Below are 65,472 nucleotides of genomic sequence, written 5' to 3' on the forward strand. Positions count from 1 at the left end.
CTTGCTATACGTCCCTGTTCAGCCGGCTCTCCCTTTTTGCCTTTCTCTCCTTCTCTGTCCTGCTTCATGGCCCTTTCTTCTCTTTCTCTCCCTCTCTGTTCTCTAGCCCGTTGCTGGTTTGTTTCGGGGTTTCCCTGCGCACCGCCCCCCCCCCCCCCCCCGCCCCCTTCTTGGTCTCTTTGTCTAGATCTGACCCTTTCTTTGTTTCTCGGTCCCTTTTTTCCTGTTCACTGTCCTTTTTCTCTGTCTGTCTGTGTGTCCTGCGCTCCGTTGCCCTCTTTGTCTCTCCTTTCTTCTTCATCTCCTCCCCCTGCCTCCGCCTCTCTCTCCCTCTTTTGCGCTCACCGGCCCTACATTTTCGTGCTCCGTCCCTGCAAGGCTCCTCGTCCCTGTTTTTCTTGATTTCTCTACCTATCTGGTGTTTTCTTTCGACCCTTCTTTCTCTCTGAGCTCCTAGGTCTTCTCCCTTGTCTTATTTTCCTCTTCCTAGTGCTCTGCCCTGCTCCCCATCGCTTATTTTCTCTCTCCGTTTCTCTGCCCTGCTCCCCCTCCCTCTCTTTCTTTCTCCGTCCCCCTCTGCTGCTCCACAGCAGTGTTTTTCCTTTCTCCAGCTCTCTGACCTGCTCCCCACCCACCCAGGTTGACCGTCCCAGGTTTTGTTCTGCGTCTCCATCCTGCCGCTGTCCTGATCTATCTTTCTGTGCCCTGCTCTTTCTGTCTCTTTTCCTGAGTACCTGCTGCTTTTTTGCTCCGTCTCTGTCCAGCTCCCTGTCCCTTTCCTTTTTCCTCTTGCTGTCCTTGTGCTCTGCTTCCTCTTGCTGTTTTTTGTGCCTTTCTCTCTCTACGCCATTTGCTCTGCCATCCTTTCTTTCTCTATCCCCCTGTACAGCTAGCTGCCCTTTCTTTCCTTTCGCTCTTCCTCGGTATTTTTTTCCTTCTCCATACCTCTCTCCCACTGCCCGTCACGGTTGTTTTCCTCTCACCAATGCTGTCCTGCTCTCTGTCCCTTTTCTCTCTCTGTCATTCTGTCCTGCTCCTTGTGTCTGTTTTTTAATTCCTCCCTCTCTGTCCCGCAGCCCAGTGCATTTTTTTTCCCTTCTTCTCTGCTGCCCAGCCGAGGCTTTTCCCCCTCCGTCTCTGTCTTGCTCCCCCGTCTCTTATTTTTGGTCTGTCTTTCACTTTATCCTGCCTCCCTGTCCCCTTTTTCTCTCTCAGTATCACCTTGTCTCGCTCGCTGTCGCTGTCTTTCTCTGACAATCTGTCCTGCTCCTTGGTCCTTCTCTCCCTTTGCTATTATTCCTCGTCCTTCTTCTGGCTTTTCTTCCTTCTCTTTCTGTCCTACTGCCCCAGTGCCTCTTTTTCCACCGCTGTGCTGCTCCCTGGCCCTTGTTTCCTCTCGCCGTCCCTCTGTCCTGCTTCCTGTCCCAGGTTTTTCTGTCTCTCTTTCTCGGTCCTGCTGCCTGTCTGGTCGTTTCTTGTCGTACCTCCCTGTCCAGCCGGCTCTCCCTTTTTGCCTTTCTCTCCTTCTCTGTCCTGCTCCCGGGCCCTTTCTTCTCTTCCTTTCTCTCTATCCTCTAGCCCCTTGCTGGTTTGTGTTGGGGGTCCTAACCACCCCCTTCTTCGTCTGACCCTTTCTTTGTTTCTTAGTACCTTTTTTCCTGTTCTCTGTCCTTTTTCTCTCTTTGTCAGTGTGTCATGCACTCCGTGGGACGGGGGTGGGAGGCTGAAAAAGGGTGGGAATCTGCGGGGGGCAAATGGAGGCTGGAAAGAGGTAGGAGGTTGCAGAGGGGTGGGAAGCTGAATGAAGTAGAGGCCAGCAAAATGGGAGGTAGGAGGCTGGAAAGAGGTAGGAGGTTGCAGAGGGGTGGGAAGCTGAATGAAGTAGAGGCCAGCAAAATGGGAGGTAGGAGGCTGGAAAGAGGTAGGAGGTTGCAGAGGGGTGGGAAGCTGAATGAAGTAGAGGCCAGCAAAATGGGAGGTAGGAGGCTGACGAGGGGTGGGAGGCTGGGGGGGGGGGCCGAGGAGGGGGAAGTAGAGGCCAGAAAAATAGGAGGCTGCAGAGGGGTGGGAGGCCGGGGCCGAGAGTAGAGGCCAGAAAAAAAAAGAAGGCCGGAAAGGGGCGGGAGGCTGCAGAGGGGTGGGAGGCCGGGGGCGAGAGTAGAGGCCAGAAAAAAAAGGAGGCCGGAAAGGGGTGGGAGGCCGGGGGGTGTGAGTAGAGGCCAGAAAGGCCCTTTTTCTTCTGGCTTCTTCCCTGTCTTTATCTCTCTCTCCTGCCTTGTTTATTCCTCTGATTCAAGTTCTCTCTCGATCTGTGTGTTCTGTTTCCCACTCATCATATTCTCTCTTTTTGTCTGTCCTATTCCTGCATGTAGTGTGCAGTGAGGCTTCTTGTCTAGGAAGCCGCGTCTCGTATGAGCTCTAAGACACCCACGTGCATTTTCTCTCAGGTGGAGGAGAGCCAAACGATTGGAGTTATGGAAGCAGAAGGGAAGAGAGAAGGAGAGAGAAGCGTCTGAAGTGTCAAAGTCTCCCGGCAGCACCGAGAGTGAGAGCTGCGGTGAGTCCTGGGCCCTCGGGGCCCTGTCACCCCTCTTCTGCATCCTGGGCCCTCCCCTGGCTTCCTCTCTTTCCCACACTGCTACGATTAGGTTTTTTTTCTGCTCTTGTGTACCTTCTTTCTCCATCTGTCTCTGACTTGTCCCCATCTTTTAGGTCCTCCCTCTTTCTGCCCTGCAGCCCGTGGCATTTTTTTCCTTCTTCCCGTCTTTCCATTCAGGTCCTGGTTACTAGTTTTGCTTTCCTCCTACTCTGTCGCCTGTCAGTACTTTTGCTGTCTTTGGTGCTCTCTGTCTGGCTCCCTGTCCCTTGATTCGAGGCCTTCCTTCTCGGCTCCGTAGCACGTCACAGATCTACTGCTTTCTCCATGTCAATTCTATTCGATTTCCTCATCTCTCTTTGTCCAGGTCCCTGCCACTATTCTTTTTTCCTCTGTCATCATGCTGCAGGGTTTTTTTTGCATCTCCTTCCTGCTCCCCGTTCTTCATTTTCGGTCTCTGTCCTACTCCCTCTTCTTCTTTCTGCTGCCACTCTTCCTGTCTCCATGCTGCTTCTTTCTCCATCTCTGTGGGACTGCCTGTCCCCGTCCTTCTCTTGCTGTCCCTTTCCCTGCTTCGTGCTTTCTCGTTACACCGCCGGTGTCCAGCCATCTGTCACTTTTCTCCTCTCTTGTAGTGGCCTGCACCCTGCTCCTCATTTTTGGCAGCCTCTGCCGAGCAGCGCGTTGCTCCGGGAGCCGACTGACCGACTGCTCCCCGCTGGAGCAACGGGCGCAGCTGCGGGAAGGAGTGCCGAGGTGTCGGAGGGGCAGAGGGAGCGTCGGGGGCCCCGAGCCCTGGAGCAGAGCGGCTCCCGGGACTGGCTGGGTGCGTGACGGAATGAACACCTGCGGTCCCTTTTGCCCTGCTGGCTGCGTTTGTGCTTGGTTTGCATGGGACGAGGGGATGCGCCAGAGCCCAGGGGAGGAGGGGACGGGCAGCGGGGCTGATGACGACGGCCCCTCCCTCAGCCGGTGGAGGGCCCGGTGCTGCCGTGCCCCGGGTGGCCGTGGAGGGGCCGGTGCGAGCCGAGGTGTCACCGAAAATCTGGGAACAAAACCTCGTAACACCAATGTAGTGTTAAAAGGCAGGCATTCTTTATTGCAGCGCTGGATGCATGGGGGATAATTCCACCAAACGTGCATACCTCATACCTTTTCCGTACAGTTTATACAGATCAAAAATATACATATTTATTTTATTCATGGATATTCAATATTATTCTCTTTGGCGACTGGTGTAAACTTTTCTCACTTCTTAGGTAAATGGTTGCGCAGACTCAGTTACCCTCTTCTATTGTTTCTTTTTGAGTAGGTGGTATTGCTTGAGTAGGGGGTCAGTGAGTCGGTGGTCGCGATCTCCCCCTGCCAGAATCACCTTTTACCTGCTGGGCTCGCAATCTTGGCAAACCTGGTCAGTTTCTTCAGTTTGTTTCACAGAACCACACTCCATCATTTCTCTTGACAAAAACACAATTACCCACTATGGTTAGCGTTAATGGTTACCTAGAGACTAGACCCTCTGTTCCCAGACCTAATGTCCAGGTGGGTAGGGCTGTACCAGGAACATAGCAGCACTGTTCATGTTTATGGTCAACTGATTCTATCACCCTGGTTAGAGAGGGAGGAGTGGAGCCGTGGCCGGGCTGCGGCTGCAGCGAGGGAGAAGGTGAGCGCGGGGCGGGCGGGGCGGTCGATGGAGCGGCGGGTCCCGGGGAAAGCCCCGAGGCGGGCGGGGGTACCTGCCGAGTGGGGTCCGTGTGGGAGGCAAGGAGCGGCGGGGGTCCGGCGCCGTTTCGGGCACGGTGTCCCCGCAAGCGGAGGCCCGCAGCTCCCGCGGCGTGCTGGGAGCTGTAGTGCTGGGGCGCGGGGCTCGCGGTTGGCCGCGCTGCTCCCCCGGGGCATGCCGGGAGGTGTAGTCTTCCGACTGCCGGGCGGCAGAGCCGTGCTGGCCAGGGCACGCCGGGAGGTGTCGTTTTCAGGGACTCGGCTGCCGGGCAGCCGCAGTGCTCTCGGGCGTGTGCGGCGAGGCGCTGTCCTCGGGCCCGCCGCAGCCCCCGCTGCGCGGGACGAAGGGTAGTTCTGTGGCCGGTTCCGTGTGTTTTTCTGCAGCCTTCCCGCTGCACCCCGTCCCCAGCAAGCGGTGCGGCCGCGCCTGGAGAGCGCGTGCCGCAGAGCTCGCTTCTGCCACCCGGTGACCAAACTGCGGCACTGCGGTTCGGGTGGCGCCAATGCGCGGTGGCGCCGTGTCCAAGAGCTCGCTGCTGCCACCCGGTGACCAAAGTGCGGTACTGCGGCTCGAGTGGCGCAGGTGCTGTGCCCCAATGACGGCACCGTGGGCTCCAGCCGTGAGCAGCGGGGCTGGTGGCGATGGCCCCTCCCTCTGCCGGTGGAGGGCCCGGTGCTGCCGTGCCCCGGGTGGCCGTGGAGGAGCCGGTGCGAGCCGAGGGCGGAGGAGCGGAGCCGTGGCCGGGCTGCGGCTGCAGCGAGGGAGAAGGTGAGCGCGGGTGTGGGGGGGGAGTGGAGTGGATGGAGCGGCGGGTCCCGGGGAAAAGCCCCCGGGAGGGCGGGGTCCGTGTCGGGGGCAAGGAGCGGCGGGGGTGCGGCGCCGTGTCGGAGCCGCGAGTCGGGGGCTGCCCGGAGCGGGAGGCGCGCGGCAGCGCGCTGCCTGGAGCCGTGCGGGGGTGCCGCCCCGTGCCGGCAGCGCGGGCTGCCCGGGGCCGGGCGGCGGCGCCGCGCCGTACCCGCTGGCGCCGCCCTCTGGCCGCAATGCGGTGCTGCAGCCCGGCGCTCCGCGCAGGGTCTGGCCCCTCCGGCGCGCCGTCGGCGCGTGACGCATGCGCGTTGCGGCGGAGCAGCATGGCGGCGCCCCGGTGGCGGGTGCCGGGCGGCGGAGGAGCAGAGAGGCCAGCGGTGAGGCGCGGGCTCCCCTCCGGCGGGTGCGGGAGTGCGTGGTGGCTGCCCGAGGGTGGTGGGACGGGAAGCTCGGAGCCGCCCGCTGCGGCAGGCTGCTGGTGCGCTGGAGGTGAGCCGGGTGCGGTCAGCCCCGGGGCCAGAGGCGGGAGGTGACGGAAGGGAAGAGGGGAAGGAGGCGGGCACACCCCCCGCAACTCGGCAGCGCCTCCCCGGCCCCGCTCGCCCCGCGCAGCCGCCCCCAGCTCCAGCACGTCCCCTGAAGCCTGTCCCGGAACCCCCGGCCTCCCCCAAGGCCCGTGGTGCGGGCGGCACGCTGGCCCTCGAGCGTGCCTCAGTCTCCCTTAATGCGGTCGCCGCTGTTTCTTTCTGTGTGGCAGGGGCCGTGCTGAGGCCGCATTTGTCCGTTCCTGCCCTGGGGATGCCGTTGGCTGTGCCCGCTCCAGGCTTGTGTGGGCTGTGTGTGCCGGGCCTCGCTGTGCTGGCGGCGTGGGGGCGAAAAGGGAGAGGCGGAGCGCTGAGTGGCTGCAGACAGGAGGTGGCGCGGCTGAAGCTTGGAGAGTCCCGAGAAGGCTGAAGAAGAAGAAGAAATGGAAGGCCACCTGGCTGGCAGCTGCTTGGCGCTGCAGGCAGGAGAGAGCCTGCCTCTGCGGGTGAGGAAGGCTCCCTCTTGGTAGCCCGCAGCAGGCCAGGCCGCCAGCGTGCCCCGCAGGGTCTGTATGTGTCACCAGCAGCAGCATGGTACGGCTGTGGAGTGCGCGAGCGAGCGAGGCTACATGCCTAGGGAGCCTCGTCTCGTAAGAGGTGCAAGACATGCACGTTTTCTCTTAGGTGGAGGACAGCCAAGCGACCGTAGTTACGGAAGAGGAAGGGAGGAGAGCAGGAGAGAGAAGCGTCTGAAGCGGCAGAGTCTCGCAGCAGCGCTGTGAGCGAGAGTAGCGGTGAGTGCCGGGCCTTCGGGACCCTGTCGCCCCTCTTCTGCATCTTGGGCCCTCCCCTGGATCCTCCTCTCTCCCACGCTGCTGTGATTTTTTTTTTCTTTATTCTTTTTCCTTTTCTTTTCCTATCCCTTTCCCTGTACCTCCCGTCTTCTGTCTGTGTTTGTGTCCTGCTCCCTCTCCCTCTTTTTCTCCCTCCAGAATTTCTCTAGCCGGCTCCCCGTTTCTATTTCTTTGTCCTGCTGCCTGTCCGGTCATTTCTTGCTATACGTCCCTGTTCAGCCGGCTCTCCCTTTTTGCCTTTCTCTCCTTCTCTGTCCTGCTTCATGGCCCTTTCTTCTCTTTCTCTCCCTCTCTGTTCTCTAGCCCGTTGCTGGTTTGTTTCGGGGTTTCCCTGCGCACCGCCCCCCCCCCCCCCCCCCCGCCCCCTTCTTGGTCTCTTTGTCTAGATCTGACCCTTTCTTTGTTTCTCGGTCCCTTTTTTCCTGTTCACTGTCCTTTTTCTCTGTCTGTCTGTGTGTCCTGCGCTCCGTTGCCCTCTTTGTCTCTCCTTTCTTCTTCATCTCCTCCCCCTGCCTCCGCCTCTCTCTCCCTCTTTTGCGCTCACCGGCCCTACATTTTCGTGCTCCGTCCCTGCAAGGCTCCTCGTCCCTGTTTTTCTTGATTTCTCTACCTATCTGGTGTTTTCTTTCGACCCTTCTTTCTCTCTGAGCTCCTAGGTCTTCTCCCTTGTCTTATTTTCCTCTTCCTAGTGCTCTGCCCTGCTCCCCATCGCTTATTTTCTCTCTCCGTTTCTCTGCCCTGCTCCCCCTCCCTCTCTTTCTTTCTCCGTCCCCCTCTGCTGCTCCACAGCAGTGTTTTTCCTTTCTCCAGCTCTCTGACCTGCTCCCCACCCACCCAGGTTGACCGTCCCAGGTTTTGTTCTGCGTCTCCATCCTGCCGCTGTCCTGATCTATCTTTCTGTGCCCTGCTCTTTCTGTCTCTTTTCCTGAGTACCTGCTGCTTTTTTGCTCCGTCTCTGTCCAGCTCCCTGTCCCTTTCCTTTTTCCTCTTGCTGTCCTTGTGCTCTGCTTCCTCTTGCTGTTTTTTGTGCCTTTCTCTCTCTACGCCATTTGCTCTGCCATCCTTTCTTTCTCTATCCCCCTGTACAGCTAGCTGCCCTTTCTTTCCTTTCGCTCTTCCTCGGTATTTTTTTCCTTCTCCATACCTCTCTCCCACTGCCCGTCACGGTTGTTTTCCTCTCACCAATGCTGTCCTGCTCTCTGTCCCTTTTCTCTCTCTGTCATTCTGTCCTGCTCCTTGTGTCTGTTTTTTAATTCCTCCCTCTCTGTCCCGCAGCCCAGTGCATTTTTTTTCCCTTCTTCTCTGCTGCCCAGCCGAGGCTTTTCCCCCTCCGTCTCTGTCTTGCTCCCCCGTCTCTTATTTTTGGTCTGTCTTTCACTTTATCCTGCCTCCCTGTCCCCTTTTTCTCTCTCAGTATCACCTTGTCTCGCTCGCTGTCGCTGTCTTTCTCTGACAATCTGTCCTGCTCCTTGGTCCTTCTCTCCCTTTGCTATTATTCCTCGTCCTTCTTCTGGCTTTTCTTCCTTCTCTTTCTGTCCTACTGCCCCAGTGCCTCTTTTTCCACCGCTGTGCTGCTCCCTGGCCCTTGTTTCCTCTCGCCGTCCCTCTGTCCTGCTTCCTGTCCCAGGTTTTTCTGTCTCTCTTTCTCGGTCCTGCTGCCTGTCTGGTCGTTTCTTGTCGTACCTCCCTGTCCAGCCGGCTCTCCCTTTTTGCCTTTCTCTCCTTCTCTGTCCTGCTCCCGGGCCCTTTCTTCTCTTCCTTTCTCTCTATCCTCTAGCCCCTTGCTGGTTTGTGTTGGGGGTCCTAACCACCCCCTTCTTCGTCTGACCCTTTCTTTGTTTCTTAGTACCTTTTTTCCTGTTCTCTGTCCTTTTTCTCTCTTTGTCAGTGTGTCATGCACTCCGTGGGACGGGGGTGGGAGGCTGAAAAAGGGTGGGAATCTGCGGGGGGCAAATGGAGGCTGGAAAGAGGTAGGAGGTTGCAGAGGGGTGGGAAGCTGAATGAAGTAGAGGCCAGCAAAATGGGAGGTAGGAGGCTGGAAAGAGGTAGGAGGTTGCAGAGGGGTGGGAAGCTGAATGAAGTAGAGGCCAGCAAAATGGGAGGTAGGAGGCTGGAAAGAGGTAGGAGGTTGCAGAGGGGTGGGAAGCTGAATGAAGTAGAGGCCAGCAAAATGGGAGGTAGGAGGCTGACGAGGGGTGGGAGGCTGGGGGGGGGGGCCGAGGAGGGGGAAGTAGAGGCCAGAAAAATAGGAGGCTGCAGAGGGGTGGGAGGCCGGGGGCGAGAGTAGAGGCCAGAAAAAAAAGGAGGCTGGAAAGGGGTGGGAGGCCGGGGGGTGTGAGTAGGGGCCAGAAAGGCCCTTTTTCTTCTGGCTTCTTCCCTGTCTTTATCTCTCTCTCCTGCCTTGTTTATTCCTCTGATTCAAGTTCTCTCTCGATCTGTGTGTTCTGTTTCCCACTCATCATATTCTCTCTTTTTGTCTGTCCTATTCCTGCATGTAGTGTGCAGTGAGGCTTCTTGTCTAGGAAGCCGCGTCTCGTATGAGCTCTAAGACACCCACGTGCATTTTCTCTCAGGTGGAGGAGAGCCAAACGATTGGAGTTATGGAAGCAGAAGGGAAGAGAGAAGGAGAGAGAAGCGTCTGAAGTGTCAAAGTCTCCCGGCAGCACCGAGAGTGAGAGCTGCGGTGAGTCCTGGGCCCTCGGGGCCCTGTCACCCCTCTTCTGCATCCTGGGCCCTCCCCTGGCTTCCTCTCTTTCCCACACTGCTACGATTAGGTTTTTTTTCTGCTCTTGTGTACCTTCTTTCTCCATCTGTCTCTGACTTGTCCCCATCTTTTAGGTCCTCCCTCTTTCTGCCCTGCAGCCCGTGGCATTTTTTTCCTTCTTCCCGTCTTTCCATTCAGGTCCTGGTTACTAGTTTTGCTTTCCTCCTACTCTGTCGCCTGTCAGTACTTTTGCTGTCTTTGGTGCTCTCTGTCTGGCTCCCTGTCCCTTGATTCGAGGCCTTCCTTCTCGGCTCCGTAGCACGTCACAGATCTACTGCTTTCTCCATGTCAATTCTATTCGATTTCCTCATCTCTCTTTGTCCAGGTCCCTGCCACTATTCTTTTTTCCTCTGTCATCATGCTGCAGGGTTTTTTTTGCATCTCCTTCCTGCTCCCCGTTCTTCATTTTCGGTCTCTGTCCTACTCCCTCTTCTTCTTTCTGCTGCCACTCTTCCTGTCTCCATGCTGCTTCTTTCTCCATCTCTGTGGGACTGCCTGTCCCCGTCCTTCTCTTGCTGTCCCTTTCCCTGCTTCGTGCTTTCTCGTTACACCGCCGGTGTCCAGCCATCTGTCACTTTTCTCCTCTCTTGTAGTGGCCTGCACCCTGCTCCTCATTTTTGGCAGCCTCTGCCGAGCAGCGCGTTGCTCCGGGAGCCGACTGACCGACTGCTCCCCGCTGGAGCAACGGGCGCAGCTGCGGGAAGGAGTGCCGAGGTGTCGGAGGGGCAGAGGGAGCGTCGGGGGCCCCGAGCCCTGGAGCAGAGCGGCTCCCGGGACTGGCTGGGTGCGTGACGGAATGAACACCTGCGGTCCCTTTTGCCCTGCTGGCTGCGTTTGTGCTTGGTTTGCATGGGACGAGGGGATGCGCCAGAGCCCAGGGGAGGAGGGGACGGGCAGCGGGGCTGATGACGACGGCCCCTCCCTCAGCCGGTGGAGGGCCCGGTGCTGCCGTGCCCCGGGTGGCCGTGGAGGGGCCGGTGCGAGCCGAGGTGTCACCGAAAATCTGGGAACAAAACCTCGTAACACCAATGTAGTGTTAAAAGGCAGGCATTCTTTATTGCAGCGCTGGATGCATGGGGGATAATTCCACCAAACGTGCATACCTCATACCTTTTCCGTACAGTTTATACAGATCAAAAATATACATATTTATTTTATTCATGGATATTCAATATTATTCTCTTTGGCGACTGGTGTAAACTTTTCTCACTTCTTAGGTAAATGGTTGCGCAGACTCAGTTACCCTCTTCTATTGTTTCTTTTTGAGTAGGTGGTATTGCTTGAGTAGGGGGTCAGTGAGTCGGTGGTCGCGATCTCCCCCTGCCAGAATCACCTTTTACCTGCTGGGCTCGCAATCTTGGCAAACCTGGTCAGTTTCTTCAGTTTGTTTCACAGAACCACACTCCATCATTTCTCTTGACAAAAACACAATTACCCACTATGGTTAGCGTTAATGGTTACCTAGAGACTAGACCCTCTGTTCCCAGACCTAATGTCCAGGTGGGTAGGGCTGTACCAGGAACATAGCAGCACTGTTCATGTTTATGGTCAACTGATTCTATCACCCTGGTTAGAGAGGGAGGAGTGGAGCCGTGGCCGGGCTGCGGCTGCAGCGAGGGAGAAGGTGAGCGCGGGGCGGGCGGGGCGGTCGATGGAGCGGCGGGTCCCGGGGAAAGCCCCGAGGCGGGCGGGGGTACCTGCCGAGTGGGGTCCGTGTGGGAGGCAAGGAGCGGCGGGGGTCCGGCGCCGTTTCGGGCACGGTGTCCCCGCAAGCGGAGGCCCGCAGCTCCCGCGGCGTGCTGGGAGCTGTAGTGCTGGGGCGCGGGGCTCGCGGTTGGCCGCGCTGCTCCCCCGGGGCATGCCGGGAGGTGTAGTCTTCCGACTGCCGGGCGGCCGAGCCGTGCTGGCCAGGGCACGCCGGGAGGTGTCGTTTTCAGGGACTCGGCTGCCGGGCAGCCGCAGTGCTCTCGGGCGTGTGCGGCGAGGCGCTGTCCTCGGGCCCGCCGCAGCCCCCGCTGCGCGGGACGAAGGGTAGTTCTGTGGCCGGTTCCGTGTGTTTTTCTGCAGCCTTCCCGCTGCACCCCGTCCCCAGCAAGCGGTGCGGCCGCGCCTGGAGAGCGCGTGCCGCAGAGCTCGCTTCTGCCACCCGGTGACCAAACTGCGGCACTGCGGTTCGGGTGGCGCCAATGCGCGGTGGCGCCGTGTCCAAGAGCTCGCTGCTGCCACCCGGTGACCAAAGTGCGGTACTGCGGCTCGAGTGGCGCAGGTGCTGTGCCCCAATGACGGCATCGTGGGCTCCAGCCGTGAGCAGCGGGGCTGATGGCGATGGCCCCTCCCTCTGCCGGTGGAGGGCCCGGTGCTGCCGTGCCCCGGGTGGCCGTGGAGGAGCCGGTGCGAGCCGAGGGCGGAGGAGCGGAGCCGTGGCCGGGCTGCGGCTGCAGCGAGGGAGAAGGTGAGCGCGGGTGTGGGGGGGGAGTGGAGTGGATGGAGCGGCGGGTCCCGGGGAAAAGCCCCCGGGAGGGCGGGGTCCGTGTCGGGGGCAAGGAGCGGCGGGGCTGCGGCGCCGTGTCGGAGCCGCGAGTCGGGGGCTGCCCGGAGCGGGAGGCGCGCGGCAGGGCGCTGCCTGGAGCCGTGCGGGGGTGCCGCCCCGTGCCGGCGGCGCGCGGCAGGGCGCTGCCCGGAGCCGTGCGGGGGTGCCGCCCCGTGCCGGCGGCGCGGGCTGCCCGGGGCCGGGCGGCGGCGCCGCGCCGTACCCGCTGGCGCCGCCCTCTGGCCGCAATGCGGTACTGCAGCCCGGCGCTCCGCGCAGGGTCTGGCCCCTCCGGCGCGCCGTCGGCGCGTGACGCATGCGCGTTGCGGCGGAGCAGCATGGCGGCGCCCCGGTGGCGGGTGCCGGGCGGCGGAGGAGCAGAGAGGCCAGCGGTGAGGCGCGGGCTCCCCTCCGGCGGGTGCGGGAGTGCGTGGTGGCTGCCCGAGGGTGGTGGGACGGGAAGCTCGGAGCCGCTCGCTGCGGCAGGCTGCTGGTGCGCTGGAGGTGAGCCGGGTGCGGTCAGCCCCGGGGCCAGAGGCGGGAGGTGACGGAAGGGAAGAGGGGAAGGAGGCGGGCACACCCCCCGCAACTCGGCAGCGCCTCCCCGGCCCCGCTCGCCCCGCGCAGCCGCCCCCAGCTCCAGCACGTCCCCTGAAGCCTGTCCCGGAACCCCCGGCCTCCCCCAAGGCCCGTGGTGCGGGCGGCACGCTGGCCCTCGAGCGTGCCTCAGTCTCCCTTAACGCGGTCGCCTCTGTTTCTTTCTGTGTGGCAGGGGCCGTGCTGAGGCCGCATTTGTCCGTTCCTGCCCTGGGGATGCCGTTGGCTGTGCCCGCTCCAGGCTTGTGTGGGCTGTGTGTGCCGGGCCTCGCTGTGCTGGCGGCATGGGGGCGAAAAGGGAGAGGCGGAGCGCTGAGTGGCTGCAGACAGGAGGTGGCGCGGCTGAAGCTTGGAGAGTCCCGAGAAGGCTGAAGAAGAAGAAGAAATGGAAGGCCACCTGGCTGGCAGCTGCTTGGCGCTGCAGGCAGGAGAGAGCCTGCCTCTGCGGGTGAGGAAGGCTCCCTCTTGGTAGCCCGCAGCAGGCCAGGCCGCCAGCGTGCCCCGCAGGGTCTGTATGTGTCACCAGCAGCAGCATGGTACGGCTGTGGAGTGCGCGAGCGAGCGAGGCTACATGCCTAGGGAGCCTCGTCTCGTAAGAGGTGCAAGACATGCACGTTTTCTCTTAGGTGGAGGACAGCCAAGCGACCGTAGTTACGGAAGAGGAAGGGAGGAGAGCAGGAGAGAGAAGCGTCTGAAGCGGCAGAGTCTCGCAGCAGCGCTGTGAGCGAGAGTAGCGGTGAGTGCCGGGCCTTCGGGACCCTGTCGCCCCTCTTCTGCATCTTGGGCCCTCCCCTGGATCCTCCTCTCTCCCACGCTGCTGTGATTTTTTTTTTCTTTATTCTTTTTCCTTTTCTTTTCCTTTCCCTTTCCCTGTACCTCCCGTCTTCTGTCTGTGTTTGTGTCCTGCTCCCTCTCCCTCTTTTTCTCCCTCCAGAATTTCTCTAGCCGGCTCCCCGTTTCTATTTCTTTGTCCTGCTGCCTGTCCGGTCATTTCTTGCTATACGTCCCTGTTCAGCCGGCTCTCCCTTTTTGCCTTTCTCTCCTTCTCTGTCCTGCTTCATGGCCCTTTCTTCTCTTTCTCTCCCTCTCTGTTCTCTAGCCCGTTGCTGGTTTGTTTCGGGGTTTCCCTGCGCACCGCCCCCCCCCCCCCCCGCCCCCTTCTTGGTCTCTTTGTCTAGATCTGACCCTTTCTTTGTTTCTCGGTCCCTTTTTTCCTGTTCACTGTCCTTTTTCTCTGTCTGTCTGTGTGTCCTGCGCTCCGTTGCCCTCTTTGTCTCTCCTTTCTTCTTCATCTCCTCCCCCTGCCCTCGTCTCTCTCTCCCTCTTTTGCGCTCACCGGCCCTACATTTTCGTGCTCCGTCCCTGCAAGGCTCCTCGTCCCTGTTTTTCTTGATTTCTCTACCTATCTGGTGTTTTCTTTCGACCCTTCTTTCTCTCTGAGCTCCTAGGTCTTCTCCCTTGTCTTATTTTCCTCTTCCTAGTGCTCTGCCCTGCTCCCCATCGCTTATTTTCTCTCTCCGTTTCTCTGCCCTGCTCCCCCTCCCTCTCTTTCTTTCTCCGTCCCCCTCTGCTGCTCCACAGCAGTGTTTTTCCTTTCTCCAGCTCTCTGACCTGCTCCCCACCCACCCAGGTTGACCGTCCCAGGTTTTGTTCTGCGTCTCCATCCTGCCGCTGTCCTGATCTATCTTTCTGTGCCCTGCTCTTTCTGTCTCTTTTCCTGTGTACCTGCTGCTTTTTTGCTCCGTCTCTGTCCAGCTCCCTGTCCCTTTCCTTTTTCCTCTTGCTGTCCTTGTGCTCTGCTTCCTCTTGCTGTTTTTTGTGCCTTTCTCTCTCTACGCCATTTGCTCTGCCATCCTTTCTTTCTCTATCCCCCTGTACAGCTAGCTGCCCTTTCTTTCCTTTCGCTCTTCCTCGGTATTTTTTTCCTTCTCCATACCTCTCTCCCACTGCCCGTCACGGTTGTTTTCCTCTCACCAATGCTGTCCTGCTCTCTGTCCCTTTTCTCTCTCTGTCATTCTGTCCTGCTCCTTGTGTCTGTTTTTTAATTCCTCCCTCTCTGTCCCGCAGCCCAGTGCATTTTTTTTCCCTTCTTCTCTGCTGCCCAGCCGAGGCTTTTCCCCCTCCGTCTCTGTCTTGCTCCCCCGTCTCTTATTTTTGGTCTGTCTTTCACTTTATCCTGCCTCCCTGTCCCCTTTTTCTCTCTCAGTATCACCTTGTCTCGCTCGCTGTCGCTGTCTTTCTCTGACAATCTGTCCTGCTCCTTGGTCCTTCTCTCCCTTTGCTATTATTCCTCGTCCTTCTTCTGGCTTTTCTTCCTTCTCTTTCTGTCCTACTGCCCCAGTGCCTCTTTTTCCACCGCTGTGCTGCTCCCTGGCCCTTGTTTCCTCTCGCCGTCCCTCTGTCCTGCTTCCTGTCCCAGGTTTTTCTGTCTCTCTTTCTCGGTCCTGCTGCCTGTCTGGTCGTTTCTTGTCGTACCTCCCTGTCCAGCCGGCTCTCCCTTTTTGCCTTTCTCTCCTTCTCTGTCCTGCTCCCGGGCCCTTTCTTCTCTTCCTTTCTCTCTATCCTCTAGTCCCTTGCTGGTTTGTGTTGGGGGTCCTAACCACCCCCTTCTTCGTCTGACCCTTTCTTTGTTTCTTAGTACCTTTTTTCCTGTTCTCTGTCCTTTTTCTCTCTTTGTCAGTGTGTCATGCACTCCGTGGGACGGGGGTGGGAGGCTGAAAAAGGGTGGGAATCTGCGGGGGGCGAATGGAGGCTGGAAAGAGGTAGGAGGTTGCAGAGGGGTGGGAAGCTGAATGAAGTAGAGGCCAGCAAAATGGGAGGTAGGAGGCTGGAAAGAGGTAGGAGGTTGCAGAGGGGTGGGAAGCTGAATGAAGTAGAGGCCAGCAAAATGGGAGGTAGGAGGCTGGAAAGAGGTAGGAGGTTGCAGAGGGGTGGGAAGCTGAATGAAGTAGAGGCCAGCAAAATGGGAGGTAGGAGGCTGACGAGGGGTGGGAGGCTGGGGGGGGGGGGGCCGAGGAGGAGGAAGTAGAGGCCAGAAAAATAGGAGGCTGCAGAGGGGTGGGAGGCCGGGGCCGAGAGTAGAGGCCAGAAAAAAAAAGAAGGCCGGAAAGGGGTGGGAGGCTGCAGAGGGGTGGGAGGCCGGGGGCGAGAGTAGAGGCCAGAAAAAAAAGGAGGCCGGAAAGGGGTGGGAGGCCGGGGGGTGTGAGTAGAGGCCAGAAAGGCCCTTTTTCTTCTGGCTTCTTCCCTGTCTTTATCTCTCTCTCCTGCCTTGTTTATTCCTCTGATTCAAGTTCTCTCTCGATCTGTGTGTTCTGTTTCCCACTCATCATATTCTCTCTTTTTGTCTGTCCTATTCCTGCATGTAGTGTGCAGTGAGGCTTCTTGTCTAGGAAGCCGCGTCTCGTATGAGCTCTAAGACACCCACGTGCATTTTCTCTCAGGTGGAGGAGAGCCAAACGATTGGAGTTATGGAAGCAGAAGGGAAGAGAGAAGGAGAGAGAAGCGTCTGAAGTGTCAAAGTCTCCCGGCAGCACCGAGAGTGAGAGCTGCGGTGAGTCCTGGGCCCTCGGGGCCCTGTCACCCCTCTTCTGCATCCTGGGCCCTCCCCTGGCTTCCTCTCTTTCCCACACTGCTACGATTAGTTTTTTTTTCTGCTCTTGTGTACCTTCTTTCTCCATCTGTCTCTGACTTGTCCCCATCTTTTAGGTCCTCCCTCTTTCTGCCCTGCAGCCCGTGGCATTTTTTTCCTTCTTCCCGTCTTTCCATTCAGGTCCTGGTTACTAGTTTTGCTTTCCTCCTACTCTGTAGCCTGTCAGTACTTTTGCTGTCTTTGGTGCTCTCTGTCTGGCTCCCTGTCCCTTGATTCGAGGCCTTCCTTCTCGGCTCCGTAGCACGTCACAGATCTACTGCTTTCTCCATGTCAATTCTATTCGATTTCCTCATCTCTCTTTGTCCAGGTCCCTGCCACTATTCTTTTTTCCTCTGTCATCATGCTGCAGGGTTTTTTTTGCATCTCCTTCCTGCTCCCCGTTCTTCATTTTCGGTCTCTGTCCTACTCCCTCTTCTTCTTTCTGCTGCCACTCTTCCTGTCTCCGTGCTGCTTCTTTCTCCATCTCTGTGGGACTGCCTGTCCCCGTCCTTCTCTTGCTGTCCCTTTCCCTGCTTCGTGCTTTCTCGTTACACCGCCGGTGTCCAGCCATCTGTCACTTTTCTCCTCTCTTGTAGTGGCCTGCACCCTGCTCCTCATTTTTGGCAGCCTCTGCCGAGCAGCGCGTTGCTCCGGGAGCCGACTGACCGACTGCTCCCCGCTGGAGCAACGGGCGCAGCTGCGGGAAGGAGTGCCGAGGTGTCGGAGGGGCAGAGGGAGCGTCGGGGGCCCCGAGCCCTGGAGCAGAGCGGCTCCCGGGACTGGCTGGGTGCGTGACGGAATGAACACCTGCGGTCCCTTTTGCCCTGCTGGCTGCGTTTGTGCTTGGTTTGCATGGGACGAGGGGATGCGCCAGAGCCCAGGGGAGGAGGGGACGGGCAGCGGGGCTGATGACGACGGCCCCTCCCTCAGCCGGTGGAGGGCCCGGTGCTGCCGTGCCCCGGGTGGCCGTGGAGGGGCCGGTGCGAGCCGAGGTGTCACCGAAAATCTGGGAACAAAACCTCGTAACACCAATGTAGTGTTAAAAGGCAGGCATTCTTTATTGCAGCGCTGGATGCATGGGGGATAATTCCACCAAACGTGCATACCTCATACCTTTTCCGTACAGTTTATACAGATCAAAAATATACATATTTATTTTATTCATGGATATTCAATATTATTCTCTTTGGCGACTGGTGTAAACTTTTCTCACTTCTTAGGTAAATGGTTGCGCAGACTCAGTTACCCTCTTCTATTGTTTCTTTTTGAGTAGGTGGTATTGCTTGAGTAGGGGGTCAGTGAGTCGGTGGTCGCGATCTCCCCCTGCCAGAATCACCTTTTACCTGCTGGGCTCGCAATCTTGGCAAACCTGGTCAGTTTCTTCAGTTTGTTTCACAGAACCACACTCCATCATTTCTCTTGACAAAAACACAATTACCCACTATGGTTAGCGTTAATGGTTACCTAGAGACTAGACCCTCTGTTCCCAGACCTAATGTCCAGGTGGGTAGGGCTGTACCAGGAACATAGCAGCACTGTTCATGTTTATGGTCAACTGATTCTATCACCCTGGTTAGAGAGGGAGGAGTGGAGCCGTGGCCGGGCTGCGGCTGCAGCGAGGGAGAAGGTGAGCGCGGGGCGGGCGGGGCGGTCGATGGAGCGGCGGGTCCCGGGGAAAGCCCCGAGGCGGGCGGGGGTACCTGCCGAGTGGGGTCCGTGTGGGAGGCAAGGAGCGGCGGGGGTCCGGCGCCGTTTCGGGCACGGTGTCCCCGCAAGCGGAGGCCCGCAGCTCCCGCGGCGTGCTGGGAGCTGTAGTGCTGGGGCGCGGGGCTCGCGGTTGGCCGCGCTGCTCCCCCGGGGCATGCCGGGAGGTGTAGTCTTCCGACTGCCGGGCGGCCGAGCCGTGCTGGCCAGGGCACGCCGGGAGGTGTCGTTTTCAGGGACTCGGCTGCCGGGCAGCTGCAGTGCTCTCGGGCGTGTGCGGCGAGGCGCTGTCCTCGGGCCCGCCGCAGCCCCCGCTGCGCGGGACGAAGGGTAGTTCTGTGGCCGGTTCCGTGTGTTTTTCTGCAGCCTTCCCGCTGCACCCCGTCCCCAGCAAGCGGTGCGGCCGCGCCTGGAGAGCGCGTGCCGCAGAGCTCGCTTCTGCCACCCGGTGACCAAACTGCGGCACTGCGGTTCGGGTGGCGCCAATGCGCGGTGGCGCCGTGTCCAAGAGCTCGCTGCTGCCACCCGGTGACCAAAGTGCGGTACTGCGGCTCGAGTGGCGCAGGTGCTGTGCCCCAATGACGGCATCGTGGGCTCCAGCCGTGAGCAGCGGGGCTGATGGCGATGGCCCCTCCCTCTGCCGGTGGAGGGCCCGGTGCTGCCGTGCCCCGGGTGGCCGTGGAGGAGCCGGTGCGAGCCGAGGGCGGAGGAGCGGAGCCGTGGCCGGGCTGCGGCTGCAGCGAGGGAGAAGGTGAGCGCGGGTGTGGGGGGGGAGTGGAGTGGATGGAGCGGCGGGTCCCGGGGAAAAGCCCCCGGGAGGGCGGGGTCCGTGTCGGGGGCAAGGAGCGGCGGGGGTGCGGCGCCGTGTCGGAGCCGCGAGTCGGGGGCTGCCCGGAGCGGGAGGCGCGCGGCAGGGCGCTGCCTGGAGCCGTGCGGGGGTGCCGCCCCGTGCCGGCGGCGCGCGGCAGGGCGCTGCCCGGAGCCGTGCGGGGGTGCCGCCCCGTGCCGGCGGCGCGGGCTGCCCGGGGCCGGGCGGCGGCGCCGCGCCGTACCCGCTGGCGCCGCCCTCTGGCCGCAATGCGGTACTGCAGCCCGGCGCTCCGCGCAGGGTCTGGCCCCTCCGGCGCGCCGTCGGCGCGTGACGCATGCGCGTTGCGGCGGAGCAGCATGGCGGCGCCCCGGTGGCGGGTGCCGGGCGGCGGAGGAGCAGAGAGGCCAGCGGTGAGGCGCGGGCTCCCCTCCGGCGGGTGCGGGAGTGCGTGGTGGCTGCCCGAGGGTGGTGGGACGGGAAGCTCGGAGCCGCTCGCTGCGGCAGGCTGCTGGTGCGCTGGAGGTGAGCCGGGTGCGGTCAGCCCCGGGGCCAGAGGCGGGAGGTGACGGAAGGGAAGAGGGGAAGGAGGCGGGCACACCCCCCGCAACTCGGCAGCGCCTCCCCGGCCCCGCTCGCCCCGCGCAGCCGCCCCCAGCTCCAGCACGTCCCCTGAAGCCTGTCCCGGAACCCCCGGCCTCCCCCAAGGCCCGTGGTGCGGGCGGCACGCTGGCCCTCGAGCGTGCCTCAGTCTCCCTTAACGCGGTCGCCGCTGTTTCTTTCTGTGTGGCAGGGGCCGTGCTGAGGCCGCATTTGTCCGTTCCTGCCCTGGGGATGCCGTTGGCTGTGCCCGCTCCAGGCTTGTGTGGGCTGTGTGTGCCGGGCCTCGCTGTGCTGGCGGCATGGGGGCGAAAAGGGAGAGGCGGAGCGCTGAGTGGCTGCAGACAGGAGGTGGCGCGGCTGAAGCTTGGAGAGTCCCGAGAAGGCTGAAGAAGAAGAAGAAGAAATGGAAGGCCACCTGGCTGGCAGCTGCTTGGCGCTGCAGGCAGGAGAGAGCCTGCCTCTGCGGGTGAGGAAGGCTCCCTCTTGGTAGCCCGCAGCAGGCCAGGCCGCCAGCGTGCCCCGCAGGGTCTGTATGTGTCACCAGCAGCAGCATGGTACGGCTGTGGAGTGCGCGAGCGAGCGAGGCTACATGCCTAGGGAGCCTCGTCTCGTAAGAGGTGCAAGACATGCACGTTTTCTCTTAGGTGGAGGACAGCCAAGCGACCGTAGTTACGGAAGAGGAAGGGAGGAGAGCAGGAGAGAGAAGCGTCTGAAGCGGCAGAGTCTCCCAGCAGCGCTGTGAGCGAGAGTAGCGGTGAGTGCCGGGCCTTCGGGACCCTGTCGCCCCTCTTCTGCATCTTGGGCCCTCCCCTGGATCCTCCTCTCTCCCACGCTGCTGTGATTTTTTTTTTCTTTATTCTTTTTCCTTTTCTTTTCCTTTCCCTTTCCCTGTACCTCCCGTCTTCTGTCTGTGTTTGTGTCCTGCTCCCTCTCCCTCTTTTTCTCCCTCCAGAATTTCTCTAGCCGGCTCCCCGTTTCTATTTCTTTGTCCTGCTGCCTGTCCGGTCATTTCTTGCTATACGTCCCTGTTCAGCCGGCTCTCCCTTTTTGCCTTTCTCTCCTTCTCTGTCCTGCTTCATGGCCCTTTCTTCTCTTTCTCTCCCTCTCTGTTCTCTAGCCCGTTGCTGGTTTGTTTCGGGGTTTCCCTGCGCACCGCCCCCCCCCCCCCGCCCCCTTCTTGGTCTCTTTGTCTAGATCTGACCCTTTCTTTGTTTCTCGGTCCCTTTTTTCCTGTTCACTGTCCTTTTTCTCTGTCTGTCTGTGTGTCCTGCGCTCCGTTGCCCTCTTTGTCTCTCCTTTCTTCTTCATCTCCTCCCCCTGCCCTCGTCTCTCTCTCGCTCTTTTGCGCTCACCGGCCCTACATTTTCGTGCTCCGTCCCTGCAAGGCTCCTCGTCCCTGTTTTTCTTGATTTCTCTACCTATCTGGTGTTTTCTTTCGACCCTTCTTTCTCTCTGAGCTCCTAGGTCTTCTCCCTTGTCTTATTTTCCTCTTCCTAGTGCTCTGCCCTGCTCCCCATCGCTTATTTTCTCTCTCCGTTTCTCTGCCCTGCTCCCCCTCCCTCTCTTTCTTTCTCCGTCCCCCTCTGCTGCTCCACAGCAGTGTTTTTCCTTTCTCCAGCTCTCTGACCTGCTCCCCACCCACCCAGGTTGACCGTCCCAGGTTTTGTTCTGCGTCTCCATCCTGCCGCTGTCCTGATCTATCTTTCTGTGCCCTGCTCTTTCTGTCTCTTTTCCTGTGTACCTGCTGCTTTTTTGCTCCGTCTCTGTCCAGCTCCCTGTCCCTTTCCTTTTTCCTCTTGCTGTCCTTGTGCTCTGCTTCCTCTTGCTGTTTTTTGTGCCTTTCTCTCTCTACGCCATTTGCTCTGCCATCCTTTCTTTCTCTATCCCCCTGTACAGCTAGCTGCCCTTTCTTTCCTTTCGCTCTTCCTCGGTATTTTTTTCCTTCTCCATACCTCTCTCCCACTGCCCGTCACGGTTGTTTTCCTCTCACCAATGCTGTCCTGCTCTCTGTCCCTTTTCTCTCTCTGTCATTCTGTCCTGCTCCTTGTGTCTGTTTTTTAATTCCTCCCTCTCTGTCGCGCAGCCCAGTGCATTTTTTTTCCCTTCTTCTCTGCTGCCCAGCCGAGGCTTTTCCCCCTCCGTCTCTGTCTTGCTCCCCCGTCTCTTATTTTTGGTCTGTCTTTCACTTTATCCTGCCTCCCTGTCCCCTTTTTCTCTCTCAGTATCACCTTGTCTCGCTCGCTGTCGCTGTCTTTCTCTGACAATCTGTCCTGCTCCTTGGTCCTTCTCTCCCTTTGCTATTATTCCTCGTCCTTCTTCTGGCTTTTCTTCCTTCTCTTTCTGTCCTACTGCCCCAGTGCCTCTTTTTCCACCGCTGTGCTGCTCCCTGGCCCTTGTTTCCTCTCGCCGTCCCTCTGTCCTGCTTCCTGTCCCAGGTTTTTCTGTCTCTCTTTCTCGGTCCTGCTGCCTGTCTGGTCGTTTCTTGTCGTACCTCCCTGTCCAGCCGGCTCTCCCTTTTTGCCTTTCTCTCCTTCTCTGTCCTGCTCCCGGGCCCTTTCTTCTCTTCCTTTCTCTCTATCCTCTAGTCCCTTGCTGGTTTGTGTTGGGGGTCCTAACCACCCCCTTCTTCGTCTGACCCTTTCTTTGTTTCTTAGTACCTTTTTTCCTGTTCTCTGTCCTTTTTCTCTCTTTGTCAGTGTGTCATGCACTCCGTGGGACGGGGGTGGGAGGCTGAAAAAGGGTGGGAATCTGCGGGGGGCGAATGGAGGCTGGAAAGAGGTAGGAGGTTGCAGAGGGGTGGGAAGCTGAATGAAGTAGAGGCCAGCAAAATGGGAGGTAGGAGGCTGGAAAGAGGTAGGAGGTTGCAGAGGGGTGGGAAGCTGAATGAAGTAGAGGCGAGCAAAATGGGAGGTAGGAGGCTGGAAAGAGGTAGGAGGTTGCAGAGGGGTGGGAAGCTGAATGAAGTAGAGGCCAGCAAAATGGGAGGTAGGAGGCTGACGAGGGGTGGGAGGCTGGGGGGGGGGGGGGCGAGGAGGAGGAAGTAGAGGCCAGAAAAATAGGAGGCTGCAGAGGGGTGGGAGGCCGGGGCCGAGAGTAGAGGCCAGAAAAAAAAAGAAGGCCGGAAAGGGGTGGGAGGCTGCAGAGGGGTGGGAGGCCGGGGGCGAGAGTAGAGGCCAGAAAAAAAAGGAGGCCGGAAAGGGGTGGGAGGCCGGGGGGTGTGAGTAGAGGCCAGAAAGGCCCTTTTTCTTCTGGCTTCTTCCCTGTCTTTATCTCTCTCTCCTGCCTTGTTTATTCCTCTGATTCAAGTTCTCTCTCGATCTGTGTGTTCTGTTTCCCACTCATCATATTCTCTCTTTTTGTCTGTCCTATTCCTGCATGTAGTGTGCAGTGAGGCTTCTTGTCTAGGAAGCCGCGTCTCGTATGAGCTCTAAGACACCCACGTGCATTTTCTCTCAGGTGGAGGAGAGCCAAACGATTGGAGTTATGGAAGCAGAAGGGAAGAGAGAAGGAGAGAGAAGCGTCTGAAGTGTCAAAGTCTCCCGGCAGCACCGAGAGTGAGAGCTGCGGTGAGTCCTGGGCCCTCGGGGCCCTGTCACCCCTCTTCTGCATCCTGGGCCCTCCCCTGGCTTCCTCTCTTTCCCACACTGCTACGATTAGTTTTTTTTTCTGCTCTTGTGTACCTTCTTTCTCCATCTGTCTCTGACTTGTCCCCATCTTTTAGGTCCTCCCTCTTTCTGCCCTGCAGCCCGTGGCATTTTTTTCCTTCTTCCCGTCTTTCCATTCAGGTCCTGGTTACTAGTTTTGCTTTCCTCCTACTCTGTAGCCTGTCAGTACTTTTGCTGTCTTTGGTGCTCTCTGTCTGGCTCCCTGTCCCTTGATTCGAGGCCTTCCTTCTCGGCTCCGTAGCACGTCACAGATCTACTGCTTTCTCCATGTCAATTCTATTCGATTTCCTCATCTCTCTTTGTCCAGGTCCCTGCCACTATTCTTTTTTCCTCTGTCATCATGCTGCAGGGTTTTTTTTGCATCTCCTTCCTGCTCCCCGTTCTTCATTTTCGGTCTCTGTCCTACTCCCTCTTCTTCTTTCTGCTGCCACTCTTCCTGTCTCCATGCTGCTTCTTTCTCCATCTCTGTGGGACTGCCTGTCCCCGTCCTTCTCTTGCTGTCCCTTTCCCTGCTTCGTGCTTTCTCGTTACACCGCCGGTGTCCAGCCATCTGTCACTTTTCTCCTCTCTTGTAGTGGCCTGCACCCTGCTCCTCATTTTTGGCAGCCTCTGCCGAGCAGCGCGTTGCTCCGGGAGCCGACTGACCGACTGCTCCCCGCTGGAGCAACGGGCGCAGCTGCGGGAAGGAGTGCCGAGGTGTCGGAGGGGCAGAGGGAGCGTCGGGGGCCCCGAGCCCTGGAGCAGAGCGGCTCCCGGGACTGGCTGGGTGCGTGACGGAATGAACACCTGCGGTCCCTTTTGCCCTGCTGGCTGCGTTTGTGCTTGGTTTGCATGGGACGAGGGGATGCACCAGAGCCCAGGGGAGGAGGGGACGGGCAGCGGGGCTGATGACGACGGCCCCTCCCTCAGCCGGTGGAGGGCCCGGTGCTGCCGTGCCCCGGGTGGCCGTGGAGGGGCCGGTGCGAGCCGAGGTGTCACCGAAAATCTGGGAACAAAACCTCGTAACACCAATGTAGTGTTAAAAGGCAGGCATTCTTTATTGCAGCGCTGGATGCATGGGGGATAATTCCACCAAACGTGCATACCTCATACCTTTTCCGTACAGTTTATACAGATCAAAAATATACATATTTATTTTATTCATGGATATTCAATATTATTCTCTTTGGCGACTGGTGTAAACTTTTCTCACTTCTTAGGTAAATGGTTGCGCAGACTCAGTTACCCTCTTCTATTGTTTCTTTTTGAGTAGGTGGTATTGCTTGAGTAGGGGGTCAGTGAGTCGGTGGTCGCGATCTCCCCCTGCCAGAATCACCTTTTACCTGCTGGGCTCGCAATCTTGGCAAACCTGGTCAGTTTCTTCAGTTTGTTTCACAGAACCACACTCCATCATTTCTCTTGACAAAAACACAATTACCCACTATGGTTAGCGTTAATGGTTACCTAGAGACTAGACCCTCTGTTCCCAGACCTAATGTCCAGGTGGGTAGGGCTGTACCAGGAACATAGCAGCACTGTTCATGTTTATGGTCAACTGATTCTATCACCCTGGTTAGAGAGGGAGGAGTGGAGCCGTGGCCGGGCTGCGGCTGCAGCGAGGGAGAAGGTGAGCGCGGGGCGGGCGGGGCGGTCGATGGAGCGGCGGGTCCCGGGGAAAGCCCCGAGGCGGGCGGGGGTACCTGCCGAGTGGGGTCCGTGTGGGAGGCAAGGAGCGGCGGGGGTCCGGCGCCGTTTCGGGCACGGTGTCCCCGCAAGCGGAGGCCCGCAGCTCCCGCGGCGTGCTGGGAGCTGTAGTGCTGGGGCGCGGGGCTCGCGGTTGGCCGCGCTGCTCCCCCGGGGCATGCCGGGAGGTGTAGTCTTCCGACTGCCGGGCGGCCGAGCCGTGCTGGCCAGGGCACGCCGGGAGGTGTCGTTTTCAGGGACTCGGCTGCCGGGCAGCCGCAGTGCTCTCGGGCGTGTGCGGCGAGGCGCTGTCCTCGGGCCCGCCGCAGCCCCCGCTGCGCGGGACGAAGGGTAGTTCTGTGGCCGGTTCCGTGTGTTTTTCTGCAGCCTTCCCGCTGCACCCCGTCCCCAGCAAGCGGTGCGGCCGCGCCTGGAGAGCGCGTGCCGCAGAGCTCGCTTCTGCCACCCGGTGACCAAACTGCGGCACTGCGGTTCGGGTGGCGCCAATGCGCGGTGGCGCCGTGTCCAAGAGCTCGCTGCTGCCACCCGGTGACCAAAGTGCGGTACTGCGGCTCGAGTGGCGCAGGTGCTGTGCCCCAATGACGGCACCGTGGGCTCCAGCCGTGAGCAGCGGGGCTGGTGGCGATGGCCCCTCCCTCTGCCGGTGGAGGGCCCGGTGCTGCCGTGCCCCGGGTGGCCGTGGAGGAGCCGGTGCGAGCCGAGGGCGGAGGAGCGGAGCCGTGGCCGGGCTGCGGCTGCAGCGAGGGAGAAGGTGAGCGCGGGTGTGGGGGGGGAGTGGAGTGGATGGAGCGGCGGGTCCCGGGGAAAAGCCCCCGGGAGGGCGGGGTCCGTGTCGGGGGCAAGGAGCGGCGGGGGTGCGGCGCCGTGTCGGAGCCGCGAGTCGGGGGCTGCCCGGAGCGGGAGGCGCGCGGCAGCGCGCTGCCTGGAGCCGTGCGGGGGTGCCGCCCCGTGCCGGCGGCGCGCGGCAGGGCGCTGCCCGGAGCCGTGCGGGGGTGCCGCCCCGTGCCGGCGGCGCGGGCTGCCCGGGGCCGGGCGGCGGCGCCGCGCCGTACCCGCTGGCGCCGCCCTCTGGCCGCAATGCGGTACTGCAGCCCGGCGCTCCGCGCAGGGTCTGGCCCCTCCGGCGCGCCGTCGGCGCGTGACGCATGCGCGTTGCGGCGGAGCAGCATGGCGGCGCCCCGGTGGCGGGTGCCGGGCGGCGGAGGAGCAGAGAGGCCAGCGGTGAGGCGCGGGCTCCCCTCCGGCGGGTGCGGGAGTGCGTGGTGGCTGCCCGAGGGTGGTGGGACGGGAAGCTCGGAGCCGCTCGCTGCGGCAGGCTGCTGGTGCGCTGGAGGTGAGCCGGGTGCGGTCAGCCCCGGGGCCAGAGGCGGGAGGTGACGGAAGGGAAGAGGGGAAGGAGGCGGGCACACCCCCCGCAACTCGGCAGCGCCTCCCCGGCCCCGCTCGCCCCGCGCAGCCGCCCCCAGCTCCAGCACGTCCCCTGAAGCCTGTCCCGGAACCCCCGGCCTCCCCCAAGGCCCGTGGTGCGGGCGGCACGCTGGCCCTCGAGCGTGCCTCAGTCTCCCTTAACGCGGTCGCCGCTGTTTCTTTCTGTGTGGCAGGGGCCGTGCTGAGGCCGCATTTGTCCGTTCCTGCCCTGGGGATGCCGTTGGCTGTGCCCGCTCCAGGCTTGTGTGGGCTGTGTGTGCCGGGCCTCGCTGTGCTGGCGGCATGGGGGCGAAAAGGGAGAGGCGGAGCGCTGAGTGGCTGCAGACAGGAGGTGGCGCGGCTGAAGCTTGGAGAGTCCCGAGAAGGCTGAAGAAGAAGAAGAAATGGAAGGCCACCTGGCTGGCAGCTGCTTGGCGCTGCAGGCAGGAGAGAGCCTGCCTCTGCGGGTGAGGAAGGCTCCCTCTTGGTAGCCCGCAGCAGGCCAGGCCGCCAGCGTGCCCCGCAGGGTCTGTATGTGTCACCAGCAGCAGCATGGTACGGCTGTGGAGTGCGCGAGCGAGCGAGGCTACATGCCTAGGGAGCCTCGTCTCGTAAGAGGTGCAAGACATGCACGTTTTCTCTTAGGTGGAGGACAGCCAAGCGACCGTAGTTACGGAAGAGGAAGGGAGGAGAGCAGGAGAGAGAAGCGTCTGAAGCGGCAGAGTCTCGCAGCAGCGCTGTGAGCGAGAGTAGCGGTGAGTGCCGGGCCTTCGGGACCCTGTCGCCCCTCTTCTGCATCTTGGGCCCTCCCCTGGATCCTCCTCTCTCCCACGCTGCTGTGATTTTTTTTTTCTTTATTCTTTTTCCTTTTCTTTTCCTTTCCCTTTCCCTGTACCTCCCGTCTTCTGTCTGTGTTTGTGTCCTGCTCCCTCTCCCTCTTTTTCTCCCTCCAGAATTTCTCTAGCCGGCTCCCCGTTTCTATTTCTTTGTCCTGCTGCCTGTCCGGTCATTTCTTGCTATACGTCCCTGTTCAGCCGGCTCTCCCTTTTTGCCTTTCTCTCCTTCTCTGTCCTGCTCCCGGGCCCTTTCTTCTCTTCCTTTCTCTCTATCCTCTAGCCCCTTGCTGGTTTGTGTTGGGGGTCCTAACCACCCCCTTCTTCGTCTGACCCTTTCTTTGTTTCTTAGTACCTTTTTTCCTGTTCTCTGTCCTTTTTCTCTCTTTGTCAGTGTGTCATGCACTCCGTGGGACGGGGGTGGGAGGCTGAAAAAGGGTGGGAATCTGCGGGGGGCGAATGGAGGCTGGAAAGAGGTAGGAGGTTGCAGAGGGGTGGGAAGCTGAATGAAGTAGAGGCCAGCAAAATGGGAGGTAGGAGGCTGGAAAGAGGTAGGAGGTTGCAGAGGGGTGGGAAGCTGAATGAAGTAGAGGCCAGCAAAATGGGAGGTAGGAGGCTGGAAAGAGGTAGGAGGTTGCAGAGGGGTGGGAAGCTGAATGAAGTAGAGGCCAGCAAAATGGGAGGTAGGAGGCTGACGAGGGGTGGGAGGCTGGGGGGGGGGGCCGAGGAGGAGGAAGTAGAGGCCAGAAAAATAGGAGGCTGCAGAGGGGTGGGAGGCCGGGGCCGAGAGTAGAGGCCAGAAAAAAAAGGAGGTCGGAAAGGGGTGGGAGGCCGGGGGGTGTGAGTAGAGGCCAGAAAGGCCCTTTTTCTTCTGGCTTCTTCCCTGTCTTTATCTCTCTCTCCTGCCTTGTTTATTCCTCTGATTCAAGTTCTCTCTCGATCTGTGTGTTCTGTTTCCCACTCATCATATTCTCTCTTTTTGTCTGTCCTATTCCTGCATGTAGTGTGCAGTGAGGCTTCTTGTCTAGGAAGCCGCGTCTCGTATGAGCTCTAAGACACCCACGTGCATTTTCTCTCAGGTGGAGGAGAGCCAAACGATTGGAGTTATGGAAGCAGAAGGGAAGAGAGAAGGAGAGAGAAGCGTCTGAAGTGTCAAAGTCTCCCGGCAGCACCGAGAGTGAGAGCTGCGGTGAGTCCTGGGCCCTCGGGGCCCTGTCACCCCTCTTCTGCATCCTGGGCCCTCCCCTGGCTTCCTCTCTTTCCCACACTGCTACGATTAGTTTTTTTTTCTGCTCTTGTGTACCTTCTTTCTCCATCTGTCTCTGACTTGTCCCCATCTTTTAGGTCCTCCCTCTTTCTGCCCTGCAGCCCGTGGCATTTTTTTCCTTCTTCCCGTCTTTCCATTCAGGTCCTGGTTACTAGTTTTGCTTTCCTCCTACTCTGTAGCCTGTCAGTACTTTTGCTGTCTTTGGTGCTCTCTGTCTGGCTCCCTGTCCCTTGATTCGAGGCCTTCCTTCTCGGCTCCGTAGCACGTCACAGATCTACTGCTTTCTCCATGTCAATTCTATTCGATTTCCTCATCTCTCTTTGTCCAGGTCCCTGCCACTATTCTTTTTTCCTCTGTCATCATGCTGCAGGGTTTTTTTTGCATCTCCTTCCTGCTCCCCGTTCTTCATTTTCGGTCTCTGTCCTACTCCCTCTTCTTCTTTCTGCTGCCACTCTTCCTGTCTCCATGCTGCTTCTTTCTCCATCTCTGTGGGACTGCCTGTCCCCGTCCTTCTCTTGCTGTCCCTTTCCCTGCTTCGTGCTTTCTCGTTACACCGCCGGTGTCCAGCCATCTGTCACTTTTCTCCTCTCTTGTAGTGGCCTGCACCCTGCTCCTCATTTTTGGCAGCCTCTGCCGAGCAGCGCGTTGCTCCGGGAGCCGACTGACCGACTGCTCCCCGCTGGAGCAACGGGCGCAGCTGCGGGAAGGAGTGCCGAGGTGTCGGAGGGGCAGAGGGAGCGTCGGGGGCCCCGAGCCCTGGAGCAGAGCGGCTCCCGGGACTGGCTGGGTGCGTGACGGAATGAACACCTGCGGTCCCTTTTGCCCTGCTGGCTGCGTTTGTGCTTGGTTTGCATGGGACGAGGGGATGCACCAGAGCCCAGGGGAGGAGGGGACGGGCAGCGGGGCTGATGACGACGGCCCCTCCCTCAGCCGGTGGAGGGCCCGGTGCTGCCGTGCCCCGGGTGGCCGTGGAGGGGCCGGTGCGAGCCGAGGTGTCACCGAAAATCTGGGAACAAAACCTCGTAACACCAATGTAGTGTTAAAAGGCAGGCATTCTTTATTGCAGCGCTGGATGCATGGGGGATAATTCCACCAAACGTGCATACCTCATACCTTTTCCGTACAGTTTATACAGATCAAAAATATACATATTTATTTTATTCATGGATATTCAATATTATTCTCTTTGGCGACTGGTGTAAACTTTTCTCACTTCTTAGGTAAATGGTTGCGCAGACTCAGTTACCCTCTTCTATTGTTTCTTTTTGAGTAGGTGGTATTGCTTGAGTAGGGGGTCAGTGAGTCGGTGGTCGCGATCTCCCCCTGCCAGAATCACCTTTTACCTGCTGGGCTCGCAATCTTGGCAAACCTGGTCAGTTTCTTCAGTTTGTTTCACAGAACCACACTCCATCATTTCTCTTGACAAAAACACAATTACCCACTATGGTTAGCGTTAATGGTTACCTAGAGACTAGACCCTCTGTTCCCAGACCTAATGTCCAGGTGGGTAGGGCTGTACCAGGAACATAGCAGCACTGTTCATGTTTATGGTCAACTGATTCTATCACCCTGGTTAGAGAGGGAGGAGTGGAGCCGTGGCCGGGCTGCGGCTGCAGCGAGGGAGAAGGTGAGCGCGGGGCGGGCGGGGCGGTCGATGGAGCGGCGGGTCCCGGGGAAAGCCCCGAGGCGGGCGGGGGTACCTGCCGAGTGGGGTCCGTGTGGGAGGCAAGGAGCGGCGGGGGTCCGGCGCCGTTTCGGGCACGGTGTCCCCGCAAGCGGAGGCCCGCAGCTCCCGCGGCGTGCTGGGAGCTGTAGTGCTGGGGCGCGGGGCTCGCGGTTGGCCGCGCTGCTCCCCCGGGGCATGCCGGGAGGTGTAGTCTTCCGACTGCCGGGCGGCCGAGCCGTGCTGGCCAGGGCACGCCGGGAGGTGTCGTTTTCAGGGACTCGGCTGCCGGGCAGCCGCAGTGCTCTCGGGCGTGTGCGGCGAGGCGCTGTCCTCGGGCCCGCCGCAGCCCCCGCTGCGCGGGACGAAGGGTAGTTCTGTGGCCGGTTCCGTGTGTTTTTCTGCAGCCTTCCCGCTGCACCCCGTCCCCAGCAAGCGGTGCGGCCGCGCCTGGAGAGCGCGTGCCGCAGAGCTCGCTTCTGCCACCCGGTGACCAAACTGCGGCACTGCGGTTCGGGTGGCGCCAATGCGCGGTGGCGCCGTGTCCAAGAGCTCGCTGCTGCCACCCGGTGACCAAAGTGCGGTACTGCGGCTCGAGTGGCGCAGGTGCTGTGCCCCAATGACGGCACCGTGGGCTCCAGCCGTGAGCAGCGGGGCTGGTGGCGATGGCCCCTCCCTCTGCCGGTGGAGGGCCCGGTGCTGCCGTGCCCCGGGTGGCCGTGGAGGAGCCGGTGCGAGCCGAGGGCGGAGGAGCGGAGCCGTGGCCGGGCTGCGGCTGCAGCGAGGGAGAAGGTGAGCGCGGGTGTGGGGGGGGAGTGGAGTGGATGGAGCGGCGGGTCCCGGGGAAAAGCCCCCGGGAGGGCGGGGTCCGTGTCGGGGGCAAGGAGCGGCGGGGGTGCGGCGCCGTGTCGGAGCCGCGAGTCGGGGGCTGCCCGGAGCGGGAGGCGCGCGGCAGCGCGCTGCCTGGAGCCGTGCGGGGGTGCCGCCCCGTGCCGGCGGCGCGCGGCAGGGCGCTGCCCGGAGCCGTGCGGGGGTGCCGCCCCGTGCCGGCGGCGCGGGCTGCCCGGGGCCGGGCGGCGGCGCCGCGCCGTACCCGCTGGCGCCGCCCTCTGGCCGCAATGCGGTACTGCAGCCCGGCGCTCCGCGCAGGGTCTGGCCCCTCCGGCGCGCCGTCGGCGCGTGACGCATGCGCGTTGCGGCGGAGCAGCATGGCGGCGCCCCGGTGGCGGGTGCCGGGCGGCGGAGGAGCAGAGAGGCCAGCGGTGAGGCGCGGGCTCCCCTCCGGCGGGTGCGGGAGTGCGTGGTGGCTGCCCGAGGGTGGTGGGACGGGAAGCTCGGAGCCGCTCGCTGCGGCAGGCTGCTGGTGCGCTGGAGGTGAGCCGGGTGCGGTCAGCCCCGGGGCCAGAGGCGGGAGGTGACGGAAGGGAAGAGGGGAAGGAGGCGGGCACACCCCCCGCAACTCGGCAGCGCCTCCCCGGCCCCGCTCGCCCCGCGCAGCCGCCCCCAGCTCCAGCACGTCCCCTGAAGCCTGTCCCGGAACCCCCGGCCTCCCCCAAGGCCCGTGGTGCGGGCGGCACGCTGGCCCTCGAGCGTGCCTCAGTCTCCCTTAACGCGGTCGCCGCTGTTTCTTTCTGTGTGGCAGGGGCCGTGCTGAGGCCGCATTTGTCCGTTCCTGCCCTGGGGATGCCGTTGGCTGTGCCCGCTCCAGGCTTGTGTGGGCTGTGTGTGCCGGGCCTCGCTGTGCTGGCGGCATGGGGGCGAAAAGGGAGAGGCGGAGCGCTGAGTGGCTGCAGACAGGAGGTGGCGCGGCTGAAGCTTGGAGAGTCCCGAGAAGGCTGAAGAAGAAGAAGAAATGGAAGGCCACCTGGCTGGCAGCTGCTTGGCGCTGCAGGCAGGAGAGAGCCTGCCTCTGCGGGTGAGGAAGGCTCCCTCTTGGTAGCCCGCAGCAGGCCAGGCCGCCAGCGTGCCCCGCAGGGTCTGTATGTGTCACCAGCAGCAGCATGGTACGGCTGTGGAGTGCGCGAGCGAGCGAGGCTACATGCCTAGGGAGCCTCGTCTCGTAAGAGGTGCAAGACATGCACGTTTTCTCTTAGGTGGAGGACAGCCAAGCGACCGTAGTTACGGAAGAGGAAGGGAGGAGAGCAGGAGAGAGAAGCGTCTGAAGCGGCAGAGTCTCGCAGCAGCGCTGTGAGCGAGAGTAGCGGTGAGTGCCGGGCCTTCGGGACCCTGTCGCCCCTCTTCTGCATCTTGGGCCCTCCCCTGGATCCTCCTCTCTCCCACGCTGCTGTGATTTTTTTTTTCTTTATTCTTTTTCCTTTTCTTTTCCTTTCCCTTTCCCTGTACCTCCCGTCTTCTGTCTGTGTTTGTGTCCTGCTCCCTCTCCCTCTTTTTCTCCCTCCAGAATTTCTCTAGCCGGCTCCCCGTTTCTATTTCTTTGTCCTGCTGCCTGTCCGGTCATTTCTTGCTATACGTCCCTGTTCAGCCGGCTCTCCCTTTTTGCCTTTCTCTCCTTCTCTGTCCTGCTCCCGGGCCCTTTCTTCTCTTCCTTTCTCTCTATCCTCTAGCCCCTTGCTGGTTTGTGTTGGGGGTCCTAACCACCCCCTTCTTCGTCTGACCCTTTCTTTGTTTCTTAGTACCTTTTTTCCTGTTCTCTGTCCTTTTTCTCTCTTTGTCAGTGTGTCATGCACTCCGTGGGACGGGGGTGGGAGGCTGAAAAAGGGTGGGAATCTGCGGGGGGCGAATGGAGGCTGGAAAGAGGTAGGAGGTTGCAGAGGGGTGGGAAGCTGAATGAAGTAGAGGCCAGCAAAATGGGAGGTAGGAGGCTGGAAAGAGGTAGGAGGTTGCAGAGGGGTGGGAAGCTGAATGAAGTAGAGGCCAGCAAAATGGGAGGTAGGAGGCTGGAAAGAGGTAGGAGGTTGCAGAGGGGTGGGAAGCTGAATGAAGTAGAGGCCAGCAAAATGGGAGGTAGGAGGCTGACGAGGGGTGGGAGGCTGGGGGGGGGGGCCGAGGAGGAGGAAGTAGAGGCCAGAAAAATAGGAGGCTGCAGAGGGGTGGGAGGCCGGGGCCGAGAGTAGAGGCCAGAAAAAAAAAGAAGGCCGGAAAGGGGTGGGAGGCTGCAGAGGGGTGGGAGGCCGGGGGCGAGAGTAGAGGCCAGAAAAAAAAGGAGGCCGGAAAGGGGTGGGAGGCCGGGGGGTGTGAGTAGAGGCCAGAAAGGCCCTTTTTCTTCTGGCTTCTTCCCTGTCTTTATCTCTCTCTCCTGCCTTGTTTATTCCTCTGATTCAAGTTCTCTCTCAATCTGTGTGTTCTGTTTCCCACTCATCATATTCTCTCTTTTTGTCTGTCCTATTCCTGCATGTAGTGTGCAGTGAGGCTTCTTGTCTAGGAAGCCGTGTCTCGTATGAGCTCTAAGACACCCACGTGCATTTTCTCTCAGGTGGAGGAGAGCCAAACGATTGGAGTTATGGAAGCAGAAGGGAAGAGAGAAGGAGAGAGAAGCGTCTGAAGTGTCAAAGTCTCCCGGCAGCACCGAGAGTGAGAGCTGCGGTGAGTCCTGGGCCCTCGGGGCCCTGTCACCCCTCTTCTGCATCCTGGGCCCTCCCCTGGCTTCCTCTCTTTCCCACACTGCTACGATTAGTTTTTTTTTCTGCTCTTGTGTACCTTCTTTCTCCATCTGTCTCTGACTTGTCCCCATCTTTTAGGTCCTCCCTCTTTCTGCCCTGCAGCCCGTGGCATTTTTTTCCTTCTTCCCGTCTTTCCATTCAGGTCCTGGTTACTAGTTTTGCTTTCCTCCTACTCTGTAGCCTGTCAGTACTTTTGCTGTCTTTGGTGCTCTCTGTCTGGCTCCCTGTCCCTTGATTCGAGGCCTTCCTTCTCGGCTCCGTAGCACGTCACAGATCTACTGCTTTCTCCATGTCAATTCTATTCGATTTCCTCATCTCTCTTTGTCCAGGTCCCTGCCACTATTCTTTTTTCCTCTGTCATCATGCTGCAGGGTTTTTTTTGCATCTCCTTCCTGCTCCCCGTTCTTCATTTTCGGTCTCTGTCCTACTCCCTCTTCTTCTTTCTGCTGCCACTCTTCCTGTCTCCGTGCTGCTTCTTTCTCCATCTCTGTGGGACTGCCTGTCCCCGTCCTTCTCTTGCTGTCCCTTTCCCTGCTTCGTGCTTTCTCGTTACACCGCCGGTGTCCAGCCATCTGTCACTTTTCTCCTCTCTTGTAGTGGCCTGCACCCTGCTCCTCATTTTTGGCAGCCTCTGCCGAGCAGCGCGTTGCTCCGGGAGCCGACTGACCGACTGCTCCCCGCTGGAGCAACGGGCGCAGCTGCGGGAAGGAGTGCCGAGGTGTCGGAGGGGCAGAGGGAGCGTCGGGGGCCCCGAGCCCTGGAGCAGAGCGGCTCCCGGGACTGGCTGGGTGCGTGACGGAATGAACACCTGCGGTCCCTTTTGCCCTGCTGGCTGCGTTTGTGCTTGGTTTGCATGGGACGAGGGGATGCACCAGAGCCCAGGGGAGGAGGGGACGGGCAGCGGGGCTGATGACGACGGCCCCTCCCTCAGCCGGTGGAGGGCCCGGTGCTGCCGTGCCCCGGGTGGCCGTGGAGGGGCCGGTGCGAGCCGAGGTGTCACCGAAAATCTGGGAACAAAACCTCGTAACACCAATGTAGTGTTAAAAGGCAGGCATTCTTTATTGCAGCACTGGATGCATGGGGGATAATTCCACCAAACGTGCATACCTCATACCTTTTCCGTACAGTTTATACAGATCAAAAATATACATATTTATTTTATTCATGGATATTCAATATTATTCTCTTTGGCGACTGGTGTAAACTTTTCTCACTTCTTAGGTAAATGGTTGCGCAGACTCAGTTACCCTCTTCTATTGTTTCTTTTTGAGTAGGTGGTATTGCTTGAGTAGGGGGTCAGTGAGTCGGTGGTCGCGATCTCCCCCTGCCAGAATCACCTTTTACCTGCTGGGCTCGCAATCTTGGCAAACCTGGTCAGTTTCTTCAGTTTGTTTCACAGAACCACACTCCATCATTTCTCTTGACAAAAACACAATTACCCACTATGGTTAGCGTTAATGGTTACCTAGAGACTAGACCCTCTGTTCCCAGACCTAATGTCCAGGTGGGTAGGGCTGTACCAGGAACATAGCAGCACTGTTCCTGTTTATGGTCAACTGATTCTATCACCCTGGTTAGAGAGGGAGGAGTGGAGCCGTGGCCGGGCTGCGGCTGCAGCGAGGGAGAAGGTGAGCGCGGGGCGGGCGGGGCGGTCGATGGAGCGGCGGGTCCCGGGGAAAGCCCCGAGGCGGGCGGGGGTACCTGCCGAGTGGGGTCCGTGTGGGAGGCAAGGAGCGGCGGGGGTCCGGCGCCGTTTCGGGCACGGTGTCCCCGCAAGCGGAGGCCCGCAGCTCCCGCGGCGTGCTGGGAGCTGTAGTGCTGGGGCGCGGGGCTCGCGGTTGGCCGCGCTGCTCCCCCGGGGCATGCCGGGAGGTGTAGTCTTCCGACTGCCGGGCGGCCGAGCCGTGCTGGCCAGGGCACGCCGGGAGGTGTCGTTTTCAGGGACTCGGCTGCCGGGCAGCCGCAGTGCTCTCGGGCGTGTGCGGCGAGGCGCTGTCCTCGGGCCCGCCGCAGCCCCCGCTGCGCGGGACGAAGGGTAGTTCTGTGGCCGGTTCCGTGTGTTTTTCTGCAGCCTTCCCGCTGCACCCCGTCCCCAGCAAGCGGTGCGGCCGCGCCTGGAGAGCGCGTGCCGCAGAGCTCGCTTCTGCCACCCGGTGACCAAACTGCGGCACTGCGGTTCGGGTGGCGCCAATGCGCGGTGGCGCCGTGTCCAAGAGCTCGCTGCTGCCACCCGGTGACCAAAGTGCGGTACTGCGGCTCGAGTGGCGCAGGTGCTGTGCCCCAATGACGGCATCGTGGGCTCCAGCCGTGAGCAGCGGGGCTGATGGCGATGGCCCCTCCCTCTGCCGGTGGAGGGCCCGGTGCTGCCGTGCCCCGGGTGGCCGTGGAGGAGCCGGTGCGAGCCGAGGGCGGAGGAGCGGAGCCGTGGCCGGGCTGCGGCTGCAGCGAGGGAGAAGGTGAGCGCGGGTGTGGGGGGGGAGTGGAGTGGATGGAGCGGCGGGTCCCGGGGAAAAGCCCCCGGGAGGGCGGGGTCCGTGTCGGGGGCAAGGAGCGGCGGGGGTGCGGCGCCGTGTCGGAGCCGCGAGTCGGGGGCTGCCCGGAGCGGGAGGCGCGCGGCAGCGCGCTGCCTGGAGCCGTGCGGGGGTGCCGCCCCGTGCCGGCGGCGCGCGGCAGGGCGCTGCCCGGAGCCGTGCGGGGGTGCCGCCCCGTGCCGGCGGCGCGGGCTGCCCGGGGCCGGGCGGCGGCGCCGCGCCGTACCCGCTGGCGCCGCCCTCTGGCCGCAATGCGGTACTGCAGCCCGGCGCTCCGCGCAGGGTCTGGCCCCTCCGGCGCGCCGTCGGCGCGTGACGCATGCGCGTTGCGGCGGAGCAGCATGGCGGCGCCCCGGTGGCGGGTGCCGGGCGGCGGAGGAGCAGAGAGGCCAGCGGTGAGGCGCAGGCTCCCCTCCGGCGGGTGCGGGAGTGCGTGGTGGCTGCCCGAGGGTGGTGGGACGGGAAGCTCGGAGCCGCTCGCTGCGGCAGGCTGCTGGTGCGCTGGAGGTGAGCCGGGTGCGGTCAGCCCCGGGGCCAGAGGCGGGAGGTGACGGAAGGGAAGAGGGGAAGGAGGCGGGCACACCCCCCGCAACTCGGCAGCGCCTCCCCGGCCCCGCTCGCCCCGCGCAGCCGCCCCCAGCTCCAGCACGTCCCCTGAAGCCTGTCCCGGAACCCCCGGCCTCCCCCAAGGCCCGTGGTGCGGGCGGCACGCTGGCCCTCGAGCGTGCCTCAGTCTCCCTTAACGCGGTCGCCGCTGTTTCTTTCTGTGTGGCAGGGGCCGTGCTGAGGCCGCATTTGTCCGTTCCTGCCCTGGGGATGCCGTTGGCTGTGCCCGCTCCAGGCTTGTGTGGGCTGTGTGTGCCGGGCCTCGCTGTGCTGGCGGCATGGGGGCGAAAAGGGAGAGGCGGAGCGCTGAGTGGCTGCAGACAGGAGGTGGCGCGGCTGAAGCTTGGAGAGTCCCGAGAAGGCTGAAGAAGAAGAAGAAATGGAAGGCCACCTGGCTGGCAGCTGCTTGGCGCTGCAGGCAGGAGAGAGCCTGCCTCTGCGGGTGAGGAAGGCTCCCTCTTGGTAGCCCGCAGCAGGCCAGGCCGCCAGCGTGCCCCGCAGGGTCTGTATGTGTCACCAGCAGCAGCATGGTACGGCTGTGGAGTGCGCGAGCGAGCGAGGCTACATGCCTAGGGAGCCTCGTCTCGTAAGAGGTGCAAGACATGCACGTTTTCTCTTAGGTGGAGGACAGCCAAGCGACCGTAGTTACGGAAGAGGAAGGGAGGAGAGCAGGAGAGAGAAGCGTCTGAAGCGGCAGAGTCTCGCAGCAGCGCTGTGAGCGAGAGTAGCGGTGAGTGCCGGGCCTTCGGGACCCTGTCGCCCCTCTTCTGCATCTTGGGCCCTCCCCTGGATCCTCCTCTCTCCCACGCTGCTGTGATTTTTTTTTTCTTTATTCTTTTTCCTTTTCTTTTCCTTTCCCTTTCCCTGTACCTCCCGTCTTCTGTCTGTGTTTGTGTCCTGCTCCCTCTCCCTCTTTTTCTCCCTCCAGAATTTCTCTAGCCGGCTCCCCGTTTCTATTTCTTTGTCCTGCTGCCTGTCCGGTCATTTCTTGCTATACGTCCCTGTTCAGCCGGCTCTCCCTTTTTGCCTTTCTCTCCTTCTCTGTCCTGCTCCCGGGCCCTTTCTTCTCTTCCTTTCTCTCTATCCTCTAGCCCCTTGCTGGTTTGTGTTGGGGGTCCTAACCACCCCCTTCTTCGTCTGACCCTTTCTTTGTTTCTTAGTACCTTTTTTCCTGTTCTCTGTCCTTTTTCTCTCTTTGTCAGTGTGTCATGCACTCCGTGGGACGGGGGTGGGAGGCTGAAAAAGGGTGGGAATCTGCGGGGGGCGAATGGAGGCTGGAAAGAGGTAGGAGGTTGCAGAGGGGTGGGAAGCTGAATGAAGTAGAGGCCAGCAAAATGGGAGGTAGGAGGCTGGAAAGAGGTAGGAGGTTGCAGAGGGGTGGGAAGCTGAATGAAGTAGAGGCCAGCAAAATGGGAGGTAGGAGGCTGGAAAGAGGTAGGAGGTTGCAGAGGGGTGGGAAGCTGAATGAAGTAGAGGCCAGCAAAATGGGAGGTAGGAGGCTGACGAGGGGTGGGAGGCTGGGGGGGGGGGCCGAGGAGGAGGAAGTAGAGGCCAGAAAAATAGGAGGCTGCAGAGGGGTGGGAGGCCGGGGCCGAGAGTAGAGGCCAGAAAAAAAAAGAAGGCCGGAAAGGGGTGGGAGGCTGCAGAGGGGTGGGAGGCCGGGGGCGAGAGTAGAGGCCAGAAAAAAAAGGAGGCCGGAAAGGGGTGGGAGGCCGGGGGGTGTGAGTAGAGGCCAGAAAGGCCCTTTTTCTTCTGGCTTCTTCCCTGTCTTTATCTCTCTCTCCTGCCTTGTTTATTCCTCTGATTCAAGTTCTCTCTCAATCTGTGTGTTCTGTTTCCCACTCATCATATTCTCTCTTTTTGTCTGTCCTATTCCTGCATGTAGTGTGCAGTGAGGCTTCTTGTCTAGGAAGCCGTGTCTCGTATGAGCTCTAAGACACCCACGTGCATTTTCTCTCAGGTGGAGGAGAGCCAAACGATTGGAGTTATGGAAGCAGAAGGGAAGAGAGAAGGAGAGAGAAGCGTCTGAAGTGTCAAAGTCTCCCGGCAGCACCGAGAGTGAGAGCTGCGGTGAGTCCTGGGCCCTCGGGGCCCTGTCACCCCTCTTCTGCATCCTGGGCCCTCCCCTGGCTTCCTCTCTTTCCCACACTGCTACGATTAGTTTTTTTTTCTGCTCTTGTGTACCTTCTTTCTCCATCTGTCTCTGACTTGTCCCCATCTTTTAGGTCCTCCCTCTTTCTGCCCTGCAGCCCGTGGCATTTTTTTCCTTCTTCCCGTCTTTCCATTCAGGTCCTGGTTACTAGTTTTGCTTTCCTCCTACTCTGTAGCCTGTCAGTACTTTTGCTGTCTTTGGTGCTCTCTGTCTGGCTCCCTGTCCCTTGATTCGAGGCCTTCCTTCTCGGCTCCGTAGCACGTCACAGATCTACTGCTTTCTCCATGTCAATTCTATTCGATTTCCTCATCTCTCTTTGTCCAGGTCCCTGCCACTATTCTTTTTTCCTCTGTCATCATGCTGCAGGGTTTTTTTTGCATCTCCTTCCTGCTCCCCGTTCTTCATTTTCGGTCTCTGTCCTACTCCCTCTTCTTCTTTCTGCTGCCACTCTTCCTGTCTCCGTGCTGCTTCTTTCTCCATCTCTGTGGGACTGCCTGTCCCCGTCCTTCTCTTGCTGTCCCTTTCCCTGCTTCGTGCTTTCTCGTTACACCGCCGGTGTCCAGCCATCTGTCACTTTTCTCCTCTCTTGTAGTGGCCTGCACCCTGCTCCTCATTTTTGGCAGCCTCTGCCGAGCAGCGCGTTGCTCCGGGAGCCGACTGACCGACTGCTCCCCGCTGGAGCAACGGGCGCAGCTGCGGGAAGGAGTGCCGAGGTGTCGGAGGGGCAGAGGGAGCGTCGGGGGCCCCGAGCCCTGGAGCAGAGCGGCTCCCGGGACTGGCTGGGTGCGTGACGGAATGAACACCTGCGGTCCCTTTTGCCCTGCTGGCTGCGTTTGTGCTTGGTTTGCATGGGACGAGGGGATGCGCCAGAGCCCAGGGGAGGAGGGGACGGGCAGCGGGGCTGATGACGACGGCCCCTCCCTCAGCCGGTGGAGGGCCCGGTGCTGCCGTGCCCCGGGTGGCCGTGGAGGGGCCGGTGCGAGCCGAGGTGTCACCGAAAATCTGGGAACAAAACCTCGTAACACCAATGTAGTGTTAAAAGGCAGGCATTCTTTATTGCAGCGCTGGATGCATGGGGGATAATTCCACCAAACGTGCATACCTCATACCTTTTCCGTACAGTTTATACAGATCAAAAATATACATATTTATTTTATTCATGGATATTCAATATTATTCTCTTTGGCGACTGGTGTAAACTTTTCTCACTTCTTAGGTAAATGGTTGCGCAGACTCAGTTACCCTCTTCTATTGTTTCTTTTTGAGTAGGTGGTATTGCTTGAGTAGGGGGTCAGTGAGTCGGTGGTCGCGATCTCCCCCTGCCAGAATCACCTTTTACCTGCTGGGCTCGCAATCTTGGCAAACCTGGTCAGTTTCTTCAGTTTGTTTCACAGAACCACACTCCATCATTTCTCTTGACAAAAACACAATTACCCACTATGGTTAGCGTTAATGGTTACCTAGAGACTAGACCCTCTGTTCCCAGACCTAATGTCCAGGTGGGTAGGGCTGTACCAGGAACATAGCAGCACTGTTCCTGTTTATGGTCAACTGATTCTATCACCCTGGTTAGAGAGGGAGGAGTGGAGCCGTGGCCGGGCTGCGGCTGCAGCGAGGGAGAAGGTGAGCGCGGGGCGGGCGGGGCGGTCGATGGAGCGGCGGGTCCCGGGGAAAGCCCCGAGGCGGGCGGGGGTACCTGCCGAGTGGGGTCCGTGTGGGAGGCAAGGAGCGGCGGGGGTCCGGCGCCGTTTCGGGCACGGTGTCCCCGCAAGCGGAGGCCCGCAGCTCCCGCGGCGTGCTGGGAGCTGTAGTGCTGGGGCGCGGGGCTCGCGGTTGGCCGCGCTGCTCCCCCGGGGCATGCCGGGAGGTGTAGTCTTCCGACTGCCGGGCGGCCGAGCCGTGCTGGCCAGGGCACGCCGGGAGGTGTCGTTTTCAGGGACTCGGCTGCCGGGCAGCCGCAGTGCTCTCGGGCGTGTGCGGCGAGGCGCTGTCCTCGGGCCCGCCGCAGCCCCCGCTGCGCGGGACGAAGGGTAGTTCTGTGGCCGGTTCCGTGTGTTTTTCTGCAGCCTTCCCGCTGCACCCCGTCCCCAGCAAGCGGTGCGGCCGCGCCTGGAGAGCGCGTGCCGCAGAGCTCGCTTCTGCCACCCGGTGACCAAACTGCGGCACTGCGGTTCGGGTGGCGCCAATGCGCGGTGGCGCCGTGTCCAAGAGCTCGCTGCTGCCACCCGGTGACCAAAGTGCGGTACTGCGGCTCGAGTGGCGCAGGTGCTGTGCCCCAATGACGGCATCGTGGGCTCCAGCCGTGAGCAGCGGGGCTGATGGCGATGGCCCCTCCCTCTGCCGGTGGAGGGCCCGGTGCTGCCGTGCCCCGGGTGGCCGTGGAGGAGCCGGTGCGAGCCGAGGGCGGAGGAGCGGAGCCGTGGCCGGGCTGCGGCTGCAGCGAGGGAGAAGGTGAGCGCGGGTGTGGGGGGGGAGTGGAGTGGATGGAGCGGCGGGTCCCGGGGAAAAGCCCCCGGGAGGGCGGGGTCCGTGTCGGGGGCAAGGAGCGGCGGGGGTGCGGCGCCGTGTCGGAGCCGCGAGTCGGGGGCTGCCCGGAGCGGGAGGCGCGCGGCAGGGCGCTGCCTGGAGCCGTGCGGGGGTGCCGCCCCGTGCCGGCGGCGCGCGGCAGGGCGCTGCCCGGAGCCGTGCGGGGGTGCCGCCCCGTGCCGGCGGCGCGGGCTGCCCGGGGCCGGGCGGCGGCGCCGCGCCGTACCCGCTGGCGCCGCCCTCTGGCCGCAATGCGGTACTGCAGCCCGGCGCTCCGCGCAGGGTCTGGCCCCTCCGGCGCGCCGTCGGCGCGTGACGCATGCGCGTTGCGGCGGAGCAGCATGGCGGCGCCCCGGTGGCGGGTGCCGGGCGGCGGAGGAGCAGAGAGGCCAGCGGTGAGGCGCGGGCTCCCCTCCGGCGGGTGCGGGAGTGCGTGGTGGCTGCCCGAGGGTGGTGGGACGGGAAGCTCGGAGCCGCTCGCTGCGGCAGGCTGCTGGTGCGCTGGAGGTGAGCCGGGTGCGGTCAGCCCCGGGGCCAGAGGCGGGAGGTGACGGAAGGGAAGAGGGGAAGGAGGCGGGCACACCCCCCGCAACTCGGCAGCGCCTCCCCGGCCCCGCTCGCCCCGCGCAGCCGCCCCCAGCTCCAGCACGTCCCCTGAAGCCTGTCCCGGAACCCCCGGCCTCCCCCAAGGCCCGTGGTGCGGGCGGCACGCTGGCCCTCGAGCGTGCCTCAGTCTCCCTTAACGCGGTCGCCGCTGTTTCTTTCTGTGTGGCAGGGGCCGTGCTGAGGCCGCATTTGTCCGTTCCTGCCCTGGGGATGCCGTTGGCTGTGCCCGCTCCAGGCTTGTGTGGGCTGTGTGTGCCGGGCCTCGCTGTGCTGGCGGCATGGGGGCGAAAAGGGAGAGGCGGAGCGCTGAGTGGCTGCAGACAGGAGGTGGCGCGGCTGAAGCTTGGAGAGTCCCGAGAAGGCTGAAGAAGAAGAAGAAATGGAAGGCCACCTGGCTGGCAGCTGCTTGGCGCTGCAGGCAGGAGAGAGCCTGCCTCTGCGGGTGAGGAAGGCTCCCTCTTGGTAGCCCGCAGCAGGCCAGGCCGCCAGCGTGCCCCGCAGGGTCTGTATGTGTCACCAGCAGCAGCATGGTACGGCTGTGGAGTGCGCGAGCGAGCGAGGCTACATGCCTAGGGAGCCTCGTCTCGTAAGAGGTGCAAGACATGCACGTTTTCTCTTAGGTGGAGGACAGCCAAGCGACCGTAGTTACGGAAGAGGAAGGGAGGAGAGCAGGAGAGAGAAGCGTCTGAAGCGGCAGAGTCTCGCAGCAGCGCTGTGAGCGAGAGTAGCGGTGAGTGCCGGGCCTTCGGGACCCTGTCGCCCCTCTTCTGCATCTTGGGCCCTCCCCTGGATCCTCCTCTCTCCCACGCTGCTGTGATTTTTTTTTTCTTTATTCTTTTTCCTTTTCTTTTCCTTTCCCTTTCCCTGTACCTCCCGTCTTCTGTCTGTGTTTGTGTCCTGCTCCCTCTCCCTCTTTTTCTCCCTCCAGAATTTCTCTAGCCGGCTCCCCGTTTCTATTTCTTTGTCCTGCTGCCTGTCCGGTCATTTCTTGCTATACGTCCCTGTTCAGCCGGCTCTCCCTTTTTGCCTTTCTCTCCTTCTCTGTCCTGCTTCATGGCCCTTTCTTCTCTTTCTCTCCCTCTCTGTTCTCTAGCCCGTTGCTGGTTTGTTTCGGGGTTTCCCTGCGCACCGCCCCCCCCCCCCCCGCCCCCTTCTTGGTCTCTTTGTCTAGATCTGACCCTTTCTTTGTTTCTCGGTCCCTTTTTTCCTGTTCACTGTCCTTTTTCTCTGTCTGTCTGTGTGTCCTGCGCTCCGTTGCCCTCTTTGTCTCTCCTTTCTTCTTCATCTCCTCCCCCTGCCCTCGTCTCTCTCTCCCTCTTTCGCGCTCACCGGCCCTACATTTTCGTGCTCCGTCCCTGCAAGGCTCCTCGTCCCTGTTTTTCTTGATTTCTCTACCTATCTGGTGTTTTCTTTCGACCCTTCTTTCTCTCTGAGCTCCTAGGTCTTCTCCCTTGTCTTATTTTCCTCTTCCTAGTGCTCTGCCCTGCTCCCCATCGCTTATTTTCTCTCTCCGTTTCTCTGCCCTGCTCCCCCTCCCTCTCTTTCTTTCTCCGTCCCCCTCTGCTGCTCCACAGCAGTGTTTTTCCTTTCTCCAGCTCTCTGACCTGCTCCCCACCCACCCAGGTTGACCGTCCCAGGTTTTGTTCTGCGTCTCCATCCTGCCGCTGTCCTGATCTATCTTTCTGTGCCCTGCTCTTTCTGTCTCTTTTCCTGTGTACCTGCTGCTTTTTTGCTCCGTCTCTGTCCAGCTCCCTGTCCCTTTCCTTTTTCCTCTTGCTGTCCTTGTGCTCTGCTTCCTCTTGCTGTTTTTTGTGCCTTTCTCTCTCTACGCCATTTGCTCTGCCATCCTTTCTTTCTCTATCCCCCTGTACAGCTAGCTGCCCTTTCTTTCCTTTCGCTCTTCCTCGGTATTTTTTTCCTTCTCCATACCTCTCTCCCACTGCCCGTCACGGTTGTTTTCCTCTCACCAATGCTGTCCTGCTCTCTGTCCCTTTTCTCTCTCTGTCATTCTGTCCTGCTCCTTGTGTCTGTTTTTTAATTCCTCCCTCTCTGTCCCGCAGCCCAGTGCATTTTTTTTCCCTTCTTCTCTGCTGCCCAGCCGAGGCTTTTCCCCCTCCGTCTCTGTCTTGCTCCCCCGTCTCTTATTTTTGTCTGTCTTTCACTTTATCCTGCCTCCCTGTCCCCTTTTTCTCTCTCAGTATCACCTTGTCTCGCTCGCTGTCGCTGTCTTTCTCTGACAATCTGTCCTGCTCCTTGGTCCTTCTCTCCCTTTGCTATTATTCCTCGTCCTTCTTCTGGCTTTTCTTCCTTCTCTTTCTGTCCTACTGCCCCAGTGCCTCTTTTTCCACCGCTGTGCTGCTCCCTGGCCCTTGTTTCCTCTCGCCGTCCCTCTGTCCTGCTTCCTGTCCCAGGTTTTTCTGTCTCTCTTTCTCGGTCCTGCTGCCTGTCTGGTCGTTTCTTGTCGTACCTCCCTGTCCAGCCGGCTCTCCCTTTTTGCCTTTCTCTCCTTCTCTGTCCTGCTCCCGGGCCCTTTCTTCTCTTCCTTTCTCTCTATCCTCTAGCCCCTTGCTGGTTTGTGTTGGGGGTCCTAACCACCCCCTTCTTCGTCTGACCCTTTCTTTGTTTCTTAGTACCTTTTTTCCTGTTCTCTGTCCTTTTTCTCTCTTTGTCAGTGTGTCATGCACTCCGTGGGACGGGGGTGGGAGGCTGAAAAAGGGTGGGAATCTGCGGGGGGCAAATGGAGGCTGGAAAGAGGTAGGAGGTTGCAGAGGGGTGGGAAGCTGAATGAAGTAGAGGCCAGCAAAATGGGAGGTAGGAGGCTGGAAAGAGGTAGGAGGTTGCAGAGGGGTGGGAAGCTGAATGAAGTAGAGGCCAGCAAAATGGGAGGTAGGAGGCTGGAAAGAGGTAGGAGGTTGCAGAGGGGTGGGAAGCTGAATGAAGTAGAGGCCAGCAAAATGGGAGGTAGGAGGCTGACGAGGGGTGGGAGGCTGGGGGGGGGGGGCCGAGGAGGGGGAAGTAGAGGCCAGAAAAATAGGAGGCTGCAGAGGGGTGGGAGGCCGGGGCCGAGAGTAGAGGCCAGAAAAAAAAAGAAGGCCGGAAAGGGGCGGGAGGCTGCAGAGGGGTGGGAGGCCGGGGGCGAGAGTAGAGGCCAGAAAAAAAAGGAGGCCGGAAAGGGGTGGGAGGCCGGGGGGTGTGAGTAGAGGCCAGAAAGGCCCTTTTTCTTCTGGCTTCTTCCCTGTCTTTATCTCTCTCTCCTGCCTTGTTTATTCCTCTGATTCAAGTTCTCTCTCGATCTGTGTGTTCTGTTTCCCACTCATCATATTCTCTCTTTTTGTCTGTCCTATTCCTGCATGTAGTGTGCAGTGAGGCTTCTTGTCTAGGAAGCCGCGTCTCGTATGAGCTCTAAGACACCCACGTGCATTTTCTCTCAGGTGGAGGAGAGCCAAACGATTGGAGTTATGGAAGCAGAAGGGAAGAGAGAAGGAGAGAGAAGCGTCTGAAGTGTCAAAGTCTCCCGGCAGCACCGAGAGTGAGAGCTGCGGTGAGTCCTGGGCCCTCGGGGCCCTGTCACCCCTCTTCTGCATCCTGGGCCCTCCCCTGGCTTCCTCTCTTTCCCACACTGCTACGATTAGGTTTTTTTTCTGCTCTTGTGTACCTTCTTTCTCCATCTGTCTCTGACTTGTCCCCATCTTTTAGGTCCTCCCTCTTTCTGCCCTGCAGCCCGTGGCATTTTTTTCCTTCTTCCCGTCTTTCCATTCAGGTCCTGGTTACTAGTTTTGCTTTCCTCCTACTCTGTCGCCTGTCAGTACTTTTGCTGTCTTTGGTGCTCTCTGTCTGGCTCCCTGTCCCTTGATTCGAGGCCTTCCTTCTCGGCTCCGTAGCACGTCACAGATCTACTGCTTTCTCCATGTCAATTCTATTCGATTTCCTCATCTCTCTTTGTCCAGGTCCCTGCCACTATTCTTTTTTCCTCTGTCATCATGCTGCAGGGTTTTTTTTGCATCTCCTTCCTGCTCCCCGTTCTTCATTTTCGGTCTCTGTCCTACTCCCTCTTCTTCTTTCTGCTGCCACTCTTCCTGTCTCCATGCTGCTTCTTTCTCCATCTCTGTGGGACTGCCTGTCCCCGTCCTTCTCTTGCTGTCCCTTTCCCTGCTTCGTGCTTTCTCGTTACACCGCCGGTGTCCAGCCATCTGTCACTTTTCTCCTCTCTTGTAGTGGCCTGCACCCTGCTCCTCATTTTTGGCAGCCTCTGCCGAGCAGCGCGTTGCTCCGGGAGCCGACTGACCGACTGCTCCCCGCTGGAGCAACGGGCGCAGCTGCGGGAAGGAGTGCCGAGGTGTCGGAGGGGCAGAGGGAGCGTCGGGGGCCCCGAGCCCTGGAGCAGAGCGGCTCCCGGGACTGGCTGGGTGCGTGACGGAATGAACACCTGCGGTCCCTTTTGCCCTGCTGGCTGCGTTTGTGCTTGGTTTGCATGGGACGAGGGGATGCGCCAGAGCCCAGGGGAGGAGGGGACGGGCAGCGGGGCTGATGACGACGGCCCCTCCCTCAGCCGGTGGAGGGCCCGGTGCTGCCGTGCCCCGGGTGGCCGTGGAGGGGCCGGTGCGAGCCGAGGTGTCACCGAAAATCTGGGAACAAAACCTCGTAACACCAATGTAGTGTTAAAAGGCAGGCATTCTTTATTGCAGCGCTGGATGCATGGGGGATAATTCCACCAAACGTGCATACCTCATACCTTTTCCGTACAGTTTATACAGATCAAAAATATACATATTTATTTTATTCATGGATATTCAATATTATTCTCTTTGGCGACTGGTGTAAACTTTTCTCACTTCTTAGGTAAATGGTTGCGCAGACTCAGTTACCCTCTTCTATTGTTTCTTTTTGAGTAGGTGGTATTGCTTGAGTAGGGGGTCAGTGAGTCGGTGGTCGCGATCTCCCCCTGCCAGAATCACCTTTTACCTGCTGGGCTCGCAATCTTGGCAAACCTGGTCAGTTTCTTCAGTTTGTTTCACAGAACCACACTCCATCATTTCTCTTGACAAAAACACAATTACCCACTATGGTTAGCGTTAATGGTTACCTAGAGACTAGACCCTCTGTTCCCAGACCTAATGTCCAGGTGGGTAGGGCTGTACCAGGAACATAGCAGCACTGTTCATGTTTATGGTCAACTGATTCTATCACCCTGGTTAGAGAGGGAGGAGTGGAGCCGTGGCCGGGCTGCGGCTGCAGCGAGGGAGAAGGTGAGCGCGGGGCGGGCGGGGCGGTCGATGGAGCGGCGGGTCCCGGGGAAAGCCCCGAGGCGGGCGGGGGTACCTGCCGAGTGGGGTCCGTGTGGGAGGCAAGGAGCGGCGGGGGTCCGGCGCCGTTTCGGGCACGGTGTCCCCGCAAGCGGAGGCCCGCAGCTCCCGCGGCGTGCTGGGAGCTGTAGTGCTGGGGCGCGGGGCTCGCGGTTGGCCGCGCTGCTCCCCCGGGGCATGCCGGGAGGTGTAGTCTTCCGACTGCCGGGCGGCAGAGCCGTGCTGGCCAGGGCACGCCGGGAGGTGTCGTTTTCAGGGACTCGGCTGCCGGGCAGCCGCAGTGCTCTCGGGCGTGTGCGGCGAGGCGCTGTCCTCGGGCCCGCCGCAGCCCCCGCTGCGCGGGACGAAGGGTAGTTCTGTGGCCGGTTCCGTGTGTTTTTCTGCAGCCTTCCCGCTGCACCCCGTCCCCAGCAAGCGGTGCGGCCGCGCCTGGAGAGCGCGTGCCGCAGAGCTCGCTTCTGCCACCCGGTGACCAAACTGCGGCACTGCGGTTCGGGTGGCGCCAATGCGCGGTGGCGCCGTGTCCAAGAGCTCGCTGCTGCCACCCGGTGACCAAAGTGCGGTACTGCGGCTCGAGTGGCGCAGGTGCTGTGCCCCAATGACGGCACCGTGGGCTCCAGCCGTGAGCAGCGGGGCTGGTGGCGATGGCCCCTCCCTCTGCCGGTGGAGGGCCCGGTGCTGCCGTGCCCCGGGTGGCCGTGGAGGAGCCGGTGCGAGCCGAGGGCGGAGGAGCGGAGCCGTGGCCGGGCTGCGGCTGCAGCGAGGGAGAAGGTGAGCGCGGGTGTGGGGGGGGAGTGGAGTGGATGGAGCGGCGGGTCCCGGGGAAAAGCCCCCGGGAGGGCGGGGTCCGTGTCGGGGGCAAGGAGCGGCGGGGGTGCGGCGCCGTGTCGGAGCCGCGAGTCGGGGGCTGCCCGGAGCGGGAGGCGCGCGGCAGCGCGCTGCCTGGAGCCGTGCGGGGGTGCCGCCCCGTGCCGGCAGCGCGGGCTGCCCGGGGCCGGGCGGCGGCGCCGCGCCGTACCCGCTGGCGCCGCCCTCTGGCCGCAATGCGGTGCTGCAGCCCGGCGCTCCGCGCAGGGTCTGGCCCCTCCGGCGCGCCGTCGGCGCGTGACGCATGCGCGTTGCGGCGGAGCAGCATGGCGGCGCCCCGGTGGCGGGTGCCGGGCGGCGGAGGAGCAGAGAGGCCAGCGGTGAGGCGCGGGCTCCCCTCCGGCGGGTGCGGGAGTGCGTGGTGGCTGCCCGAGGGTGGTGGGACGGGAAGCTCGGAGCCGCCCGCTGCGGCAGGCTGCTGGTGCGCTGGAGGTGAGCCGGGTGCGGTCAGCCCCGGGGCCAGAGGCGGGAGGTGACGGAAGGGAAGAGGGGAAGGAGGCGGGCACACCCCCCGCAACTCGGCAGCGCCTCCCCGGCCCCGCTCGCCCCGCGCAGCCGCCCCCAGCTCCAGCACGTCCCCTGAAGCCTGTCCCGGAACCCCCGGCCTCCCCCAAGGCCCGTGGTGCGGGCGGCACGCTGGCCCTCGAGCGTGCCTCAGTCTCCCTTAATGCGGTCGCCGCTGTTTCTTTCTGTGTGGCAGGGGCCGTGCTGAGGCCGCATTTGTCCGTTCCTGCCCTGGGGATGCCGTTGGCTGTGCCCGCTCCAGGCTTGTGTGGGCTGTGTGTGCCGGGCCTCGCTGTGCTGGCGGCGTGGGGGCGAAAAGGGAGAGGCGGAGCGCTGAGTGGCTGCAGACAGGAGGTGGCGCGGCTGAAGCTTGGAGAGTCCCGAGAAGGCTGAAGAAGAAGAAGAAATGGAAGGCCACCTGGCTGGCAGCTGCTTGGCGCTGCAGGCAGGAGAGAGCCTGCCTCTGCGGGTGAGGAAGGCTCCCTCTTGGTAGCCCGCAGCAGGCCAGGCCGCCAGCGTGCCCCGCAGGGTCTGTATGTGTCACCAGCAGCAGCATGGTACGGCTGTGGAGTGCGCGAGCGAGCGAGGCTACATGCCTAGGGAGCCTCGTCTCGTAAGAGGTGCAAGACATGCACGTTTTCTCTTAGGTGGAGGACAGCCAAGCGACCGTAGTTACGGAAGAGGAAGGGAGGAGAGCAGGAGAGAGAAGCGTCTGAAGCGGCAGAGTCTCGCAGCAGCGCTGTGAGCGAGAGTAGCGGTGAGTGCCGGGCCTTCGGGACCCTGTCGCCCCTCTTCTGCATCTTGGGCCCTCCCCTGGATCCTCCTCTCTCCCACGCTGCTGTGATTTTTTTTTTCTTTATTCTTTTTCCTTTTCTTTTCCTATCCCTTTCCCTGTACCTCCCGTCTTCTGTCTGTGTTTGTGTCCTGCTCCCTCTCCCTCTTTTTCTCCCTCCAGAATTTCTCTAGCCGGCTCCCCGTTTCTATTTCTTTGTCCTGCTGCCTGTCCGGTCATTTCTTGCTATACGTCCCTGTTCAGCCGGCTCTCCCTTTTTGCCTTTCTCTCCTTCTCTGTCCTGCTTCATGGCCCTTTCTTCTCTTTCTCTCCCTCTCTGTTCTCTAGCCCGTTGCTGGTTTGTTTCGGGGTTTCCCTGCGCACCGCCCCCCCCCCCCCCCCCCCGCCCCCTTCTTGGTCTCTTTGTCTAGATCTGACCCTTTCTTTGTTTCTCGGTCCCTTTTTTCCTGTTCACTGTCCTTTTTCTCTGTCTGTCTGTGTGTCCTGCGCTCCGTTGCCCTCTTTGTCTCTCCTTTCTTCTTCATCTCCTCCCCCTGCCTCCGCCTCTCTCTCCCTCTTTTGCGCTCACCGGCCCTACATTTTCGTGCTCCGTCCCTGCAAGGCTCCTCGTCCCTGTTTTTCTTGATTTCTCTACCTATCTGGTGTTTTCTTTCGACCCTTCTTTCTCTCTGAGCTCCTAGGTCTTCTCCCTTGTCTTATTTTCCTCTTCCTAGTGCTCTGCCCTGCTCCCCATCGCTTATTTTCTCTCTCCGTTTCTCTGCCCTGCTCCCCCTCCCTCTCTTTCTTTCTCCGTCCCCCTCTGCTGCTCCACAGCAGTGTTTTTCCTTTCTCCAGCTCTCTGACCTGCTCCCCACCCACCCAGGTTGACCGTCCCAGGTTTTGTTCTGCGTCTCCATCCTGCCGCTGTCCTGATCTATCTTTCTGTGCCCTGCTCTTTCTGTCTCTTTTCCTGAGTACCTGCTGCTTTTTTGCTCCGTCTCTGTCCAGCTCCCTGTCCCTTTCCTTTTTCCTCTTGCTGTCCTTGTGCTCTGCTTCCTCTTGCTGTTTTTTGTGCCTTTCTCTCTCTACGCCATTTGCTCTGCCATCCTTTCTTTCTCTATCCCCCTGTACAGCTAGCTGCCCTTTCTTTCCTTTCGCTCTTCCTCGGTATTTTTTTCCTTCTCCATACCTCTCTCCCACTGCCCGTCACGGTTGTTTTCCTCTCACCAATGCTGTCCTGCTCTCTGTCCCTTTTCTCTCTCTGTCATTCTGTCCTGCTCCTTGTGTCTGTTTTTTAATTCCTCCCTCTCTGTCCCGCAGCCCAGTGCATTTTTTTTCCCTTCTTCTCTGCTGCCCAGCCGAGGCTTTTCCCCCTCCGTCTCTGTCTTGCTCCCCCGTCTCTTATTTTTGGTCTGTCTTTCACTTTATCCTGCCTCCCTGTCCCCTTTTTCTCTCTCAGTATCACCTTGTCTCGCTCGCTGTCGCTGTCTTTCTCTGACAATCTGTCCTGCTCCTTGGTCCTTCTCTCCCTTTGCTATTATTCCTCGTCCTTCTTCTGGCTTTTCTTCCTTCTCTTTCTGTCCTACTGCCCCAGTGCCTCTTTTTCCACCGCTGTGCTGCTCCCTGGCCCTTGTTTCCTCTCGCCGTCCCTCTGTCCTGCTTCCTGTCCCAGGTTTTTCTGTCTCTCTTTCTCGGTCCTGCTGCCTGTCTGGTCGTTTCTTGTCGTACCTCCCTGTCCAGCCGGCTCTCCCTTTTTGCCTTTCTCTCCTTCTCTGTCCTGCTCCCGGGCCCTTTCTTCTCTTCCTTTCTCTCTATCCTCTAGCCCCTTGCTGGTTTGTGTTGGGGGTCCTAACCACCCCCTTCTTCGTCTGACCCTTTCTTTGTTTCTTAGTACCTTTTTTCCTGTTCTCTGTCCTTTTTCTCTCTTTGTCAGTGTGTCATGCACTCCGTGGGACGGGGGTGGGAGGCTGAAAAAGGGTGGGAATCTGCGGGGGGCAAATGGAGGCTGGAAAGAGGTAGGAGGTTGCAGAGGGGTGGGAAGCTGAATGAAGTAGAGGCCAGCAAAATGGGAGGTAGGAGGCTGGAAAGAGGTAGGAGGTTGCAGAGGGGTGGGAAGCTGAATGAAGTAGAGGCCAGCAAAATGGGAGGTAGGAGGCTGGAAAGAGGTAGGAGGTTGCAGAGGGGTGGGAAGCTGAATGAAGTAGAGGCCAGCAAAATGGGAGGTAGGAGGCTGACGAGGGGTGGGAGGCTGGGGGGGGGGGCCGAGGAGGGGGAAGTAGAGGCCAGAAAAATAGGAGGCTGCAGAGGGGTGGGAGGCCGGGGGCGAGAGTAGAGGCCAGAAAAAAAAGGAGGCTGGAAAGGGGTGGGAGGCCGGGGGGTGTGAGTAGGGGCCAGAAAGGCCCTTTTTCTTCTGGCTTCTTCCCTGTCTTTATCTCTCTCTCCTGCCTTGTTTATTCCTCTGATTCAAGTTCTCTCTCGATCTGTGTGTTCTGTTTCCCACTCATCATATTCTCTCTTTTTGTCTGTCCTATTCCTGCATGTAGTGTGCAGTGAGGCTTCTTGTCTAGGAAGCCGCGTCTCGTATGAGCTCTAAGACACCCACGTGCATTTTCTCTCAGGTGGAGGAGAGCCAAACGATTGGAGTTATGGAAGCAGAAGGGAAGAGAGAAGGAGAGAGAAGCGTCTGAAGTGTCAAAGTCTCCCGGCAGCACCGAGAGTGAGAGCTGCGGTGAGTCCTGGGCCCTCGGGGCCCTGTCACCCCTCTTCTGCATCCTGGGCCCTCCCCTGGCTTCCTCTCTTTCCCACACTGCTACGATTAGGTTTTTTTTCTGCTCTTGTGTACCTTCTTTCTCCATCTGTCTCTGACTTGTCCCCATCTTTTAGGTCCTCCCTCTTTCTGCCCTGCAGCCCGTGGCATTTTTTTCCTTCTTCCCGTCTTTCCATTCAGGTCCTGGTTACTAGTTTTGCTTTCCTCCTACTCTGTCGCCTGTCAGTACTTTTGCTGTCTTTGGTGCTCTCTGTCTGGCTCCCTGTCCCTTGATTCGAGGCCTTCCTTCTCGGCTCCGTAGCACGTCACAGATCTACTGCTTTCTCCATGTCAATTCTATTCGATTTCCTCATCTCTCTTTGTCCAGGTCCCTGCCACTATTCTTTTTTCCTCTGTCATCATGCTGCAGGGTTTTTTTTGCATCTCCTTCCTGCTCCCCGTTCTTCATTTTCGGTCTCTGTCCTACTCCCTCTTCTTCTTTCTGCTGCCACTCTTCCTGTCTCCATGCTGCTTCTTTCTCCATCTCTGTGGGACTGCCTGTCCCCGTCCTTCTCTTGCTGTCCCTTTCCCTGCTTCGTGCTTTCTCGTTACACCGCCGGTGTCCAGCCATCTGTCACTTTTCTCCTCTCTTGTAGTGGCCTGCACCCTGCTCCTCATTTTTGGCAGCCTCTGCCGAGCAGCGCGTTGCTCCGGGAGCCGACTGACCGACTGCTCCCCGCTGGAGCAACGGGCGCAGCTGCGGGAAGGAGTGCCGAGGTGTCGGAGGGGCAGAGGGAGCGTCGGGGGCCCCGAGCCCTGGAGCAGAGCGGCTCCCGGGACTGGCTGGGTGCGTGACGGAATGAACACCTGCGGTCCCTTTTGCCCTGCTGGCTGCGTTTGTGCTTGGTTTGCATGGGACGAGGGGATGCGCCAGAGCCCAGGGGAGGAGGGGACGGGCAGCGGGGCTGATGACGACGGCCCCTCCCTCAGCCGGTGGAGGGCCCGGTGCTGCCGTGCCCCGGGTGGCCGTGGAGGGGCCGGTGCGAGCCGAGGTGTCACCGAAAATCTGGGAACAAAACCTCGTAACACCAATGTAGTGTTAAAAGGCAGGCATTCTTTATTGCAGCGCTGGATGCATGGGGGATAATTCCACCAAACGTGCATACCTCATACCTTTTCCGTACAGTTTATACAGATCAAAAATATACATATTTATTTTATTCATGGATATTCAATATTATTCTCTTTGGCGACTGGTGTAAACTTTTCTCACTTCTTAGGTAAATGGTTGCGCAGACTCAGTTACCCTCTTCTATTGTTTCTTTTTGAGTAGGTGGTATTGCTTGAGTAGGGGGTCAGTGAGTCGGTGGTCGCGATCTCCCCCTGCCAGAATCACCTTTTACCTGCTGGGCTCGCAATCTTGGCAAACCTGGTCAGTTTCTTCAGTTTGTTTCACAGAACCACACTCCATCATTTCTCTTGACAAAAACACAATTACCCACTATGGTTAGCGTTAATGGTTACCTAGAGACTAGACCCTCTGTTCCCAGACCTAATGTCCAGGTGGGTAGGGCTGTACCAGGAACATAGCAGCACTGTTCATGTTTATGGTCAACTGATTCTATCACCCTGGTTAGAGAGGGAGGAGTGGAGCCGTGGCCGGGCTGCGGCTGCAGCGAGGGAGAAGGTGAGCGCGGGGCGGGCGGGGCGGTCGATGGAGCGGCGGGTCCCGGGGAAAGCCCCGAGGCGGGCGGGGGTACCTGCCGAGTGGGGTCCGTGTGGGAGGCAAGGAGCGGCGGGGGTCCGGCGCCGTTTCGGGCACGGTGTCCCCGCAAGCGGAGGCCCGCAGCTCCCGCGGCGTGCTGGGAGCTGTAGTGCTGGGGCGCGGGGCTCGCGGTTGGCCGCGCTGCTCCCCCGGGGCATGCCGGGAGGTGTAGTCTTCCGACTGCCGGGCGGCCGAGCCGTGCTGGCCAGGGCACGCCGGGAGGTGTCGTTTTCAGGGACTCGGCTGCCGGGCAGCCGCAGTGCTCTCGGGCGTGTGCGGCGAGGCGCTGTCCTCGGGCCCGCCGCAGCCCCCGCTGCGCGGGACGAAGGGTAGTTCTGTGGCCGGTTCCGTGTGTTTTTCTGCAGCCTTCCCGCTGCACCCCGTCCCCAGCAAGCGGTGCGGCCGCGCCTGGAGAGCGCGTGCCGCAGAGCTCGCTTCTGCCACCCGGTGACCAAACTGCGGCACTGCGGTTCGGGTGGCGCCAATGCGCGGTGGCGCCGTGTCCAAGAGCTCGCTGCTGCCACCCGGTGACCAAAGTGCGGTACTGCGGCTCGAGTGGCGCAGGTGCTGTGCCCCAATGACGGCATCGTGGGCTCCAGCCGTGAGCAGCGGGGCTGATGGCGATGGCCCCTCCCTCTGCCGGTGGAGGGCCCGGTGCTGCCGTGCCCCGGGTGGCCGTGGAGGAGCCGGTGCGAGCCGAGGGCGGAGGAGCGGAGCCGTGGCCGGGCTGCGGCTGCAGCGAGGGAGAAGGTGAGCGCGGGTGTGGGGGGGGAGTGGAGTGGATGGAGCGGCGGGTCCCGGGGAAAAGCCCCCGGGAGGGCGGGGTCCGTGTCGGGGGCAAGGAGCGGCGGGGCTGCGGCGCCGTGTCGGAGCCGCGAGTCGGGGGCTGCCCGGAGCGGGAGGCGCGCGGCAGGGCGCTGCCTGGAGCCGTGCGGGGGTGCCGCCCCGTGCCGGCGGCGCGCGGCAGGGCGCTGCCCGGAGCCGTGCGGGGGTGCCGCCCCGTGCCGGCGGCGCGGGCTGCCCGGGGCCGGGCGGCGGCGCCGCGCCGTACCCGCTGGCGCCGCCCTCTGGCCGCAATGCGGTACTGCAGCCCGGCGCTCCGCGCAGGGTCTGGCCCCTCCGGCGCGCCGTCGGCGCGTGACGCATGCGCGTTGCGGCGGAGCAGCATGGCGGCGCCCCGGTGGCGGGTGCCGGGCGGCGGAGGAGCAGAGAGGCCAGCGGTGAGGCGCGGGCTCCCCTCCGGCGGGTGCGGGAGTGCGTGGTGGCTGCCCGAGGGTGGTGGGACGGGAAGCTCGGAGCCGCTCGCTGCGGCAGGCTGCTGGTGCGCTGGAGGTGAGCCGGGTGCGGTCAGCCCCGGGGCCAGAGGCGGGAGGTGACGGAAGGGAAGAGGGGAAGGAGGCGGGCACACCCCCCGCAACTCGGCAGCGCCTCCCCGGCCCCGCTCGCCCCGCGCAGCCGCCCCCAGCTCCAGCACGTCCCCTGAAGCCTGTCCCGGAACCCCCGGCCTCCCCCAAGGCCCGTGGTGCGGGCGGCACGCTGGCCCTCGAGCGTGCCTCAGTCTCCCTTAACGCGGTCGCCTCTGTTTCTTTCTGTGTGGCAGGGGCCGTGCTGAGGCCGCATTTGTCCGTTCCTGCCCTGGGGATGCCGTTGGCTGTGCCCGCTCCAGGCTTGTGTGGGCTGTGTGTGCCGGGCCTCGCTGTGCTGGCGGCATGGGGGCGAAAAGGGAGAGGCGGAGCGCTGAGTGGCTGCAGACAGGAGGTGGCGCGGCTGAAGCTTGGAGAGTCCCGAGAAGGCTGAAGAAGAAGAAGAAATGGAAGGCCACCTGGCTGGCAGCTGCTTGGCGCTGCAGGCAGGAGAGAGCCTGCCTCTGCGGGTGAGGAAGGCTCCCTCTTGGTAGCCCGCAGCAGGCCAGGCCGCCAGCGTGCCCCGCAGGGTCTGTATGTGTCACCAGCAGCAGCATGGTACGGCTGTGGAGTGCGCGAGCGAGCGAGGCTACATGCCTAGGGAGCCTCGTCTCGTAAGAGGTGCAAGACATGCACGTTTTCTCTTAGGTGGAGGACAGCCAAGCGACCGTAGTTACGGAAGAGGAAGGGAGGAGAGCAGGAGAGAGAAGCGTCTGAAGCGGCAGAGTCTCGCAGCAGCGCTGTGAGCGAGAGTAGCGGTGAGTGCCGGGCCTTCGGGACCCTGTCGCCCCTCTTCTGCATCTTGGGCCCTCCCCTGGATCCTCCTCTCTCCCACGCTGCTGTGATTTTTTTTTTCTTTATTCTTTTTCCTTTTCTTTTCCTTTCCCTTTCCCTGTACCTCCCGTCTTCTGTCTGTGTTTGTGTCCTGCTCCCTCTCCCTCTTTTTCTCCCTCCAGAATTTCTCTAGCCGGCTCCCCGTTTCTATTTCTTTGTCCTGCTGCCTGTCCGGTCATTTCTTGCTATACGTCCCTGTTCAGCCGGCTCTCCCTTTTTGCCTTTCTCTCCTTCTCTGTCCTGCTTCATGGCCCTTTCTTCTCTTTCTCTCCCTCTCTGTTCTCTAGCCCGTTGCTGGTTTGTTTCGGGGTTTCCCTGCGCACCGCCCCCCCCCCCCCCCGCCCCCTTCTTGGTCTCTTTGTCTAGATCTGACCCTTTCTTTGTTTCTCGGTCCCTTTTTTCCTGTTCACTGTCCTTTTTCTCTGTCTGTCTGTGTGTCCTGCGCTCCGTTGCCCTCTTTGTCTCTCCTTTCTTCTTCATCTCCTCCCCCTGCCCTCGTCTCTCTCTCCCTCTTTTGCGCTCACCGGCCCTACATTTTCGTGCTCCGTCCCTGCAAGGCTCCTCGTCCCTGTTTTTCTTGATTTCTCTACCTATCTGGTGTTTTCTTTCGACCCTTCTTTCTCTCTGAGCTCCTAGGTCTTCTCCCTTGTCTTATTTTCCTCTTCCTAGTGCTCTGCCCTGCTCCCCATCGCTTATTTTCTCTCTCCGTTTCTCTGCCCTGCTCCCCCTCCCTCTCTTTCTTTCTCCGTCCCCCTCTGCTGCTCCACAGCAGTGTTTTTCCTTTCTCCAGCTCTCTGACCTGCTCCCCACCCACCCAGGTTGACCGTCCCAGGTTTTGTTCTGCGTCTCCATCCTGCCGCTGTCCTGATCTATCTTTCTGTGCCCTGCTCTTTCTGTCTCTTTTCCTGTGTACCTGCTGCTTTTTTGCTCCGTCTCTGTCCAGCTCCCTGTCCCTTTCCTTTTTCCTCTTGCTGTCCTTGTGCTCTGCTTCCTCTTGCTGTTTTTTGTGCCTTTCTCTCTCTACGCCATTTGCTCTGCCATCCTTTCTTTCTCTATCCCCCTGTACAGCTAGCTGCCCTTTCTTTCCTTTCGCTCTTCCTCGGTATTTTTTTCCTTCTCCATACCTCTCTCCCACTGCCCGTCACGGTTGTTTTCCTCTCACCAATGCTGTCCTGCTCTCTGTCCCTTTTCTCTCTCTGTCATTCTGTCCTGCTCCTTGTGTCTGTTTTTTAATTCCTCCCTCTCTGTCCCGCAGCCCAGTGCATTTTTTTTCCCTTCTTCTCTGCTGCCCAGCCGAGGCTTTTCCCCCTCCGTCTCTGTCTTGCTCCCCCGTCTCTTATTTTTGGTCTGTCTTTCACTTTATCCTGCCTCCCTGTCCCCTTTTTCTCTCTCAGTATCACCTTGTCTCGCTCGCTGTCGCTGTCTTTCTCTGACAATCTGTCCTGCTCCTTGGTCCTTCTCTCCCTTTGCTATTATTCCTCGTCCTTCTTCTGGCTTTTCTTCCTTCTCTTTCTGTCCTACTGCCCCAGTGCCTCTTTTTCCACCGCTGTGCTGCTCCCTGGCCCTTGTTTCCTCTCGCCGTCCCTCTGTCCTGCTTCCTGTCCCAGGTTTTTCTGTCTCTCTTTCTCGGTCCTGCTGCCTGTCTGGTCGTTTCTTGTCGTACCTCCCTGTCCAGCCGGCTCTCCCTTTTTGCCTTTCTCTCCTTCTCTGTCCTGCTCCCGGGCCCTTTCTTCTCTTCCTTTCTCTCTATCCTCTAGTCCCTTGCTGGTTTGTGTTGGGGGTCCTAACCACCCCCTTCTTCGTCTGACCCTTTCTTTGTTTCTTAGTACCTTTTTTCCTGTTCTCTGTCCTTTTTCTCTCTTTGTCAGTGTGTCATGCACTCCGTGGGACGGGGGTGGGAGGCTGAAAAAGGGTGGGAATCTGCGGGGGGCGAATGGAGGCTGGAAAGAGGTAGGAGGTTGCAGAGGGGTGGGAAGCTGAATGAAGTAGAGGCCAGCAAAATGGGAGGTAGGAGGCTGGAAAGAGGTAGGAGGTTGCAGAGGGGTGGGAAGCTGAATGAAGTAGAGGCCAGCAAAATGGGAGGTAGGAGGCTGGAAAGAGGTAGGAGGTTGCAGAGGGGTGGGAAGCTGAATGAAGTAGAGGCCAGCAAAATGGGAGGTAGGAGGCTGACGAGGGGTGGGAGGCTGGGGGGGGGGGGGCCGAGGAGGAGGAAGTAGAGGCCAGAAAAATAGGAGGCTGCAGAGGGGTGGGAGGCCGGGGCCGAGAGTAGAGGCCAGAAAAAAAAAGAAGGCCGGAAAGGGGTGGGAGGCTGCAGAGGGGTGGGAGGCCGGGGGCGAGAGTAGAGGCCAGAAAAAAAAGGAGGCCGGAAAGGGGTGGGAGGCCGGGGGGTGTGAGTAGAGGCCAGAAAGGCCCTTTTTCTTCTGGCTTCTTCCCTGTCTTTATCTCTCTCTCCTGCCTTGTTTATTCCTCTGATTCAAGTTCTCTCTCGATCTGTGTGTTCTGTTTCCCACTCATCATATTCTCTCTTTTTGTCTGTCCTATTCCTGCATGTAGTGTGCAGTGAGGCTTCTTGTCTAGGAAGCCGCGTCTCGTATGAGCTCTAAGACACCCACGTGCATTTTCTCTCAGGTGGAGGAGAGCCAAACGATTGGAGTTATGGAAGCAGAAGGGAAGAGAGAAGGAGAGAGAAGCGTCTGAAGTGTCAAAGTCTCCCGGCAGCACCGAGAGTGAGAGCTGCGGTGAGTCCTGGGCCCTCGGGGCCCTGTCACCCCTCTTCTGCATCCTGGGCCCTCCCCTGGCTTCCTCTCTTTCCCACACTGCTACGATTAGTTTTTTTTTCTGCTCTTGTGTACCTTCTTTCTCCATCTGTCTCTGACTTGTCCCCATCTTTTAGGTCCTCCCTCTTTCTGCCCTGCAGCCCGTGGCATTTTTTTCCTTCTTCCCGTCTTTCCATTCAGGTCCTGGTTACTAGTTTTGCTTTCCTCCTACTCTGTAGCCTGTCAGTACTTTTGCTGTCTTTGGTGCTCTCTGTCTGGCTCCCTGTCCCTTGATTCGAGGCCTTCCTTCTCGGCTCCGTAGCACGTCACAGATCTACTGCTTTCTCCATGTCAATTCTATTCGATTTCCTCATCTCTCTTTGTCCAGGTCCCTGCCACTATTCTTTTTTCCTCTGTCATCATGCTGCAGGGTTTTTTTTGCATCTCCTTCCTGCTCCCCGTTCTTCATTTTCGGTCTCTGTCCTACTCCCTCTTCTTCTTTCTGCTGCCACTCTTCCTGTCTCCGTGCTGCTTCTTTCTCCATCTCTGTGGGACTGCCTGTCCCCGTCCTTCTCTTGCTGTCCCTTTCCCTGCTTCGTGCTTTCTCGTTACACCGCCGGTGTCCAGCCATCTGTCACTTTTCTCCTCTCTTGTAGTGGCCTGCACCCTGCTCCTCATTTTTGGCAGCCTCTGCCGAGCAGCGCGTTGCTCCGGGAGCCGACTGACCGACTGCTCCCCGCTGGAGCAACGGGCGCAGCTGCGGGAAGGAGTGCCGAGGTGTCGGAGGGGCAGAGGGAGCGTCGGGGGCCCCGAGCCCTGGAGCAGAGCGGCTCCCGGGACTGGCTGGGTGCGTGACGGAATGAACACCTGCGGTCCCTTTTGCCCTGCTGGCTGCGTTTGTGCTTGGTTTGCATGGGACGAGGGGATGCGCCAGAGCCCAGGGGAGGAGGGGACGGGCAGCGGGGCTGATGACGACGGCCCCTCCCTCAGCCGGTGGAGGGCCCGGTGCTGCCGTGCCCCGGGTGGCCGTGGAGGGGCCGGTGCGAGCCGAGGTGTCACCGAAAATCTGGGAACAAAACCTCGTAACACCAATGTAGTGTTAAAAGGCAGGCATTCTTTATTGCAGCGCTGGATGCATGGGGGATAATTCCACCAAACGTGCATACCTCATACCTTTTCCGTACAGTTTATACAGATCAAAAATATACATATTTATTTTATTCATGGATATTCAATATTATTCTCTTTGGCGACTGGTGTAAACTTTTCTCACTTCTTAGGTAAATGGTTGCGCAGACTCAGTTACCCTCTTCTATTGTTTCTTTTTGAGTAGGTGGTATTGCTTGAGTAGGGGGTCAGTGAGTCGGTGGTCGCGATCTCCCCCTGCCAGAATCACCTTTTACCTGCTGGGCTCGCAATCTTGGCAAACCTGGTCAGTTTCTTCAGTTTGTTTCACAGAACCACACTCCATCATTTCTCTTGACAAAAACACAATTACCCACTATGGTTAGCGTTAATGGTTACCTAGAGACTAGACCCTCTGTTCCCAGACCTAATGTCCAGGTGGGTAGGGCTGTACCAGGAACATAGCAGCACTGTTCATGTTTATGGTCAACTGATTCTATCACCCTGGTTAGAGAGGGAGGAGTGGAGCCGTGGCCGGGCTGCGGCTGCAGCGAGGGAGAAGGTGAGCGCGGGGCGGGCGGGGCGGTCGATGGAGCGGCGGGTCCCGGGGAAAGCCCCGAGGCGGGCGGGGGTACCTGCCGAGTGGGGTCCGTGTGGGAGGCAAGGAGCGGCGGGGGTCCGGCGCCGTTTCGGGCACGGTGTCCCCGCAAGCGGAGGCCCGCAGCTCCCGCGGCGTGCTGGGAGCTGTAGTGCTGGGGCGCGGGGCTCGCGGTTGGCCGCGCTGCTCCCCCGGGGCATGCCGGGAGGTGTAGTCTTCCGACTGCCGGGCGGCCGAGCCGTGCTGGCCAGGGCACGCCGGGAGGTGTCGTTTTCAGGGACTCGGCTGCCGGGCAGCTGCAGTGCTCTCGGGCGTGTGCGGCGAGGCGCTGTCCTCGGGCCCGCCGCAGCCCCCGCTGCGCGGGACGAAGGGTAGTTCTGTGGCCGGTTCCGTGTGTTTTTCTGCAGCCTTCCCGCTGCACCCCGTCCCCAGCAAGCGGTGCGGCCGCGCCTGGAGAGCGCGTGCCGCAGAGCTCGCTTCTGCCACCCGGTGACCAAACTGCGGCACTGCGGTTCGGGTGGCGCCAATGCGCGGTGGCGCCGTGTCCAAGAGCTCGCTGCTGCCACCCGGTGACCAAAGTGCGGTACTGCGGCTCGAGTGGCGCAGGTGCTGTGCCCCAATGACGGCATCGTGGGCTCCAGCCGTGAGCAGCGGGGCTGATGGCGATGGCCCCTCCCTCTGCCGGTGGAGGGCCCGGTGCTGCCGTGCCCCGGGTGGCCGTGGAGGAGCCGGTGCGAGCCGAGGGCGGAGGAGCGGAGCCGTGGCCGGGCTGCGGCTGCAGCGAGGGAGAAGGTGAGCGCGGGTGTGGGGGGGGAGTGGAGTGGATGGAGCGGCGGGTCCCGGGGAAAAGCCCCCGGGAGGGCGGGGTCCGTGTCGGGGGCAAGGAGCGGCGGGGGTGCGGCGCCGTGTCGGAGCCGCGAGTCGGGGGCTGCCCGGAGCGGGAGGCGCGCGGCAGGGCGCTGCCTGGAGCCGTGCGGGGGTGCCGCCCCGTGCCGGCGGCGCGCGGCAGGGCGCTGCCCGGAGCCGTGCGGGGGTGCCGCCCCGTGCCGGCGGCGCGGGCTGCCCGGGGCCGGGCGGCGGCGCCGCGCCGTACCCGCTGGCGCCGCCCTCTGGCCGCAATGCGGTACTGCAGCCCGGCGCTCCGCGCAGGGTCTGGCCCCTCCGGCGCGCCGTCGGCGCGTGACGCATGCGCGTTGCGGCGGAGCAGCATGGCGGCGCCCCGGTGGCGGGTGCCGGGCGGCGGAGGAGCAGAGAGGCCAGCGGTGAGGCGCGGGCTCCCCTCCGGCGGGTGCGGGAGTGCGTGGTGGCTGCCCGAGGGTGGTGGGACGGGAAGCTCGGAGCCGCTCGCTGCGGCAGGCTGCTGGTGCGCTGGAGGTGAGCCGGGTGCGGTCAGCCCCGGGGCCAGAGGCGGGAGGTGACGGAAGGGAAGAGGGGAAGGAGGCGGGCACACCCCCCGCAACTCGGCAGCGCCTCCCCGGCCCCGCTCGCCCCGCGCAGCCGCCCCCAGCTCCAGCACGTCCCCTGAAGCCTGTCCCGGAACCCCCGGCCTCCCCCAAGGCCCGTGGTGCGGGCGGCACGCTGGCCCTCGAGCGTGCCTCAGTCTCCCTTAACGCGGTCGCCGCTGTTTCTTTCTGTGTGGCAGGGGCCGTGCTGAGGCCGCATTTGTCCGTTCCTGCCCTGGGGATGCCGTTGGCTGTGCCCGCTCCAGGCTTGTGTGGGCTGTGTGTGCCGGGCCTCGCTGTGCTGGCGGCATGGGGGCGAAAAGGGAGAGGCGGAGCGCTGAGTGGCTGCAGACAGGAGGTGGCGCGGCTGAAGCTTGGAGAGTCCCGAGAAGGCTGAAGAAGAAGAAGAAGAAATGGAAGGCCACCTGGCTGGCAGCTGCTTGGCGCTGCAGGCAGGAGAGAGCCTGCCTCTGCGGGTGAGGAAGGCTCCCTCTTGGTAGCCCGCAGCAGGCCAGGCCGCCAGCGTGCCCCGCAGGGTCTGTATGTGTCACCAGCAGCAGCATGGTACGGCTGTGGAGTGCGCGAGCGAGCGAGGCTACATGCCTAGGGAGCCTCGTCTCGTAAGAGGTGCAAGACATGCACGTTTTCTCTTAGGTGGAGGACAGCCAAGCGACCGTAGTTACGGAAGAGGAAGGGAGGAGAGCAGGAGAGAGAAGCGTCTGAAGCGGCAGAGTCTCCCAGCAGCGCTGTGAGCGAGAGTAGCGGTGAGTGCCGGGCCTTCGGGACCCTGTCGCCCCTCTTCTGCATCTTGGGCCCTCCCCTGGATCCTCCTCTCTCCCACGCTGCTGTGATTTTTTTTTTCTTTATTCTTTTTCCTTTTCTTTTCCTTTCCCTTTCCCTGTACCTCCCGTCTTCTGTCTGTGTTTGTGTCCTGCTCCCTCTCCCTCTTTTTCTCCCTCCAGAATTTCTCTAGCCGGCTCCCCGTTTCTATTTCTTTGTCCTGCTGCCTGTCCGGTCATTTCTTGCTATACGTCCCTGTTCAGCCGGCTCTCCCTTTTTGCCTTTCTCTCCTTCTCTGTCCTGCTTCATGGCCCTTTCTTCTCTTTCTCTCCCTCTCTGTTCTCTAGCCCGTTGCTGGTTTGTTTCGGGGTTTCCCTGCGCACCGCCCCCCCCCCCCCGCCCCCTTCTTGGTCTCTTTGTCTAGATCTGACCCTTTCTTTGTTTCTCGGTCCCTTTTTTCCTGTTCACTGTCCTTTTTCTCTGTCTGTCTGTGTGTCCTGCGCTCCGTTGCCCTCTTTGTCTCTCCTTTCTTCTTCATCTCCTCCCCCTGCCCTCGTCTCTCTCTCGCTCTTTTGCGCTCACCGGCCCTACATTTTCGTGCTCCGTCCCTGCAAGGCTCCTCGTCCCTGTTTTTCTTGATTTCTCTACCTATCTGGTGTTTTCTTTCGACCCTTCTTTCTCTCTGAGCTCCTAGGTCTTCTCCCTTGTCTTATTTTCCTCTTCCTAGTGCTCTGCCCTGCTCCCCATCGCTTATTTTCTCTCTCCGTTTCTCTGCCCTGCTCCCCCTCCCTCTCTTTCTTTCTCCGTCCCCCTCTGCTGCTCCACAGCAGTGTTTTTCCTTTCTCCAGCTCTCTGACCTGCTCCCCACCCACCCAGGTTGACCGTCCCAGGTTTTGTTCTGCGTCTCCATCCTGCCGCTGTCCTGATCTATCTTTCTGTGCCCTGCTCTTTCTGTCTCTTTTCCTGTGTACCTGCTGCTTTTTTGCTCCGTCTCTGTCCAGCTCCCTGTCCCTTTCCTTTTTCCTCTTGCTGTCCTTGTGCTCTGCTTCCTCTTGCTGTTTTTTGTGCCTTTCTCTCTCTACGCCATTTGCTCTGCCATCCTTTCTTTCTCTATCCCCCTGTACAGCTAGCTGCCCTTTCTTTCCTTTCGCTCTTCCTCGGTATTTTTTTCCTTCTCCATACCTCTCTCCCACTGCCCGTCACGGTTGTTTTCCTCTCACCAATGCTGTCCTGCTCTCTGTCCCTTTTCTCTCTCTGTCATTCTGTCCTGCTCCTTGTGTCTGTTTTTTAATTCCTCCCTCTCTGTCGCGCAGCCCAGTGCATTTTTTTTCCCTTCTTCTCTGCTGCCCAGCCGAGGCTTTTCCCCCTCCGTCTCTGTCTTGCTCCCCCGTCTCTTATTTTTGGTCTGTCTTTCACTTTATCCTGCCTCCCTGTCCCCTTTTTCTCTCTCAGTATCACCTTGTCTCGCTCGCTGTCGCTGTCTTTCTCTGACAATCTGTCCTGCTCCTTGGTCCTTCTCTCCCTTTGCTATTATTCCTCGTCCTTCTTCTGGCTTTTCTTCCTTCTCTTTCTGTCCTACTGCCCCAGTGCCTCTTTTTCCACCGCTGTGCTGCTCCCTGGCCCTTGTTTCCTCTCGCCGTCCCTCTGTCCTGCTTCCTGTCCCAGGTTTTTCTGTCTCTCTTTCTCGGTCCTGCTGCCTGTCTGGTCGTTTCTTGTCGTACCTCCCTGTCCAGCCGGCTCTCCCTTTTTGCCTTTCTCTCCTTCTCTGTCCTGCTCCCGGGCCCTTTCTTCTCTTCCTTTCTCTCTATCCTCTAGTCCCTTGCTGGTTTGTGTTGGGGGTCCTAACCACCCCCTTCTTCGTCTGACCCTTTCTTTGTTTCTTAGTACCTTTTTTCCTGTTCTCTGTCCTTTTTCTCTCTTTGTCAGTGTGTCATGCACTCCGTGGGACGGGGGTGGGAGGCTGAAAAAGGGTGGGAATCTGCGGGGGGCGAATGGAGGCTGGAAAGAGGTAGGAGGTTGCAGAGGGGTGGGAAGCTGAATGAAGTAGAGGCCAGCAAAATGGGAGGTAGGAGGCTGGAAAGAGGTAGGAGGTTGCAGAGGGGTGGGAAGCTGAATGAAGTAGAGGCGAGCAAAATGGGAGGTAGGAGGCTGGAAAGAGGTAGGAGGTTGCAGAGGGGTGGGAAGCTGAATGAAGTAGAGGCCAGCAAAATGGGAGGTAGGAGGCTGACGAGGGGTGGGAGGCTGGGGGGGGGGGGGGCGAGGAGGAGGAAGTAGAGGCCAGAAAAATAGGAGGCTGCAGAGGGGTGGGAGGCCGGGGCCGAGAGTAGAGGCCAGAAAAAAAAAGAAGGCCGGAAAGGGGTGGGAGGCTGCAGAGGGGTGGGAGGCCGGGGGCGAGAGTAGAGGCCAGAAAAAAAAGGAGGCCGGAAAGGGGTGGGAGGCCGGGGGGTGTGAGTAGAGGCCAGAAAGGCCCTTTTTCTTCTGGCTTCTTCCCTGTCTTTATCTCTCTCTCCTGCCTTGTTTATTCCTCTGATTCAAGTTCTCTCTCGATCTGTGTGTTCTGTTTCCCACTCATCATATTCTCTCTTTTTGTCTGTCCTATTCCTGCATGTAGTGTGCAGTGAGGCTTCTTGTCTAGGAAGCCGCGTCTCGTATGAGCTCTAAGACACCCACGTGCATTTTCTCTCAGGTGGAGGAGAGCCAAACGATTGGAGTTATGGAAGCAGAAGGGAAGAGAGAAGGAGAGAGAAGCGTCTGAAGTGTCAAAGTCTCCCGGCAGCACCGAGAGTGAGAGCTGCGGTGAGTCCTGGGCCCTCGGGGCCCTGTCACCCCTCTTCTGCATCCTGGGCCCTCCCCTGGCTTCCTCTCTTTCCCACACTG

The 65,472-nt window shown here is 60.4% G+C and overlaps 6 long non-coding RNA genes across 14 annotated transcripts in view; all 6 read left to right on the top strand.

The window, feature by feature from the left end:
* The first annotated feature begins 12,201 nt into the window (after positions 1-12,201).
* On the top strand, positions 12,202-17,186 carry LOC142359359 (uncharacterized). Its single transcript, XR_012762296.1, has 3 exons — positions 12,202-12,305; positions 12,574-13,134; positions 15,839-17,186. It is a non-coding gene; the product is annotated as an uncharacterized LOC142359359 (long non-coding RNA).
* An 858-nt stretch (positions 17,187-18,044) lies between these two features.
* LOC142359358 (uncharacterized) lies at positions 18,045-23,945 on the top strand. Of its 4 annotated transcripts, XR_012762293.1 has the most exons (4): positions 18,959-19,063; positions 19,332-19,695; positions 19,786-19,895; positions 22,598-23,945. It is a non-coding gene; the product is annotated as an uncharacterized LOC142359358 (long non-coding RNA). The 4 variants fall into 4 exon arrangements; XR_012762295.1 differs by lacking the exons at positions 18,959-19,063; positions 19,332-19,695 and adding an exon at positions 18,045-18,481; XR_012762294.1 differs by lacking the exons at positions 18,959-19,063; positions 19,332-19,695 and adding an exon at positions 18,931-18,951.
* A 12,289-nt stretch (positions 23,946-36,234) lies between these two features.
* Positions 36,235-39,724, top strand: LOC142359365 (uncharacterized). Of its 2 annotated transcripts, XR_012762305.1 has the most exons (3): positions 36,235-36,317; positions 36,586-37,146; positions 38,377-39,724. It is a non-coding gene; the product is annotated as an uncharacterized LOC142359365 (long non-coding RNA). The 2 variants fall into 2 exon arrangements; XR_012762304.1 differs by lacking the exon at positions 36,235-36,317 and having other exon boundaries at positions 36,324-37,146.
* A 1,772-nt stretch (positions 39,725-41,496) lies between these two features.
* On the top strand, positions 41,497-46,479 carry LOC142359364 (uncharacterized). Of its 2 annotated transcripts, XR_012762303.1 has the most exons (3): positions 41,497-41,601; positions 41,870-42,430; positions 45,132-46,479. It is a non-coding gene; the product is annotated as an uncharacterized LOC142359364 (long non-coding RNA). The 2 variants fall into 2 exon arrangements; XR_012762302.1 differs by lacking the exon at positions 41,497-41,601 and having other exon boundaries at positions 41,608-42,430.
* Positions 46,480-54,885: 8,406 nt separating this feature from the next.
* LOC142359363 (uncharacterized) lies at positions 54,886-59,870 on the top strand. Its single transcript, XR_012762301.1, has 3 exons — positions 54,886-54,989; positions 55,258-55,818; positions 58,523-59,870. It is a non-coding gene; the product is annotated as an uncharacterized LOC142359363 (long non-coding RNA).
* Positions 59,871-60,728: 858 nt separating this feature from the next.
* Positions 60,729-65,472, top strand: part of LOC142359357 (uncharacterized) — a 5,901-nt gene continuing 1,157 nt past the window's right edge. The window contains exons 1-4 of one of the 4 annotated variants that reach the window (XR_012762289.1): positions 61,643-61,747; positions 62,016-62,379; positions 62,470-62,579; positions 65,282-65,472. The exon at positions 65,282-65,472 is cut by the window's right edge and continues 1,157 nt beyond it. This is a non-coding gene — a long non-coding RNA (uncharacterized LOC142359357). The other 3 variants (XR_012762291.1, XR_012762290.1, XR_012762288.1) reach the window with 3 other exon arrangements.

Source organism: Opisthocomus hoazin, unplaced genomic scaffold, assembly GCF_030867145.1.
Source record: "Opisthocomus hoazin isolate bOpiHoa1 unplaced genomic scaffold, bOpiHoa1.hap1 HAP1_SCAFFOLD_139, whole genome shotgun sequence".
In the NCBI taxonomy this organism is placed as follows: Eukaryota; Metazoa; Chordata; class Aves; order Opisthocomiformes; family Opisthocomidae; genus Opisthocomus; species Opisthocomus hoazin.